Below are 72089 nucleotides of genomic sequence, written 5' to 3'. Positions count from 1 at the left end.
ATCTTTATAAAAATACGTGATCTATATAATTATAGATCACGTCAACATACTATAAATTATAAATACAAACAGAAATTATAAAATAAAAAACAAAACTTTTAAATTCCGTATTAGTTATTTAAATAAAAATATATGTTAAGGTACAAAATAATGTACTCGTACATTAAAATATAAAAAGTTACTACAAAATAATTTATAATTCAGAAGCACTATTGAATTTTTTTTTATTAAAGAGCGGGCATGAAACAGTTATGGTCATTAGCTGCAGTTTGTAGCGTATAAAAAATCCCATGCCTAAATTCGAACTCGGGACCTCCACACGAAATACCGAGACGCTACCTAGTCAGCCTTCGGAGGCGTCACGAAGGTAGACTTCGGTGGCTGCAAAACTTAATTTGATTAAATATTTATGTACATATTAAATTGAATTAGAAAAATCTTCTTTTTTTTGTATTGTTAAACAAATTTAAAATTGGAAAAAAGATTTTTCGACAAGAATTTTGACAATAATGAGAAAGATCCCATAATATAGCCATTTCTGCCAAATTCTGAATAAAAAAACTTATAGAGTAAGTAATAAACAAATAGAGAATAAATGATCAAATAATAGTTGCCATATGAATTACAGGGCGCAATCTCTAGATCATCTTTTATCAACATGGGGGTCACGGTGATATAAAGGGGCGTGAAATTAGCCTGCAACTTTACCTAAACAATAATGAAACCATTTTATGAGAAAAATATCATTTATTATAAACATTTTAATTACATTTATAGTACACATGTAAAGAAAATAAATTAGTGATATGGATTCGTTTGTTTTTCCAGTTCACAGAATTGGGAAATGTTTGCCACATCTGTTTATTTACTAAATTGAATATTAAAAAATTCACTTGAACTCACTTGCTGAATTATCTGATCGCGAACATCGGCGGCTATGTCATCGATTCGCCTTGGTAGTGTGTCGTCAGAAAGCGGAATTTTTTTCAATTTATTTGCTTCTTCCACCCGTATTCTGACCATATCAATTGGAGAAAGCAATATAAGGTTTTCTGCGATTTTACGGGGTTTGGACATCTTAATTACTCTTATTGTTACGAGAGAGATCCTTCAACTGTAATTTTATTAGTACGAGGTGCTACCCAAAAGTTCGGGGAATTTTACCATAAAAATAAAATAGCTTACCATAACATATAATTTCCACTGTCTCCTTCAAAGTAACTGTCCCTTTGGGCATTGATACAGCGATCCCAGCGTTTTTCCCATGATTCCATGCATCCCTGGTAGTCTTCAGGTGTAAGTGTTCGAAGCAAGTTCTGCGTTTCTTCCTGAATCTCCTCAATTGTCTTAAAACGACGGGCTTTCAATTGAAATTTGATTTTCGGAAAGAGAAAAAAGTCGCACGGGGCAAGATCAGGCGAATAGGGCGGGTGGGGAATTACTATCGTCTTTTTGGAAGCCAAGAAATTCCGAACGGTTAGCGATGTGTGCGCGACGCGTTGTCATGGTGCAGAACCCAGCTGTTGTTACCTCACAGATCTGAACGTTTGCACCTAATGCTTTCACGTAACCGCTTCAAAACTTCACAATAGAACATCCCATTGACAGTTTGACCAAGAGTAACAAATTGCTTATGGATAATGCCTTTGATGCCGAAAAAAACAATCATCATGAACTTCCGTTGCTGCGAACTTGGCGTGCTTTCTTTGGCCGCGGTGAACTTAGCGACTTCCACTACGACGACTGCTGCTTAGTTTCAAGGTCATACCCATACACCCAGTCTCATCACCGGTTATGATGTAGGAGATGAATTAGGGTCATCTCTTGCTGAATTTTTCAATTCACTACAGACAGCTACGCGATGCTGTTCTGGTCGCTGTTCAACAGTCTCGATACGAATTTTGCAGCAATTCATCTCATGTTCAAACTGTCCGACAAGATGTGTTGCACGGACCCATATGAGATTTGTACGATTGCACAAACATGGATTGTTTGTCTACGATCTGCAACTATAGCCTCTCGCACTTTCGCGATGTTTTCCGGTGTTGCGCTTGTTGATGGTCTTCCTGAACGCTCATCGTCATCGACTATCGTTCGTCCATCTTTGAATCGTTTCTACTACAAAAAGTTTTACTTTCACTCGTAGCATTGTCACCAAATGCTTCCAAAAGCATGCGATGGGTTTCTGCGCCAGTTTTTTTAAGCATGAAGCTAAATTTGATGCAAGTTCTTTGCTCTTTAAAATCTGTCATTTAGAACTTCGCCGAAGCAGTAAAACACAACGTTACACAACCGCACGAGAGTCAACAAAGCAGCCTCTCACCGTCTCAGCTGATGGAACACTGATTCACAAAGAGTACTGTTAGCCACTTCTAGCGGCACCAGGTCGTACCAGCAATGGTTCGCGTACGAAATTCAAATTCCCCGAACTTTTGGGTAGCACCTCGTATAGCTTGATTAACAAATTGAACCTTGTTGAATTCTCAAAACATGTAACTTTCTTTCGAAAAATTTCAAGTGTTTGCTTTTATGATGCGGATGTTTAGTTTCCAAGTGTTATATTAATTTTGATGGCTTCCCGCTTTCATCGGAGAGGACTTAAAAGCAAATTATACAATATGGCTTTCCATCCAATGAGGTAAAACAATAATTTAAATAACCGTCGTTGTACGATCTTGTCCTTTTACCAATTGATTCGCTGGATGTAAATGGCTCACTTCGTTTTTTCAAAAATTTATCCGTTTTGCTTAAGAATCTCACTGAAGAAAAAAAACAAAAAACAGTTACACTAAACGAACACTAAAAAACCGAAATCTCAATTATTATTATTTTCAATGAAACTACGCTTTTAAAATCTTAAATTAAGGCATCAAATGCACGCTTCCCATTCAAAATTAGAGTGATGTTCTGCAATACCTAAAGTCTCTTTTATATTGCGAGAGCACGACGTGTTCAAACGTATATGTATGTTCGAACATGACGCACTCACAGCGAATATTATGCAGACTAATTACAAGGGGCACGTACACATCGGGTTGGAACCCTAAATTGCTCATATCTGGCAACACTCCGTACACGCATGTTCATACCCCTCGCTATCAACACAACTAAATAGTTTTACTAGGTTTCATTGGGTTTTGATTGGGGGGGGGGGGTTCGCGAAATATTCATTATATACTTTTTTTTACTTTTGGGGAGTCACGGACTATAAAGATTGTAAATCACTGCTCTGGATGACTGAATCAGTAAATTGTGGCATGATATTCTAGCGTGTATGTTCTTCTCAACATTATTCTGGTTACTCTGCTTGCAACATTATTCTGGTTATCAGTGCAGCAGTAAAATTTCCAGGGACAAAATGAAATAACAAACCTTCACTTAAACAATAAATTGATATATTACTTTCCTTTTCATATGTTGGAAGATAACCACCCCCAAACCACTCTCGAGATTATAACAAATATACAGTTTTATATAAGTAATTAACAGTAAATAAGAATATTAAAAAAATTTTAATCTTTTCTACGATTTTAATACAAATTCTGATTTTAATTTAAGTTGAAAAGGAAACATATGTGACTGATTAATTACGTATATTTGATTAAATTTTATTCTTATATAATTCATGAAATTAAAATCATTTTTTTTAACAATAAAAAAAAATTATTTAAAAAAAGAAAACTTTGTTGCAATCGAAACATTATTAACACATTCTCATTTCTGTAACAGGATTTCAGATGTCACACATACAACTGTTCTTCTTTATAAAATTAATTTTAAATATACTTTTTAGAGGGTACCTCTACTTCGATCCTGTTATTGCGCCAGAAACACAAAGCCTAACAAACAAGTTAGGCTTGCGAAAACGGTTGAAGATTTAAACATATGTTCTTTTTACAAAGTGCACATATAAACTAGACTACTTATTGCAGGTACGGTACATTGATCCTTTTATACCGGGAAAGCTGAATCTTAGTTCAATATACGTCACAAAGACACTTCATACCTATTTATCCCAAGATAGGATCGTATCTTACTGTCTTATATAAATAGATTAACACATTTTATACCACAATGAAATTTTTTTGCCTTAAAAATACACATAGGTACCGTAGGCTCGCGTAGTCGGGTGAGTTTCGTACATAGTTTACACTTATATGGGGGTATAAAGTAATATAAACGTAGGCACTCACACGTAGGGGCTCACCTGTCAAATGAATGTAGATTTCAAGGGTACTTTAGCAGGAAGGAGTAGACCTATCCCCCACAGTAATATTAATTTTTATTTTCTTTAAGATCAAAAAAATGCAATAAATACAAAAATATTTAAATTTAAAAAAAAATACTTGCACCAATAAAATTACTTTTTTTAAAACGAATCCTTTAAATAATAACTGATGTTCAAAATATATAAATACATAGATAAATGAAACATACATACATAAAATTTCTTACAAATGATAGAATAACAAACAAAAAATTTATGTCGTCGTTTATTTATCTTCATTTATTATTAAAATTAATTATCCACACAAAACCTACGGTTACTGGAGTTCACTGTTATAGCAAAGGATAGGATAATGTTAATCAAAGCAAGTGCAAAGCTTATGTTTGTCCGGTGTACTGCACATAAATTTGCTCGTACAAAAACAAATATTTTGTAAGAAAGCACTGTTTATTTTTGTATTAACGATATAAATTTGAAGTATTTTAATTAAAAAAAACTTGTATATGAAATAACCAACAAAAATTATCTACATATATTATAGTTTGTATAGATGGGAGTTTGTTTATGAGTGTGATCACACTCACAAAGCAACATTCATCTATATAATAATATGTCCATCTGTGTGTATATATAATATGTATGTATGTGTGTGTGTGTGTGTGTGTGTGTGTGTGTGTGTGTGTGTGTGTGTATATGAATTTTTTTCAATTAAAATGACCTAACTTGAAGAGGAAAAATTTTTCTTATTTTTTAACCAGTACTATGGTCTGATGCGATAAAAAAGCTAAAAAAATCTTATTGTCTTTAGAAGTTGCTAAAAAAATTTTTTGACCGTAAATTTATTCTGTATTATTTTGAATGTAATAATAGTTTCATTTTCTAGTATTTTAGTTTGAAAATTTGAAACTCGTTTTAGTACTTTGAAACTATTGGATAAAATGAAAATTTATATAACTTACTTTTGTGCTGTTTAATAATTGACAAATATTTTCCTACTACAAATATATATCATACCTCTAATATAAATGTTTATTTTAATAGAAACCACAAAATATCTATATAATAAGTTATCTTCAAAACGACGTACATTTATTCTACCCAATTTTATACTCAGGAAGATGGATCCTCAACGTTCAGTTCGCGAAACATTTCGAAGCCTTTGTAGTATGGTTAAGAATGCTCAAGATTTCATACCCAGAGTTATTTTACTAATAAAACAACTTAGTCATAATACATTTATATACGAGTATATAAAATTTCATTACGGTTAGTTTCACAAACGAAATAGAGAGAAAATGAGAACTGTAATACAGAAAATACTTTTGGATAAAAAAGATAAATTATTAGACAGTTATGGATGGATATACACATACATACTTGTGGGAGTGGTTCAAGGTAGAGATCAATTCATTAGAATTATATTTAATCATACGTAATTCAGAGGCACTGCTTAGGAAGAGGTTCTCTGACAGAAACCATTTCTCTAGTATAATAAGTAAGAACCTCCATAATCATAATAATAATAATTCCATTACTGTAATGATTTTCATTTACTGTAATGATATTCTTCAAAATAAAAAAAATAAATGAATAAAAACCAAATTAAATTTATATATTGATCCAATAAAATCAGGTATATTTTTTTATCCAAATCATAAAATGATTTTTGGACTTAATATCAATACATAATACATAATATAATTACATTTAATATAATTAATTTGCATTAATACATAATTGACATTTACATTTAAAATTTAGTTTTACATTTAAAATTATCAACTTTTTGTTAATAGTTTCATTTAAAAAACTATTTCTATTTAATTAAAATAAATCAAATTTATTCATTAATTCATATATATATATATATATATAGATATAGTGGTTGCTTACAATATACTTGTTTCTGCTTGAGCATATATATGTACAGTATGCTGAACGAATACATAAGCTTGGCACTTGCTGTGATACGCATTATAGTAACCTTACACATAACTGAGTACCAATATTTACTTCAGATAATACATACTATCAAATTAAAAATTCGAACATGCACCGACATTTTGATAATCTTAGAAAAAAATTATGTACGAATAAAAATCTGAATTGTATTGAATTTAAAAAAAAAAACAATATAGACAAATACTTGTGAGATTGAAAGGTAAAAAAAATCTATTAAAACCTTTGTGAGTGAAGAATCTTTGTAACTGCATTCAAGTTTTCTCTTACTAGTGATCAATCAAACAAAATCTATATGTTAAAGATTTAAAATAACAAAGTTCAAGTACATTTACACAAATTTTATGAAAAGTATAATGTAAAGCCATGTTAATGTTTAATCAGATTATCAACCTTTTAAACAACTTTCATCGTAATCCCCCTTCCTACTTTACCTGTAACTTCATCTCTAAGGTTTAATCTTTCTCTACTTTTGACACCAAAAAGTACTGCCTGTTTCCGTTGAATTCCCTGAATCGATCATTTAAAACCTACAGTAAATTATCTTTAATTCTGCAATTTTTGTCTTTCTTTTGAGTTTTAATTGAACTTCATGATTTTCATTTTTGCGGAATAATTATTTGAAAATAATTACCAATCCAAAACGGTAATCAGCGGAATGGTAGCAATTTCAACTTTCTTTTATTGTTTACGAGTTCAAACATAGTACGGTTTGACATTTTGTAACATGTTTAAAATTTACATTCTTCATTTTTACTTCCTTGTACGAAGTAAAGGAAGTATTGTGATCGCGAAAAATTTCGGTTTTCAGATTTCAACGGAAATATCCATTTTGACCATCCCTGAATCGATTTTGACTAGTTTCGGCGTGACGTCTGTACGTACAAAAAGTGTCCAAAAAAGTATTTTCTTAACTGAAATAATAAGCCCACATTAAAAGCTTTTCAACGATATATAATAAGTGGTACTTATTTTCATTGGTTTCAGAGTTATAGCAAAATGAAATTTTAATTAATGAAATATTTTAATCTTACAAGGCATATCAGTTCAAATCAGACTTCATCTCCTTTTTTTTAAACTTTTTTTTTTAATTTAAATATACTGATTTATTAACAATTATTAACCTCTGATTGTAAAAAAAAAACTTTTATGGTAAATAATAGTCAATAATAACAATAAAAAGAAAACATAAAAAACATCAGAAGTTATTAATGAAATGAAATTTTATGTACTTTTGTTTAAAAAAAAAAAATGTATATATATAATTTAATAGTCGTACAAGGAAGTCATGTGATGTCAACATCAGATTTTTTCAATAGGCTGGCGTCAGGAAAGTCACCCGACCGTAAAACTCCCGCCAAATCTCCCTCGTGTAACTCCATAAACCGCTAAACTAGAGTAAAAAATTAATCAAAAATAAACAAAAATAGGAACTCAAATATTAAAACAGCGTAAAGAATGTTCATGTTATTTCCTTGTATGAATGAATTTTTCAAGTTATTCAATTTCTGCTGAAAAAGTATATATAAGTATATATGTTTTTATATGTTAATACAATAATACAGTATTAACATAACTGAATTCAAATACAGAGAGGATGTTATAAGAACAATTTAAAAAATTAATTATAAATTAATAAGCTTTTAAATTTTAAAAAAATTATTGACAACAAATATTTTTTCTATAAATTTTAATGCATTAGGGTTTATTTTAATGTTTAAATGTAACATTTTAATGAAACCACTACTAAAGATGGGCTTATGCCTGAAAGCGCTATTATGAGCCAAAAATTAGTAAAGGTAAGAATATTCTTAAATTCTGTACTTTGTGGAGTGGATGAAAAGAAAGATTATATGATAAGCTAAAATTTACGAACAGAGGAGATATGGACTACAAAAAGTTTAATTTAAATAAATTAATACATTATATATATATTATAAAATAAATTTGGGAAGCCACATCGGTTTGAATCAGACTTTATCTCCTTTTTTTAATTTAAATATATTGATTTATTAATAATTATTATTAACCTCTGATGGTAAAAAAAAAATTTGATAAATAATAATCCAGTAATAAGAATAAAAAATTAAAAAATATTAGAAGTTATTAATGAAATAAAATTTTATGTACGTTTCATTTTAAAAAAATATTATAAACACATAAATATTTTTAAACATTGAAATATTTAAAAACATTTAATTTAAAAATTTCAATATTTATAAACACATTATTTGTGTTTTTAAACACAAATTGAGTACAGAATTTTCTAACCTAAAATTCCTTGAAAAAAAATATATAGTAAAGGAATTCCAATTGTCTACAAAAGTGTTATCTACTAAACTGTTTTAAGTAAACAGGGAGTCATTCTATAGCAGACAACATGTCGCCTCCAGAATATAGCTGATAGTAAACATCTCCACCTGTCCGTTGACGCTACATTACACAGCGGTATGCGGGTGCTACACGTGCCATCACCGTTTATCATACATTTAAAAAGAACCAAACACCTGATTGTAAATTACTTTAACAATACACTAAAACATCTTTTGGTCTTTATTTTCCTGTGTGTGTTTATTTTTTATCAACGACATATTAAAAGACTAATTAAACAAAAATACAAAGTTAGGTTTATTGTACTTTATATCAAGCTCAAGATTAGATAAAGAAATCATTTTCCTTTATTGTTGTTCTGCAACACAAAAATTCTTATTTCATGAATCACCTAGGTTCTTTTTCGGAATCCGAAAGCCACTTTTTATTTTTTTATTATTTTAATAGATGAATTATTTATTATTACTTTTTAAGAAGCAATAAACTAAAATCACATTTTTTTTTAAATTAAAAAAATCTGATATGGACAACACAAGACTTATTTGTACCCCAATTAAATTACATATACACTTTTTTTTTTAAATGAATAGTACATAAAAATTTATTTCATTAATAACTTCAGATATTTTTTCATTTTTTTTTTATTCTTATTACTGGATTTTTTTTTATCGAAATTTTTTTTTTACCATCAGAGGTTTAATAAAATTAATAAGTTTTATAAATAAATCAATATATTTAAATTAAAAAAAGGAAATGAAGTCAGATTCAAACCGATATGCCTTCCCAAATATCCAAATTACTTCATTAATTAAAATTTTATTTGGTTATAACTCTGGAACCAATGAGAATAAGTACCACTTATGACATATCGTTGAAAAGATATCAATGAGGGCTTATTACTGCAGTTAAGAAAAAGTCTAAAATTCAGATTTTTTTTAATTTTGGACTTTTTTGGACATATTCGTACATACATCACGCCGAAACTAGTCAAAACGGATTTACGGATGTTCAAAATGGATATTTCCGTTGAAATATGAAAACAGAGATTTTTCGCAATCACAACACTACAGTACAAGGAAGTAAAAATTGGCTGTCGGATTCCAAAAACGTATCATCATTTACTTAGAAAATTTACTTTATTTTTAGCAATATCAATACGCCACATAAATAAAAAAAACTAATAACATTTCATATTTTGAAAAAATACCGTCTAGTATTTAATTCTTTTAAAAATCAAATATTTAAATTAATATTATTTTGTATTAATAGGAAAAAATATTTTTAAAAACCGTATTAAGAACCAACATATCTAATTTTCTAAAATGAAAATATCTCAAAAAATGTTTACATATACATATAAACATTTATTTATTTGTTATATTAATTTTTCATATAAATATTGAAGCCTACAACCTGAATAGTTTGAGCTAAACAGCAGTTCAACAAAATTTTAGAAGCTACAACACTTTACTGGCTTTAACAGTACTGTATATAACAGAACTTAATTTTTCTTACCGGTCAATAATTAATCCCAGGAATCTTTGTGTTTCACGAAGTTCTGAATACCTCCAATTAAAAATTATTAAAATTTAGGTACAAAATTTTAAATTTGTTTATATTCATATAAAATCAGGATGCACAAATTGACTTTTTTGAAGTAGAAAGAAACAAATCAAAGTATATTTGGTTAGAAACGAACATTGTTTTATAGTTGAATTACTTGGAAGAAATAATCTACAAAGAAATCTTTTGCTTAAACAAGTATTTTAATTTTTTGGAATTTATTTTTTTGACTATTTTATTATTTTTTTTTAATTTAAATATTTTGTGTAAACAGATTTTATCAAAACTGATCGATAAAAGATGCTCATTACTCTAAAATAATCATAAAATTAAAATACTGTTACAAAACCGTTATAGCGGACCTGAGTAACAGATCGTGCCAATTACGAAGAAAGTAATAGAAAATATAATGGGAGGGATCCAAAAAGAGGCTAAAAGGAACCTTTTTAGTAAATGTGACAGGCCCATTTAGCAATCGTCTTTTGTAATACTGCCCACTGACACACTAAATACAGTCGTTCCGTGAGAAGAGTTACCGGACCAAGGTTTGGAATTTCACGGGAAAATGTGAGGGCGGTCGATCATTCTCATGTTTTGAGTTGGGTGCGGTCCGGTAGGTAAAGAAGATAGGATTATAAATAATACGAGGAAGATCAGTCGAAATTAGTTTTGCTAATCAGTGTAAACGAGACGTTACGATATCAGTCAGCGCAAGTGTTTTGCGAGGAGGTCACTGAAGAATCGAATTTCTTGTTTAGATTCGACGAAATTATGGTGACGTTACAAGTAAGTACATAAAAATAAGAAATGGTTCGGAGTTACTGTTGGACTATAAGTGAAAGCGATAATGCACTAAATTTCATTCATAAATTGTTAGGGTAGTTTTGTTTGTGAACAGCAAAGGTATTTGCAGTGGAAGAACTTTATATGTGTCTTAGCTATTGTACTATTCTTGTTAATACAATACTAGAAGGTTAAAAGTGCTAAGACTAGCGATCATGCTAATTTTTTTGTCAAAGGGACTGAATTCTGGTTTTCATTATTTATTTACCTGTGAATAAATTTTGACGATTACTTTAAATTTTGTTTTGTATGTAATCACTGTTTATTATTATTGAAATTTATTATTATTATTGTTGTTGTGGTTGTGATTTTACGATCATTATTTACTTATTACTGTAATTTTCTAATTATTATTATGAGTTGTTTATTATTATTGGCGCTTATTATTATTGATTTGTCTTGTTTTACTTATGTTCTTTAACTAATAAATTGTAATTATATAAACATTTTCAATTATCAATCTCTCAATATTCTGATCAAGCCGCAAACACGTGACAATATTATTCGACTTCAATCTCTTTTCTGTACACTGTAATTACTTTTACAACTAAAAAGCAGTTATTATAATATCGGAATTTTAAGATACATCATATGTAACAGTAAAAAGTCAAGCGTTGAATCGAATAGAAGAGTTTGACTTTAGAAAGGAAAAAGGGACCGAAGATATCGGATATAATTAATGACGGAATATTCTAATGGAAGGAGTTATAAATGAACAAGTAGTAAGTATAAACTTTGTCTCTTTTACTAGCTGGAAGAAAACATCTTAGAGAATGGACTCTTTTATGATGCCGTAGGTTTTAAAATTTATTGATGTATAATGAAGTAATGAAAAAATAATAAAATAAGGAAATATACCCAAAAAAGAAAAATAATATTATGATAAATAATGATGAAGCAAGATATGCGTTAGAAAATAAGTGAGATAAGTATTTTCTCTATCATTATCATTTGTCAACATATATCCTGAAAAAACTAACGGAGAAAGCATTAAAATAAACAAGCGCCATTATTATATGAAAAAAAAATAAAGAGAATCAAGAAAATGACGTAGGTTATGTACTTGGAAAGTTTATTGACTTGGATTGGAGTAAGAAGTAGAGTACGTATGTGGAAAAGAACCGAGTGAAAAGATTTCTGACAACAAGAAACACTTCGGTTCACCTGAGAAAAGGTTTTACCAAGATTTTAGTATGGAGTTTGTTTCACGTAGATTTTAACCGTCGACAAAGATACGGAAATGTGTGCTTGGATAGTTGTACGGAGAAAGTGAAATGGATGTGTTAAATACCAATTGGGCAATTATTGAGAAGAAAAGGACAGAAAGTAGCAGAATTTGTTAAAGAGGATAAGAAAGAGAAAAGCATCTTAGTTCCTCGGGTGTATACTATGTAAAAATTAACCTAAACAAAGATTCTTAGAAGGAAAAGTAGATGGATGGAAAGAAAGAGAAAAAAGAATTTCTAACAGAAATTAGTAAGAAATACTTACAAAACTAAAAAGGAATAAAACCGTAATAAAATAAAAGAAGGCACTCAAGGCCGAGAAAAAGGAGTAAATCAAAAGAGAGATTTTCCAAAGAAAAAACCTAGGAAAAATCTGAAATACATTTGGGACAAATAAATTTTGTCTGGAGTCACTCCTGACTAATTTTAAAAATTAATTTAGTTTTAGTAATTGGAAACATTTTTCATAAATTAATACGCGGAAAAACAATCTTTTTTTTATATAAATACGGGTAGTGTTAAATAAAATTAATAAATAATAATGTTAAAAGATTTGTTGATCATTTATTTTATTTATTTTTTTTATTAAAAAAAGGGTAATCTAGCATGTAGCAGCTTGCGGTTAATGACATGATAGTGATATGATTATCATAAAGTGATGTATTTTTAGAAAGAGATAGACAAACTGATGTAACGGATAAGAAGGGGAAGGAAAGAATGAGACAGATATCGGTAGGGGCACGCGCAGGAATGTTATGCTGGGTGGTAGAACAGCTGCAACCCCGGGCATGAGCGACCAACTGTTAAACAGCCGTGACGTCATAACAGCTGCATGTTTGATCCATTCAAATCTTTATCCACTACAGTATTTTTCGTACGCTTGTAGATAAAAACCACCCTCTAAAATCATAATTCAGAACCACACCTTCTGCTACCGACCGTATTAAAATTATAACCTAGGTTACTGACACAAGAAATCATATTCTGAGCTATTCAAATATTGGATGGCTTACATTTCGGAACACAAATGTCATTATACAGTAGTTAATTTTTATCGTTTCCACAACAAATCAATATTAAATTAGTAAATAAATTTAATTTATTTGATAATCCAAAATTAAATAACGTAATCTAATTACAGAAATTGAATGATCTATATTTTAACACTAATATATAGCTAATTGAGTAAATACAAGTATAAAAAAAAAATTACTTTATCCGGAAAAATAAAATAATTTACCAATAGATTTCCTAACCCTTCTTCATAAAATTAAAAATATATTATCATCTTTTATTACTTTCTAATAAGCAACTAAGTTACTACTCATATGTTTGACTACAGAAAATATTCATGTTTCCAAATTAATATACGAAAAATATTTCATACTCTACTGGATAAAATAAAACAATTTTGTGTGTGTGAGCGCGCGCGCGCTGGCATATGTATGTATTACATAGTGAAATATATTGCTACTTTTGGTCAGTTGAAAATATCATTTATGGGATTGATTCTTTTTCTTGTAAGTCGATTGACGTAATTTTATGTAGCGCTTTCCATATGCGTGTGTGTTTGTGTGTGAAAAGCTAACGTTACGATTTTAAGTAAATGCCAAGAGTAGTGATCGAAATTTATTTACAAAAATTTCTGTTTTGCGTTAATATAAAATTTGCAAAATTAAAATTAGAAACAATTTTCTAGATATTGTATAATAAATTAGGTAAGTAATTACAATTAAATAAGCAATTGGATGGTTTACACATGATTTAAGTTTTAAACTTAAAGACAGTAATTAATATGGTATTACAACGAATGTCTTTAATTGGTACAATTGTTATTTTATATCTATGTTGATTATTGTGTTGCACAACCACTCTGGTAAGATGGTCTCTTCTCTTGTGGAGAAAGCTTATCGTGTGCTCGAATTAGCCGAAACAACTCCCTGCTATCGTGCAGTGATATTTATAGAACAAAGTGCGGTAAACGACCACTAATAAGGCAATTTATCTACATATTAAAACAAGCTATTAGAAAATACATGGTATTTGTATAGAAAGAAAGGTTCTGGTAGTTCTGTGGAACAGAAAAACAAACTGATCATGTTTACACCACGTACTGACGTAGTCCAGGGAAATAAAATAAAGCAGCAAATTAAGTATTACAAGTTCCATATATGACCGTGTGGAAAATTTGGCAGAAACGGTTAAAAGTTATGCCTTATTAATTACAGTTAGTACAAAATTTAAGTGACCACATTAAAGGCTTACGTAAAGATTTTTGTGAAGATATTGGAATTGTTGACAAAGAAGATGGTTTCTTTCGTCAATTAATATTTGGTAAAAAATGTACGTTTCACACTTGTGAAAGGCCAGTGAATAAAATTTAGGAATATGGATAACACAAAAACCTAGTGAATACAACATGTATTCACCTAAAGTTAACGTGATTTGTGTTAAGCTCGCGAAAAGGTGTTTTAACAAATATTTAGTTTTTTTTTCACAAACACACAGTAACTAGAGGAATTTATCTTAAGTTAAATGAATTGCTTAACTCAAGAAAGATGTACAGAACTTCATTCTTATACAAGCTGGAGTTCCACCTCTCTGGCACGTAGATGTTCAAAATTATCTGGATGATCATCTTCCAGAAAGTCGGATTGGTAGTGCAATTGATAAATACGAAGCATTGATATGTTGCCCACTAAGAAATCCACACTTTACGCCTTGTAAATATTTTTTGTGAGTTTTAATAAAGACAAAAGTTTTTATCTCTTTCCTTCTTGTTTATAAAGGTGACAAAACAATTTATCACAAACATTAATACGCTTTTAAACGGAATACTTTTTCACGTGTTTGGGATCAATTTAATTCTGTTTAAAATTTAAGGAGCAATTTATTAACTTTTTAGCCGGCTGATAAATAAATCTATAAACCGTCGGTTTTATGCTTGACTCCTGAAACGGAATTAAAGATTATCCTTTGCTTTGTAAGAAGAACTAGATCTATAATTTGGCATAACTAAACATTTTTTATTAAAAAGTAAATAAATAAAAACAAACCTTGACAAATAAACAAAATTTAATGGATTATTCATTAAAACTGCTGAAAAGTACATTACGCACTTTATAAATACAGGTTTAAAACTTACAATGTATTTTAATTTGTGATAACCCTAATAATAACGTCCTGTCACATTTAAACTTAAAAAATTATTACAGCGTGTGAAAATATACATAATAAACAAAAGTTGCTGTTTTTCTTTTTATTACAATAAAAAATCCATAGATAACTAAGGAATATTACTGTGTGTAAATTTCAGCGATATACAATTTTTGTATAAACAACAGAATGATGTTTTAGCGGTGAGAAATCAAACTACTCGTGTCAGTAGTTTAATTATAATTAATTAAAGGATCGGCACTACCTGATATCTGCATTTTATCTTATTTAAAGTTATTATTTAATTTTCCTTCTCCCTATCAGCATGACCTTTCATCGAGAAAGGGTATTGTAATTTTAGTTTTATGTTTAATTACGAGTACAGATAATTAATTATACTTTTAATTACATGTATAGATAAATCGCTACGCTCAATTTATCTGAAAAAAAAAATTGTCAAGATTAGATGTCGGAAAGATCACACGTTTGCGGTCACACCGCGCAATTTCAAATAAAAAAAGATTGTATTTTCCCTTTATGTAGGCCGTAAACTGTATATTTTTCTCCGTATTGACATAAAACTTTCTTTGGATAACCTATCCTCGTAGTTTTTATAACATCCATTTTCAAAAGTTAATTAAAAGTGTTTTCATTCAACTTATTACTATTAATAAAATATTTACTATCCTTAACTTATACTTCAACAAATATTTGACTTTTGTTATTGTAACAAGCGGAGTACAAATAATAAAATTTAATTTTTTTTTTTAGACTTTAAGAACAAATTTTTTTCAGAATTGTTAAATCCTAAGAGACAGACTTATAGGTCACATCCTGGAATAGTCGCTTTAATGTTGGCGGGACAGGCAGAAGGAAAAAATTGTGTAGACAGGCAACGTTTGGAATATGTAAAACAAATTGCTAAGGATGTAGGTGTTAGGAGGTATACCGAAATGAAATGACTAGCACTAGATAGGGAATCTTGGAGAGCTGCATCAAACCAGTCAAATGACTGAGGACAAAAAAAATTAAATCCTCTAAGGGTTGATAATAAAATTTACGCATTTATTGGACATTTAACAAAGCTATTGTACTAAAAACCTAAAAGAAAGCATGGTTTTTGTCATCGAATTATTCTGTTCTACGTTGAATATTGGATATCTTGAAAACTACTGGAGATACAGTCCCCAGACGTGCTTTATTAGATTTTTCAACTCAAAAGACATAAGAAACCATCAAGTATACCCTAATACAAAACTCAGTATTAAAAATTTCAGTATGACCTCATTTCACCGGGAGAACTGAAATACGGGCGGAACTTTTTCGCTAGCCATAAGTCGATAACAAAGCGTTTTCGAATATAGGTTTGAACTTTTTTCCTTATTTTAAGCTCTAATATCAGTTCCCAAATTATTTCCTTTTGCCACCTGAATCACTCTGTATATTTCTGTTATGTTTCGTTATTTTGTTATTGTTATTGTATGTTTCATCATCTTATTCATCAAACATCATCTTTATTGGTTAAGTATAATATGTTTCAAAAAAGTGCAGTGTTACTCTTCATGAGTTGGATAATTTTTTTATGGATGATCACCGATTTTTGATTCATTTTATACTAAAAAAATATAATTAATCTAAAATATAATCTTCATCAAAATTAAAAATAAATAAACAAAAACTTTCATGCTTTTTTACTTTTACGTTTTTTCCCTCTGTAAAAAGTAACATAAATGTAATAAAAATACACTACAATTCGATGGAGGAAAGAAATTATTACAACTCTATTTCATTTCCTCTCGTGAAGTAATTACCTAATTATAATGTAGCTTACACTCATATTGTACTACCTTTAAAACCTAAGCGTATACGAACGTACAGTATAAAACGCAGGAACATTATTATATAGAAATAAAGTATGAATGCAATTATGTGTATGGAAGGAGCAAAACTATACACCAGTTGTGTGCACCTGCAGATAATAATGGCATTAATTTGTACCATATGGCCCACGCAGTACCGCACCTACAATCCATCAAATAAATGATAAACATAGATAGAAAATATAAACATAGGTAGAAAATTATCACCCTCTCATTTTAGCACTCGCTCTCTCTATCTACTTTTCTCACTCCATTTCCCATTTTAGATGTAATCAACCGATATCTTCGTCAAAAACTACAAAAATAAATTTAATTTTTAATCTTTTTATCTGTCAACTGATTACCGACTTCAGTATATAGTACAACGTGTAACAGAATATTTACATTGTTCTGATGATTATTATGAAGCGGTATCACAAAATATAACATTAATAAATAAAAACGCCGATATGGTTAACAAATAATAGTGATGCAATTATTTTTAAGATGTTAAATCAATAAAACCATATCATAATGAGAAAATAATTTTAAAGGCGTGAAATCTTAAGAGTTAAAAAATGACAATGAAATTATAAACTGTGCGGTAAGATCCTCGCAGATATAATTTCTTCCGCTCAAAAAACAAAAATTTATCTGCGAGACTCTTAACGTACGGTTCACAATTTCATTGTAATTTTTTTGGATATCACTGCGTTTTGTTAGATTATTCTTTTATTTATTTATTTTTTTTTATGTATTACTGATTGTTATCTTATGGATTTATTATTAAAATTTATTGCCTTTCCAGAACAAACAAATTGAATTTCACGGTCAATTTTTTTTGTTGATGGTCATATCATTCACTTCATACCATACTTTTCCTTTTTTTAATAAAACTAGTATAATCTCTTGCAAACTAATACTTTTATTTTTTTTTAAGTAGCTATGGGACTTACATTTTTTTTTCATTTTCAGTACTTTCATTTACATAACAGCATTTACTATAAAACAAGCTGTAGTATATTTTCTTTTAAATTTTATTATTTCAAGTGCATTATCAAGTTTTTGTACGCTACCTAGTACTATCAAGTACTGTTATTTAGCGGCGCGATTCGTAAAGGTACATTAAAAAATTAATAAAATGACATATTCGAGTCCCGCGGTTCATTTAATAGAAAAAAAACGTTGTCTAACAAAATTCGAGGTATTTTTTGAAAGTATTCTTTATTACTAATCTAATTGAACTGAAATATAATATTTTCACGCTTATTTTCCCCAATTTTCATTTCACTGTTAGGTTAGGTTATGTTTAGAACTGTAAACGTAGTTCGTTGACTTCGTCGCCTTTTACCGACGAAATTATAACGATCTCCGTGATAAATTATCTGTATACCTTAAAGTTTTTAATTAAAATTAAGTTTATTGTTTAACTTAAAGTTAATAAAATTTAAATTTATGCAACTATGAACGTAAATTTTTGCTAAAAATAACGTCACTTATTCTTGAAAAATAATAATATCCACCATATCAGACAGCTGAACTGTTTACTTCAACATAATACTTCGGCTTACGCAAAAAGCGCTTTACGCTTCCTTGTCATTTTTAATAAATTGTTGAATCACTGAAAAAAATTTCCCTCCATTTTTTTTTTTAAATTAAAATATTTTCTTTTAGAGGGAAAATATTACTCTGTTGATGAATTTTTAAATAATACTAATTTATTTAAAAACAAAAAAACAAAAAAAAAACAAGTTTTACCTACATCCCGTTCAACGGTTACATAAATATGTGCTCAAAGTAATTTTTATCAATTATTTTATAGTAATATTTTTTATATTTAATATATCTACCTTCATAGATATATTTAATTTATCTATTGTTTTATGATTTTGTATTTCTTTTCTTTCCCATAAAAAAGTATGGTGCGTTGATTTGTTCGTTTGTTGAATGTGCTCATATTTTTATTTTAGCTGCTATTGGCTCAGAGCGAACCAGTGGTGGTGCGCTGAGCTGCTGCGCGTAGCGCACGAACGATTTATTCGTTTGAACGATTTATACTTCTTGATACGAACGATTTATCTAAAATGATATTTGTGTTTTAGAGATAAAAAAGGAAAACATTGGGGTTAGAGCTCTGTTAAAAAATCACAACTCAAGAAACAACTAAAAATGTTCAGGATTTTGAAGCTTTTCGTTGCAAACGTTTTTGTTGTTAGTTAGCTAAATTCATGAAAATTATTTAGTTACAACTGGTAAAAACATTTAACAAAATCACGTGTAATGAAACATAAACCATGTAGCATTTTCGCGGAAGCCGGTAGGCCCGTTTTTCCCTAGTAAATATTTAATATAAACTTTAAATTCATTTATTTTCCATCTGTATGATCTACTTTTATGTTTCAAATAGAATAAAGATTTATTTATTTAATATTGAAATACGTTTCTCTATTGGGTTAAAATATGTTATATATTGATTTCTTTTCATAAAAGAAAGAGTATATTTATGTTGCTGATTTACACTGTCTCAATATCTTTTACAACTGTGATGTACTAGAATGTAAAGCACTTAGATACATGAAGCGTCGGTCAGAGTTAATTTTTATGATCAATGATGTTTACGGTGAATCCAATTGTTAATATAAGCATAGCGATAGTGAGCCATTAATATTTAATATCACACGCATTTTGGAATAATTGATTAGCTGATATGGAGTAGAACATATCCGTAAAGGGCTTAGCAAAGAAAAGAATTGAGTACCCACTTTGATAAGCGGTTTGCTTGGTATCTATCTAATGATGAGAATTGTTTTCATAAAAAATCATCCAAATTATTTAGCTATAGCATAATTAGATAATTTATTTCAATTTTGTTGTTCGTTATAAATGAAACAATTGAGAGATCAGTTTTGTAGAATTTCATCATTAAAAATTTTAAGAGAATTTAAAGCTCACAGATGGAAATGAGATTTTTTTTGTAACTTTTTTTATAAGCAAGAAGTGTTATAAAAAGGTATAATATGGTCGTGTTAACCGAATGTTTTACTAACTTAACACTTGATTGCAAGTAATAGGATGAGTTTAGTTTATTACATTCAGTCATTTCTTTTTATTTACTTTTACTGCCTCAACTTTTATTCCATTTCCTCTCAGCTAATATTTGTAATGAAACTTTTAAACACTACTCCCTAATACCTTTAGATTACTATTGATATTCTGGTGGTAATATTGTTGAAATAACTTAATCGTTGAAATTTTTCAAATGGGTTTTATGATGACCTAATCTTTCTTTATTTTATTATTATAATTAATTTTTATCCTGTATTTAAACGTATCCTATAATTATCCGTTGAATTTGTTATATTCCGCGTTTATTTATCAACCGAGATTATAATTTACGATTTTTTCAGTTGAATTCCTTAATATCCATTTTATTTGTTATTCTAAACGTTTAATTTTGTTTTGAATTTTTTGCGCATTAAATCTTTGGTATCGATTTTTAGAAATAAAATAGTATAGTAATTTATAGTTACTAAAAGTAACTTACGGGTAAATTAAAATCTCACTGGAGTTGATCTTCCGAATTTCTATTTGTTGTAGTTATCAAACTATGATCTGCAAAAAATCATCCATATAATTATAACATGTTTAAATGGCAAGTACCATAAATACAATGATTAAGGAAAAACATCATTCACTTCTGAAAATGATATAGGATCAGGAACAACAAGCATTTCATGCTAGGTTTATAAGTCCGGAGTAAAGCAGTTTCCTGTTGTCTACTTTACTTAGCCAAAAACACTCATACGTATCAGCATGCTAAGCTCACTAAAATACAATACCTACAAGTGACACCTTAATTAAAGTATTTTTATTGAACAAACTAGCTGTATAGTGAACACCTTTATCGTCAAAAAGAAGGAAAATTTGACTACAGTTCCTTATACCTCAGACGCTGTACATCCACCTCAACCATGAGAAATTTCCTCTGATAGTCCTGATATATTAACGTTTGTAGATTACAAATATAATTTTTAAATGACAAATATTTACATGAATAAACAAACGACACTGTCTACGTGAACCTTTGAATGTTTTTCCTTTTGTTATTATCATCGTTGTTCAGTACTGAAGATCGCCTTTGGCTGTCATTTTATTAATTCAAACTTTTGCACATGAAAATTTAAGAGAATTGTGTAATATTTTTAAGTTAAAAAATATTCTTTTTTCTTTCTAATTCCAGAGAAGCCTTAACTTACGCTTCGCTTGCAGTCTCTATCGATTCATTGCATTCGTTTTCATATTTTTATCAGTACAAGATTTCTGGCCTTCACACGTTGCGTTTTAACTTTCTTTATATATCTATCAAAAAAAAAAAAAAAATATTAATTTTTTAATTGTTCTTGAAACGTTCAATGTCTGAAGTTGGTGCCAATCTAAGGGTTAGTAAATTGTTGGTAGTTGTGGCGCCAACTTAAAATTTAAAGAAAAATTGATTAAATTTTTTTATTTTTTTACGTTTATTTTATATTTTATTCTTTATCCGTTAGACCGATTTGTTTCTATCAAAACCATGGATAATTTCCCAAAATCGTAAAATTTACTATTATTTTAAAATAATAACGCAGTTAGTACTGTCTACAGTTAACCTAATTCTCCTGTTGAATTCGATTTATAAATTATACTTATATGAGCACTTAATTCCAATTAAAAAATAATACCTCTTTAGTTGATTTGAACATCGGTGCTGCAGCATTAAATAGGACTTTCATTTGATTAGTCATGGTAACTTTTCATTAATCTAGAACTGGATCTATTATTTATCGATTATAATTTATCAATTATTATTTTATTTGCTTTGGTCTTTAAGAAAAATTTAGAATCGTTCAATATTATATAATTATTTTTTTAATTAAATAAAATACTTTAAATAATTATTTAAATAAAAAAATTCACAAAAAAACACGTAAATATGCATCCAAGATAATTTTTATCACAAAATATGAAAATATTTGAACGTAAGGAATATTTCAAAGTTTGAAAAAAAAATTAATATCTTACAAAGACCCACTTAGAAAGGCTCTGTAATATTTACATTACAACAAAGATTAAAAAATAAACTTTCCTGGTTCACTTGTAGAACAATTAAAAACAAAAATAACCTAAGAAATATTATATGAATTCATCATTTCTGAAATAAGTTACAAGGTATTTATCGTGTAACTTGAATCTTTATCTACGAAACAATTCTTGAACAACGAGGTACAGAAAATAGACACAACTAATACATATGTAGAAAATATAAAAGGGTTTAATCGATTGAACGTACACGAACACACTTGATTTAAATATTAAAGCAACATAATATTAAAATACAGTTATAATTACATAATGTTTCGAAGACACGAAAGCGATCAACATTAAACTAGTAGCACTGACGTAATGACGTCATAACTATGATGTCATATTTATTTTAGTCATTTCATTGTCATCATAACGTTACAATAAAAAATGTTTCAGGGTTTTTTTTTATACATCATCTTTTCAAGTATGTACTGTTTTAGGAACAATTAAATCTTTTACATGACAATTGTTAGTTACCCAATTCCAACCGTTTAATTTAATTGAAATTATAGGTAAAATTACATTCTTGAAAAAAATTTCATCTACTTAAATTATATCTCTATTATATATACCAAGGTATATTAATATTAAAAATTAATAAAAATAAAATTTTCTGGTTAATTATGAAATTTTAGTTTATACTCAAACTCTTAAATAAAATAAATAAAAGAAACTATTTACAAAAAAAAAATTTTGTCTGTTCTGAAAATAATTTTCTTCCTAAGTGGAAACACAATAATACTAACATTACGATGAGGAAATAAACAATAAGTAAACGGAAATTAATAAAAATTACACGAAATTAAAATAATAATAATAGCGATGACTTATTTATTTATTAAAAACTCTTTACGTACATAAAGAGAATACCTTGTAAGTGGTGTTTTCGTTTAAATTACAGCTAAAGAGGATAAAATATTATATTTACAGGTATAATAACTCTAAAAGAGGGAACTAACATGAATTATGGAATAGTAAATTAAGAACGAAATATTAGTAAAATAATCATTCAAATATTAAGTGATTGAATGAGAGTCAAAAACTAGATTTTCTATCTAATTTTTTTAGAAATGAACTTTTCGTATTGAGAATTTTCAAGAGTCGGGTATTAAAAAACTTTCTCCTTTACGGATTGAATTTTTAATTCCTTGTACGAAGTAAAGGAAATATTGTGATCGCAAAAATTTCGGTTTTCAAATTTTAACGGAAATATCCATTTTGACCATCCTTGAACGCATTTTGACTAGTTTCGGCGTGACGTCTGTACGTACGTATGTATCTCGCATAGCTAAAAAACAATTAGCTACAGGATGTTGAAATTTTAGATTTAGGACCGTTGTAACATCTAGTTGTTTACCTCCCTATTTGATTGCAATCGACAGAACCAAAAGTGTCAAAAAAAATTTGAATTTTGTACTTTTTCTTAACTGCAGTAATAAACCCTTATTGAGAGATTTTCAACGATATATAATAAGTGGTACTTATTTGCATTGGTTCCAGAGTTATAGCCACATACAATTTTAATTAACGAAATATTTGGATATTTGGGAAGACATATCGGTTCGAATCAGACTTCATGTCCTTTTTTTTTAACTTTTTTTTTAATTTAAATAAATCGATTTATTAATAATTATTAACCTCTCATGTAAAAAAAAATTGAGACGTAATAACCAATGTCCTCATGCCTCCACCCCAGCCACGGTTCCAGACGAGGAATTAGTCGCCGAGTCCAAGCACCTCTATATGACGCATCCCAGCTCTCTTGCCACTCGTGGAGGAGAAGGAATGCAGAGTCGGCCTTCTGGATCCTCTTTACCGCAGGGCCCGGAGACGGATCGGGGAGACACCCGCCAACACCCGCGCCGCCACTACAGACACAGTCTTATAAGCAACCGCAATCTTCAGCGCTGCCCGTCGCAAAAGCGAGGCCACCCGCCTCACATTTCTTTTCCTGTTCAATGCCCCGAACCATGCTGGGACAGCATAAAAGAATCGATGTCGCAGCCGATAAAAGTAACCTCCTATAGGCGCAGAGCAAACCAACAGTGGTGCACTGGGTGGCTGCGCGTAGCGCACGAACGATTTATATTTCTTGATACAAACGATTTACCTAAAATTATATTTGTGTTTTAGAGATAAAAAAGGAAAACATTGAGGTTAGAGCTGTGTTAAAAAATCACAACTCAAGAAACAGCTAAAAATAAACATCATGATTTTGAAAACTTTTCGTTGTAAAAGTTTTTGTTGTTAGTACGCAAAATTATGAACGTTATTTAATTACAACTGGCAAAAACATTTAACAAAATCATGTGTAATGAAACATAAACCACGTAACATTTTCACGGCGCGCCGTAGGTCCGCTTTTTTCCTAGTCTGTACTAATATGTTGTACCACACGCCTGACAACTTCTATAATCTTTCTTTTAAAAAAATAAATAGATACTTTAATATGATTAATTGGATAATTAATCATTTTCATATGATTAATTTACTTTCATATGATTAATTGGTGTTAAAATTATTAAAAAAAACTATCTTCCAAGATCTTCAAAGAAAATTATTTGTTGTATAGATCATTTAATCTAAAATAATTAGACTAATATCTACTCAATATCTCTCGCTGAATTATATGACATCGTTTAAAACATATTAAATTTTAACCATTTATTCTTGTTTAACATTGAATAAATTTTCTCATTATATCTGTGCAGCCTAAAAGTATTTATATTAATGATGGGGAATTCATTTTTTACTTGAAATCAATTGTTATCTAAAAACATGTTTAACTGACATCATAGAACTCATCAGGTGTTACAAAAACATTTTCTTTACAGTTGCATAAAAAAAAAATTATAATTTTTTTTTCGTTAATTTCCATTTTCCGACAATTATCTTAATTATTTCACTCAAAATTTTCTTTCCAAATATCTTCCAGGAAAATTATGAAGTAATCCATGTTAAAATTAGTTATAACATAATTATATAATTATAATTATATAATTAGTTATAATTAGTAACAACTAATCTGATCAAATCTTGACATAGTCTATAATAATTTACAATTTGTATTAATATGAAAAATACCTTGAATGAAAGGTTTTTTACGAAATAAAAATAAATTATAATTTGTAATAACTTATTATTGCATCCTTCACAAAAAAAAATACAATTTATTTTCGCTTAATAAATGTTTTATTATTTAAAAAAAAAATAAAAAGAATCAATCGTTTATTGAGCATGATAAGTCAAAATTACAAGATTCTTTTCAGTTTAATAATCGTTTTGAAAAAACGTATCGTTTATTTTTACTTAAAAAATAATAAAACTTCTTTAAATAAAATTTACACGAAATAAAACTTTATTGTAAAATTGTTAAATTTTTATTTTATATTTTAAAGAAAAAAATAGAAACAATAACCAGTCTGTTGATATTCTGCCATTGTTTTAGAAAGATTAATAAAAATTGAACGTTTATAATGTAAAGATATAATTATCATAAAAGGTATTTATTACTTTTATGGATATTACAACAGCAAAGAAAAATACAGAACTTTAACCGTACAAGTGAGAACAAAACAAAGAAAAAATGAAATAAGCAAGAGGTAAACAGAAATCAGTTTGGGGGAGGACAGGACACTAGGGGAAGTCCACCCTCTCACCTGGCTAGGCGGTGGTGAATGACTCACCCTTGTCGACGCACCCGTCGGGTCGCGCCGACCAGGAGCCACTACCCCGCTGTTTGCTAATTTCGATAACATGCAGCATGCCCCCATCTGATAGGGGAGCGCATTTTATTACAGTGCGTGCACGCAGTCCACTAGTACAACCCCCTCGACACGACTCGACATAGAACAACCACCGACGTCTATACAACCGCTGAGCCGCCGACCGCCACCGCTGCATTTATGTAGCTCTATCTGTCGCGTGTAGAGAAGCAAAGGGTGAACCGAAGCCGAATAGCGGACCCGACCGGAATGCTAATGTCGATGAATAAGAAAGCATTACTCTGCTTGCTTACTTGGTACACTACCAAACGCTATAAATCAAACTGCATATAAGCCGGTACAGAACGCAATGCAGTTAATTAGTGAACCGCTACTGTTAAGTGGCTAAAATTTATTACTTTAGCGATTTTTTGAAACAATAATTTTTCAATTTTTTTAGATTACTTTTAAAAGTAGAGTACATGAAATCAACTTTTTTTAAAATAAGTTAACCATAATAATAAAATGTATAAACCGATAGCGATAATAAGTTTAAAATGGTTGGTCCAAAATAAAATTTTTACAAAATAATCGTGTTCTGAATGGAATATCTTCAGATTGATTGAAAAGGGTTTTAATTATTCCGGAAAAGTTGAAACCGAATGAGCATGGTTAACTATCTTCAATCTCAGCATATTTTAACTTCAGAAAACTTCTAGAAAAGAATATAAGATACGGTTAGCGCAATACTTAACAAAATTAGCATTTTGTCATCTAATCAGTAAAGGTTTTAGACGAGCATCTGAGTAATTATGTTCAATTGTGGATTTTATCAGAAACTATTAAGAAGTGGAATATCACATATAAATTGTTAGTAGTAAAATAGGGTTCTGCTGATATTTCTGGACCTTGAAAATGCTTTCAATACTGCTTTTCATCTAATACTTTTGCAAAGCACTGTAGAGGTAAATCCTTTTCTTTGGATTAATAAACATTTAACAATTATTGATTACACCAAGTAGAGTATAGATAATTGATTACACCAAGTAGAGTATAGATGATTACATTAATAGTTGCCAATTGATTACATATGGTATACCTCAGATAAAGTGTTTAGTTCCGAATTATTAAAAATTTTATTAACTTCTGTAATTTAGAATTTGGTGATAAAATGAGATCTTTTGCGGACAACTCAATATTATATTTTTCAAGTAAAACTTGATACACAGTCTTCAAAAGTGCTGAAGAATATTTATTTGTAGAAAAATTATAAGTGAGTTGTAACTAAATAACTTGTAATAATGAAAAACATATACGACTTATTAAATATTCAATCATAGAGTAGAAGTATTAAGATAAATACTAAAAATTTCCCTGGGTTGAGGGTGTTCGATCATATTCAGGGTGTTCAATAATTAGGAAGGTACAAAAGTGGGATTATTTAACAGTTTATACTGGCCAGAATCTGAAATGGGAATCCTTTATAAAATATTTCTGTAAGTAGATTTAAAACATGCTCTCCTATCTCTTATTCTGAATAGATATACCACGACATTCCAAGGAATTGTAGTTCGGATAGATTTTCATTGCCAAAAGAGGCATTTTAAATCCTCTTTGGAAAAAATTGTTTTTTACTTTCTTGTACGAAGTAAAGAAAGTATTGTGATCGCGAAAAATTTCGGTTTTTAGATTTCAACGGATATATTCATTCTGACCATCCGTGAGTCCATTCTAACTAGTTTCAGCGTGATGTCTGTACGTACGTATGAATCTCGCATAACTTAAAAACGATTAGCCGTAGGATTTTGAAATTTTGGATTTAGGACTGTTGTAACATCTAGTTGTTCACCTCCCCTTCCCTTGAATCGACTGAATCAAGAGTGTCCAAAAAAGCTCAAAATCCCCAAAATTTGGATTTTGGACTTTTTCTTAACTGCAGTAATAAGTTCTCATTGAGAACTTTTCAAGGGTATATGATAAGTGGTACTTATTTTTATTGGTTCCAGAGTTATAGCTAAATGAAATTTTAATTAATGAAATATTTGGATCTTACAAGGGGAAGGAACATCGGTTCGAATCTGACTTCATCTCCTTTTTTAACATTTTTTTTTTTAAATTTAAATATATTGATTTATTAATAATTATTAACCACCGTAATTATTTTTTTACGATAAATAATAATTCAACAATAACAATAAAAAAATAATATGAAAAATATCAGAAGTTATTAATGAAATAAAATTTTATGTACTTTAAAAAAATTATTTTTAATTGTAAAAATTTTTAAAAAAATTTGTGTATATTTAATTTAATAGGCGTACAAGGAAGTCATATGGTGTCCCCAACAACCTTTTTATTTTTGTGATTCCTATTTGGTTAGATCTCTACCTTCTTTCCCCTTTCCCTTATTTTTAATGCCTTTCTCCCGGTAGTGTAACATAAGATTTGAATAAACACTCATTAGATCCTTTCATGAGAACCTCAGGAAATACTATGTGTTTGGCATTTATGTAGTTTTGTGGATGCAGCTGTTACTAGAGATTCACTTTCCTTTTTAGTGGCAGGGCAAAAAGTCCAAATTGAGGGGTTATGATGCTTCTTTTTTAAATCGATTTAACACTATTTTTATCATAATAGCTCAGTTTTAAATAACAATTTTCTAACGTGAAATAAACTTGAATCGTTCTCAGAACTGTTTTAAAATTACGCCTAAAATATCGCAGTGTGTATACATTTTACAAATATTCAAAAGCAGTTTGATCATGAAACGAAACCATAGCTGTTGTGCTATTGATAACTGTAACTTTGTTTGACTAGTATTAACCTAGCTCAAATCCATTTGCAGTAATACAAGAATAATCGTACACAAAATATCACTCGATAATACTGGGGTCTCTTAGACTTTTAGAAGAATTTATGTGGTATTTTCTTAAAGAAATTACCACGTGCATAGCATTTTTAATGTAAGTAACGTTTTTGTTTTTCTGTTACAGAAATAAAATTTAAAAATTAGAACGTTATAAAAACAAATTCCTTTCTTTTCTATCTAATCTCAAGATTTAATGAAGTTTAAAAAAAATTCTTGCGCAGTTCTGAGGAAGAAGACCGAATTTTGGTTTTTTTATATTGTTTTCTTTTGAAAAAGTATCAAATCACTCTAATCTAAAATTTTACAAAAAAAAAAATCTTTGATCATTAAAACGTTGTACGTCAAAAAAGCGTACAACAAAAAATTTAAAAACATTTAAAGAAAACAAGTTTCAAGTCACCCACTAACGTTTGTTTTTTTGTTTTCTTTAATCCTTTTTTGTTTTTTAAATAATTGATTTTTTTTATCTGGTTGGTTTTTTCCATTTTTGATTGTTTTGTATTTATTCATTATTTTTTAATAATAAAAAATACAAAAAAAATGCACTGAGACTCACTGCATGAGCGGGAATGAAAAATATACCACTACGCAGTCAACATAACCTCAAATTCGGCCTTTAAATGAACATAACTTAAGAACGACTCAAACAATTTTCACCAAATTTTCAAATGCATAACTTCAGATACACTACTACACCACATCTAAATTTCAATGAAATTGATCTAATAGTTTTACTATCTACTAGTTTTTAGAGCCACAAAACTGTATACTTGGCTTATTTATATATATATATATATATATATATATATATAAGGAAACCCAATTTTAAGTAAATGGTATTTTTGTAGTTCTCATATCTCAAAACGTAAAAAAAAAATTATTTTCACCCCCAGCCACACTTCCACCACTCAACAGAAAGTAATACGTATCTGTCTTCGAAGTCTGTAAAAAAAAATAATTTAAGAAATATTAATAAAAAATTTGTTAGATATATTCTAAACTTATTTTGGAATTTAAAAATCATTCAACTCTATACATCTTTAGTAAAACCGATACAACCTTCACAGTACGGATACAAAATAAATTTAGAATCATTCGTTTTATCAGTTATAATGTATTCAGAAATTACAGGTTATTTTTATTAACTTTTATGTACCTTATAAAACCCCTTTTACGCACCCAAAAAAAGCTAGGAACAGATTAATGCTTGCCATTGCAACATTTAATAAATGTAATTTAATCGTATAATTAAACTTCATACCAGAACGTTTTTAATTTTTTATATTTTTAAGGTAAGAATTAAAGGGGAAGCCAAACATAGCAAAGATATCGTTACTTTTGTGCATACTTGAACCAACAAACTACTACTTATGTAAACGGAAAGACTACCTCTAAGTGCTATCTAAGCCATCTGCAAAGGAAGTGGCATAGACCCTTTCCTTATAAAATAGTAGCAATATCCAGTGTTTCCTGATAGAACTCTTATTAATTCATTACTTAATACCACGTCTTACTTAAACAATCCGCTTCGTATAAAAAAAATTGAACAGTTAAAGAAGGTAATGAAGGAGAATGGTGTTGAAAAACTTGTATATTTTACAAAACAGATGAATCAAACTCTGTAAGCAATAATTTTCGACTTCTCCATATTATTACCTTAGACCAAAATTTGTGCCTTAATTTTTTTAGAATTATTTTATACATGGCCTGCTCGCTGCTGTACAAGTGTGATATTTGTTTAACTTCTCCCTGCCTGCTTAAATGTTTGTTAAATTATAATTGACAATCCATCCCTCACTCTCACTCTCTCTCTCTCTCTCTCTCTCTCTTTATATATATATATATATATATATATATATATATATGATGAGATATATATATATATATATATGTATCGTTATTGTAATTCATATATATATATCGTTATTATATTATTATATCAATTAATTATACATTCGTAAACACAAACACAAGTTGAGACTTTGGAGGATGGAATTAGCTTGACTAATTCAATGGCATTACACTAATTCAATTAATAAGAGTAACAAAAAAGTAAGAATTTATAAAGAGTAAGAAAAAAATGAAAAATTTTATTTTAAAATTTAAAAGTCCTCCATTAATAACATTTAAAGTTTCTCCTTTTAATACAAGAGGAGCAAATGAAATCAGAGTATTCAACAACTACTCCTATTGGTCACTACCTGAAGGATGCGATTCAAGTATTTCCAATTATGGACGAACTCAGTAATCCCAAACTGTGCTTAGTTTGCGTTCTAAATATGGCCAAAGAAAGTTTTTTTTTTAAACCTGCAAGTTTCTATGTCAACCAAAACCAACTAAATTCGATAAATTGAAGAAAAAATTAATCTGATGTTAAACTTTCTGAACGTCATCAATTTTTTTTTTAATAAATGCCATAAACGAAGTTTTATAAGTAATTCTATCGATTCTAAATTTTTATTTTGGAGTCACGCTCAGTTTATCACAAGAATTAAGCAAACTTCTGGCTTAGTGTACAGTTAGTGAAATTTTTTCCGATGCAACTAAACAACAGGATTACATTTAGAATGCCTGCTAGAAAACTCACATAACGATTTTATAAATAAAATAAGCAACATATGATGTCTGGGCGTGACAAACATAGTACTAATTAAATAATTTGAAATTATAATTACAGCAGGTCTTAATATTGATGAATTGTTTCTATAAGTTGAGGACTTGATCAATTTCTTTAGATAAAGGAACACTGTCCTTAGTAATTTACTAGACATTCTTTTACATTAGTATTAGAATGGTCTCGGGAGCTCAATTTTGATTTGTAATAAAATTAAATATGAAATTGTTCGAGCTAACTCAGAAATTAGTTTCACTTACTTACGAACATATAATTTAAACGCTGCAGCAATCCTATCGTAAGATAAATATATTAATTAATTCTAGACTACTTATCACCCGTAAATGAATTAGAGAGAGCTTATAAAGTATTTTAATATTTGTATTTATAGCTTAATTATGTAAAAAAGATATGAAAAGGGTACCTTTAACAAAATTCATCCTTAATACTACAATTAATGTTAATTACTAGGAATAATGCCGAAATACATCTCAGATGATCTAAATAACTTAATTTTAATATTCATTTTAAATTTACAATAACCCAAACTCGTTACAAACCCAGCCTAAATTTTTTTCTGCAATTAGCATATTAAAAATAAAATTTTAACTACCATCATACATTTACTTAAATATCAGCAAAAATAACTCGGCTACGAAACTAACATGCAATTGAATTCAAAAAGCTATTTAATAAAATTACTTTCCGCAGCAGTATATTTTCATGAAATGTGCGAAAATTATTTAAATTTATTAATACCTATTTACTTTATCTTATTAAAATGACTGCATGAATGAGAAGCCTGTACAATATAATGTCCTTAAGGTAAAATTCCATAAGCCCGATAAGAGCTAGTGCATGCCTGTAAGTAATGAAGAACCACGACCTGCTGCAACTGCTACTGTTTTACATTTCTCTTACGTAAAATGTAAACGGCAGTCCATTAAATGGCGGAAATAAATTCAAAGAATGAAGAGTTCTACCTCGCTTTACTCGGCGCCGACTTATGGAATGCGGTCGCGTGGTTTTGCTAAGTCATACTCACGCACGTCATTTATATTTACAATGTCGTGATTGATGGATACAAAACACTTCTATAATAAAAACATGTATTTAAAGTTTTATGCAACGTATTATTTTATTTGTTTATTTTTTTTAATCCACTCGCAAATTAGGTGGCTCTTTTCTCCTAAAATACAATTTTAAAAAACCTTCTTTTTCTTTTATCCTTATAAGAATTATTAGGTTAATCTCTTAAAAACAGTCACACTTAGAGAAATTAATGGATTTTTTAATTTATATGTAATAAAGAATTAGAATAGAAAGAGTAAAATGTAATTTATATGTAATATGCAATTATACAAAAATATAAAATTATATAGTAAATGAAATTAATAAATTAAACGTTTACGATATTCTTATTACTAGTATCTTACAACATAATATTTAAATAATATAATAGATAACAGAGTTTGATAAAAAAAATTCACAGTTTTAATCCACGACAAACATGATAAAAATTACACAGAACAATTTTTATTAGTTTAAAATAACCAAAGTATATCGCACTAACTTGGTTTTAGAAAATACTCAGGCAGAAATGTTCATAAGTTCAAACAAATTTGAATAACCATCGGAAATAACAGAATAATCATTAAAAAAATACCGAAATTCACGGAAAAGCCAAGTTAAAGATTTACACTGATGAAGATGACGCAGCTTCAAACAAGCACATAAAGAACACAAAAAATCACTTTCTTTAAAACACATTCAATATTTGCCTTTGCTGATAATTTTGTTTTGTCAACTTTGCTAATAGAAGTATATCACAAATTTACACCGTATGCAACGGAAAAAAAGCTTTCTTCCACGAGACAGACGTCTATATACAGGGCGTTATATTATTCTTTTCTCGTAACAAAGGCTTTTTTTCATTAGGCTCATTCAGAAACGCAGTATTCTGCAGTACAATCTATTTAACTATTGGCATAAATATTAAAACTTCTTTCTACAATTTTTTTTTTTTGTTTGTTCTTTACATAATTAAAATTTATTATCATTTTCTTTAATTTCATACAATAATTTCTTTAAAAATATTTAATCCACTTATACATATTTATTACTTTATACTGTACAAAAATGAATAGTTTATACTTGTATTAATAGATTATTATTACATTCCCTCCATCAAGTAAGTCAAAATGAATGACCATTTTATACGAATAAAGGTTATCAAAATATTTCATTTGAGTTACATTTATATGGATGGTGGGTAGTTAGTGGGAAGAGGTTGGATAGGTAGTGAGTGTTTGGTGGTTGGATGATGGGTGGTTAGTGGTCGGAGGAAAGGTGGATGGATGGTGAGCCGATTTTGGGTGAACAAACGCTCCGTAGTCAAGCTCGTGAAATAGTTAATAATGTTTACGATTTTTATGAAGAAAGAAGCTAAAGTTAGGAAAATTAGAAGATGACAAGCATTTAACATGCATTTAAAAATGTTAATAGAGAACCGCTGCAGCTGCAGCTTTTGGTTTTGTTTGCTTGGCATTTCTCCCGCCACCACCCCATCGGTCGCCCTAAAGCATAAGACCGAATGTCTGCGCCACAAACGGCTACTGAGCCACGAAACAGTTTAGCGACCAGTGTCCTAATTAGCTCCTACAGCTAACCTAAAAGCGTGAGCCGAATAAGCGTGGTACCATACACCAGTCGTTTGCGTGTCCCACCACCCACTTGTTATATATCACTAAAATGGGTAGGTGCACCTCGTCAACTACTAAAACATATATGACTATCAATAATTAATTTGTCTCGTCAAAGATAGCAATTCGCTACCACGCCTAGGCCGCTGAATACCAGCAAATACCTGTCCACCATTAAAGCACTTGGAGTCTTAATCTGGCTGTTATCCAGCCATATCATTCAAGCTGCTGTAACTTCCTACAGCAGCGCGGTAGGAGTCTTCTCCCTAAGGTAAACTACTGATGTCGGTTGAAAAAAGCAACCAAATCAAGGAACTCCCACATGGTCCGACAATGCGGCTCTCGCCACATTGACTCGCCGATTGTGAGTGGCCAATTTTCCCCTTGACCTCTAAGTACCAGGGTGGCCTGAGTTCGGCCCCCCCCCCCCCCATAAGAGCTGGGTAGACGAACATCATGTGTTCGTTCGACTGGACCTCCCCACAGACGCACAGCTCATTAGCTGTCCGACAATATAGAATATTGTCCGACAATATCAGAGGACTAATGAACTAAAAGATAAGAATTTTTTGCAAATTATTAAAAGGATCGGACGTGTATGCCTCAGTGTATATATTGTTCTTGCGAGGTGTGTTTTTCAGTCACTCTGTAGTTAACTTTAATGTAGATAGAATTAAACAAAAATTCCCCAATAATTAAATAAAATTAAACAGAAATTAAATAGAAATCCAAAAATAATACGATTCTAAATTATAATTTTCAGTTAAAATGAAATCACATGTTTCACTAAATTTATTACATACACACTCATGTGCCCGGCCCGTGCCGCAAGTGGTAGCGTCTTGGCCTTTCATCCTGAGGTGCCGGGTTCGAGTCCCGGTTAGCCCCAGGATTTTCACACGCTACATTTGTCATTTCATCTCATCCTCTGAAGGAGGATGTTTTAGAACTAAAAACTTTATTTTCACTATTAACTTCCTAATTTATTTTATTTTTTTATTATCATTATTGAATAATTATTATTTATTTTTTTTTACAAGCACAGGTTAATAATTATTAATAAAGCAATATATTTAAATTAAAAAAGAAAAAGTTAAAAAAAGGAGATGAAGTCAGATTCGAACCGATGTGCCTTCCCCTTTAAGACCCAAATATTTCATTAATTAAAATTTCATTTAGCTATAACTCCGCAACCAATGAAAATAAGTTCCACTTATATCGTTGAAAATCTTTCAATAAGGGCTTATTTGCAGTTAAGAAAAAGTCCAAAATCCAAATATTTGGAGATTTGGGCTTTTTTGGGCACTTTTGGTTAAAATTCACAATGTTCTGCACCACCCCTTTTGATTGCAATCAAAAGGGGAGGTGGTTAACTAGATATTACAACAGTCCTAAATCCAAAATTTCAACATGCTACGGCTAATCGTTTTTGAATTATGCGAGACGTCACGACGAAACTAGTCAAATTGGATTCAGGGATGGTCAAAATTGATATTTCCGTTGAAATCTGAAAACTGAAATCTTTCGCTATCGCAATACTTCCTTTAGTTCGTACAAGGAAGTAAAAATTGGCTGAAGGAAAAATGAATGAAAAGAATATTATCTTCTGCGCGCGCGCGCGCACACACTCACAAACACACACACGCACACGCACACCCACAATACAAATGATTGTATAATTAGGACATCTTAATATTATGGAAGATAAACACGGTTAATCGTTATTTAGTTTTAAATGAATAAAATAATTCAAGTGTAATAAACCATTCTGCAAATACTTAATATTTAACTTCCTGACCGAAATATCGCCTCCAACAAAATCAGTTAACATCAGACTATAAAATAGCAGAATCAGTCACTGAAGACGGCATTAAAATTGGACTGAAAGATGTATGATATAAATCTGTAAAATCTATTTGTTTCGATTTAACGTTAATATTAAAGATATTAAAATGGATAAATGAAATACAGTATCAGTTCAATTAAAAGTATTTTATTAATGATTTTCTTTTTCTAAATATTTTATTTGTAAGATATTGTATTAATTTACCTTAGATATATTTTGGATCTTCTAAAATAACTTAGAAATTATATTATTTTATATGAATATTGCCCGTATTATCATAAAATATAAAAAAATACGCTTAATAAAATTTAGGCATTTCTTTACGTTTGATTTCATTTACCTATTTTCATAATTACCATTCGTTTTCTGTTTTAAGAAAGTTTTCTTTCTTGTCATTTGATCACATCGAGAAACGTTAACAAAACGGTAGGAGTAACGTTTGTTCGTTCATGTATGTATGTATGTGTCTGTTTTAAGTCTATTTTAATTAATTCAGGAATGGTTTAATTAAAAAATTTAGGGATTTTTTTATATTACCGTTTGGAGTCTGAATTTCAAAGGAGGGAAATAGCGAAGACCAGGATCAGTTTACCGTGAAATTTTAGGTATGTAGTTGTCGAATTTTATCCACAGTCTTTGGAAATTCTAGAATCTGCTTTCTTCGAATAGAAAAATGTATTAAGATGTTCAAATATTTAATGGAATGTTATGCGGAAATTTTCTTAAATGTTTTTAAAATTTATATACTAAATTACTAAGAATTCTCGAGTTAGAGAACTAACCATCTTCTATCTAATTATATAATAAGTTTTCTTCTTTTTATAAAATGAGTCTTTTTAATTGTTGTTTGAATAAACTATTAAGTAACTCGTATAAAAAGAAAAACGTTGCAACATATTTCTGCTAAACCGATCTTGAAATCTATTATCTTTTTGAATTCAATGACTATGAAAACTTCATTCACTCTTATGGACCAAAGAATAAAGAACTACTACTCTTTAAAGCAGTTGGGTAGTAGAAATGTATGAATAAAAAGAATTATAAACTATATATTATCAACAAAAAAATGTGTATAAAATAAAGAAGGGATGACTCCCGCATCATTATACAACCAATAAATGACAAGGGACTAAAGTAAAGGAAAAAGGGTACCACCTGCCATTGTGTTATGGTGGTACTTGGCACCCCTAGATAAAAATGCAGGCTTCTCTAATAGGCTTCTGATGGCTAATAGTACACTAGCCCTAAAATACGTCATTGTCTATTAAACAAAAACCTATTTCAAGTGAATTTTTAAAACGGTCTAGATGACATAAGCTATATTCTCTTAAGTGTATTATCTAACAAGTTTTGTAACGGTAATTTACATATTAGTGGGATAAAAAGAAAACGTTAATCTTTTTCCCATTAGTTGCTACCTATAAAGTATAAAAAAATTATGGAAATAGTATATAGCAAAAAATAATTTTTAATATAAAGCATTATTAAATAATAAAGTTAAAAATTCATTATAGTAATAATTTTGTAAAAAGCCAATTTTTTTTTAAGATATTCAGTTAGACCCATCTGTTTATAATTTATCCGCAGCAATATTTATTGACACTTGACAAACCTTTTTTATTCATTAATATGAAATTCAGAGGTTTTTCAATATAATTTCACATTTTTTTAATGACTTCATTTTATACATGTTGCATGTATCCATTATTTTAATTCTTTTATTCATTTATTCATGATTTTGAACAGTAATTTATTTCATGAGAAGAGAACTCTCTCCTATTGTAAACAACATACAAAGTTTTCAAGACACACACGGGCGCTCCGCATCGGTCTTGATTACCGATCCTATTTTTTTATTTTTATAATAATCTTCCTTCTGCCGCGGAGAATTCTCTGCGACATTCCTCTGAGAAATTTCTTTCCTATGTTAAATTTTTTTGTAGATAATATATCCTTCTTATTTTAACTTTTTTTTTACTTTTCTTAATTTCTTCAGAAATTTTAAAAATGTCTTAAATCTGTTTAAGAAAGTTTAATAATATAATGTTATGTAAATAAATGGCTGTAAGAAAATGTGGTTAAATTCACTGCTAATATTAAAAATTTTAATTAATTTGATTCAACAATATAATTGTTTATTGATGAAAATCATATAAAAGAGTTACTACAAAAGATATTTTCCGCTCCTTTTTCTCTATATACGAGATAAAATATAGCGCATGGTTGTTAGAACTGGAACACTTTCTGAAGGGTATTATATATTATATTATTCGTACCTGAATTACAGTGTAATATTTTGAGATAACTCAATAAAAATTTTGTTTAAAATTACATTTTAAACTTCATAAAGCATAAACATAAATCCATATAGCATCGTATATTTTAGATTTGACATCCCAGCAGAGAAATATACAAAAGCAGCATGTAATATACTTATTACATGTATGTAATAAAGCTAATAATTTACCTCAAATAAAATTACCGGTTGTTTATTTACTGTACACCATCACCGTTTATATAGCATTGTTCATAATTAGTTACTTCAACAACCGCTCTATCTCCTATTTTTATTTGACTATTCCGGAATAAAAGTGTAAAATAAATTGTCAAAGTAATTTAACAGTGTAGTGAGATAAAATACTTCATAAAATAATTTAAATCGTTTCTCGATTTATCGTGCCTCTTAATAGTATTAATGAACATGTAACGACGTAAGTTGTTTATCTGCAGAAATTTGACTAGTCTTTTAACACACATAGACCTTACGTTTTGTTAACATTCATGGTAAGCTGCTACTTGTTTTCCTACTGCTAATTCAAATAACTTTATTTTACATGTAATGTTGTAACATTCCACACAATTGTAATGAAAACTTAACTGGAAAAATAAATGAACTAAAATGTGTAACTTATATTTTACATAGATATATATGAGTTATTTCTTAACGATGAATATTAAAAAAAAATAACTTTTACTTTTTTGCAAATAAAATTTATACATATAGACATTATTTCTACAATTATCAGTAATCAAGGGAAATTTCATTTGAATTCCGCATAGTACATTATTCATAATTCGTTGGAAGGTTGGTGGGCTACTTCTTAATCCAGATGACATCATTAAAAATTAATAGTGTCTGCTTTGGTGGAGAACGCTGCTCGAGTCCATCTCTACTTTATGAAATCCGAAGGCGAGATCCAATGTACTAAACTATTCGCCTCTTCCTAGTCCAAAATATCTGTTATAATCATACATTTTCTCAAATTTGTTACAAAATTAATTATTTAAAAATGAAATTCAAATTTTCATCTGACCGTTTTCAAAATCTTAAATAATTAATCTATTTAGATCTCTAAAGACAACGCTAATTTTTAAGTCCTAAAAGCAAACGAAAAAGAATAACTAATTCATAATCAATATCTGAAACAATCGATTTCTACAGCAATACTTTTATTTTGATGTCAAAATTGTGTACTGTCGCTTGGTTTTGACAACGGCCAACCACTGGCACTGTATTTTGCTTTCAATAGACTTCTCATGAACAGAGGTAAACAGAAATAATTAAAAAAGAGTACAAATATTATCCTATATTGCCTGTTTGGAAATCTATAAAACATTAATGTCTTCATTGTGAGTGTAAATAACTGAGATAAACACTGATATGACCAAACTCGTCTGATGAGTACGATTTAGTTTGAAGAGTACACAAGAATACGTCGGTGTTCATCCGTATTTTCAAGTAAGATGATTATGACAAAGTTTATCAGGAATGTTGAATTTGAAGAAGCAGAACGTTCATGGGTACTTTTATCGTTTACGAATGCACTTCAAACCGAGAATGATTCGATAAGTTAATGATTACTTCGAGATTTGGATTCATCTTGCTAAAGAGATTGGATGGAATATCAGATGTATAGTAATTTATTTTCTTAAAATATTTTATTCTAGGTGAAAATTCACAGTGGTGAATTCAATTCAATTTCTCTCAGCTCTGTTATTAAAATAAAAAATACAAGAGAAAACAGATAACAGTATTACTATAATTATCCTTTTTCATTCATAAGGTGTAAATTTATTAAATTGTATAAAAAATATACACAAAATATGTTTCAGTAGTTTACCAACACATAAACGATCATACAGCTTTCATCAGCCACAGAATTTGGTAAATGTGTTGTACATGAAAGAGGTTGAAATTATAAACGAAACGTTGTGCATTGTATTAGGTAAGCTACTTAAGTACATGCAAAGGTCGGTTACCTTTAAAATAAAGATAATTTTAAATTATAGCATTATCTGTAGTTTTTTAACTTCTTAAATAATCCGTATAAGCAACTTTTTGACACTTCATTTGATATCAACACAGATTTGACGGGGTGCTTCTGCAATAAACAAATCGTCTCTTAACCATCAAAAATTTTACTTCTAAATCCAAAACTTATTACTTTTTATCACGGATGTAATCTCTATGTTTCACGTACATAATTTATTAAAAATTTTGCTTTTTTAATAATCACAAAGACAGGAAAAATTGCAAATAATTAGAGCTCTAACTCGCTAAACTAAAGAAACAAAAAAAAAAATACTCATAAAAACAAATCATTGAATTCCGAAATACCTGAAAAGCAAATCACAATAACAGTTATGATGAGCCTCCAGCAACTACCGTATTTATTCAAATACCCCCCGCCACCAAATAAGCCCCGCACCATGATTTTCCGGACCGAAAATCTAAAAAAAAAATAGAGTATATACCGGTATTTTAAAGTGCAACAGAAATGATAAAAAAATACGTAAATATGAAAATATTCAAAAAGTAAAGCATTTAATACCTTCATTTAAATTACAATACTAATATTACATTACTAATTAATTACCGTAACTACTAGTTTAGTTCAGAATCAGTAGGCCAGTAAAACGAAAAGAAAGTGTTGAAAGGATCATTTCAATTCACTTTTTAATATGGGATTTTATTTTTAATTAATCACTGTCACTGTCAATGTGTGTAGAAGAGTTACCGGTAGTCTCACGTCGCTCTGCCAAAGGTGATCGTCTTTACTACCATCAAGTTCATTAGATATTCCGCATTTTTTTAAACTTTTTCTTACTAATTCCGTGGAAATACCTTCCCAAGCATCTTTTATCAAAACACAAATCTGGTTAACATCTGGGTGTTTGATTCTTCCTCTAGATGTGAGAAAGAAATTTTCATCACCATCCATTTATTGTACAGTTGTTTTAATGCATATTTGAACGGTTTATTAATGAAGACATCTAGTGGTTGCAATAGAGATGTCAATCCGCCTGGAATTATTACTTGGTCTGTCATACCCTTTTTTAAAATGACTTTCACTTTATTAGTCGTATGCCCCCGATAACTATCCATTACTAGCATATTTTTTTATTAAGTAAATCTCCTGATCGCTTTTGCCATACACACCTGATCGAATCTAAAATTAAGGTTTCGTCCACCCAACCTGATTCCTGTGCTCTGATAATAACTCCATTTACCTGTACAGTAGGAAGAGTTTTTCTTTTAAAAACAATGTACGGATGTAATTTTGATCCATCAGAAGTAATGCAAAGCATAACACTACACCTTTGTTTTTCATTACCATCAGTGCGAATCGTAACACTTTTTTCACCTTTTTTGTTTACGGTTTTGTCAAATAGCATTTCAAAATATACGGGGGTTTGATCAGCGTTTCCTATTTGAGAAGGCAGATAGCCTTTATCTTTTCTAAGATTTATTATGTATTTGTGAAAATGTAATATGTTTTGTTCATAAGCATCTGGAACTCGTTGAGAAGAAACGATCGCCTTTCGTCTTGTTGACAAATCATTTCGTGCAAAAAATCGAGTTATCCATCCACGGCTTGCTTTAAAATCAACTTTATTCAATGATTTAGCAATTTCACGAGCACATGATTGACACATTTCTGTCGTGACAGCATAACCGCATTTCCTTTTTTCCATAACAAAGTCATACAATTTTTTTTCTATGTTACAGAGACATTTTGGTTTTAAGCCACGAAAAGCCCTTTTATTACCGCTGCCTTTCACCAGAAGTTGTTTCTTCTTACGCCAGTTTCGAATGCAGGTTTCATCTATGTCAAATTTTCTTCCTGCCGCCCGATTTCCAGTTTTTTCAGCCTCTTCTATAACGCGCAGTTTTTCATTTACTGTAAAAGATCGTAGACGCTGTCCTTTTGTACTCATTTTAATGTCGTAATTAAAATAAATGACCTATTAAATTTACAAGATAAACTAAACAGATAAAATGCACACAACCGTCCACATATACCAACAGTACAATGACTATGGCGAATAGACAAGACGACGATGGGTAACTGATACTGTAACTGTAGTGTCATTAGAACCGGATGCAGCCTATACAGAATGAATTTAGTTTTATAAAAATACCGTAACTTCGTTCCTATCGATAATATGAACAGAATGTTAATAATTACGGATGTAATAAGCGGCATTCTGCTTAAGCGGCATATAAGCGGCATTCGGTATTGATAAACGAAAGCCTAATGTAACTATATTTGTGTGATTGAATTTAGGTACTTCTAAGTAAACGTTTACTTTACATAAATTATTCTGGCTAAAGGCTATGTTTCAAGTAAGTCCCGCACCCTTATTTTTCCTCTCCAATTCCAAGAAAAAAAGTGCGGGGGTACTCGAATAAATACGGTATTTATAATAATTCTTAAACATACAGAGTAGAGTGACGTAATTGTCCCACACTAAGAATACGCAAACCCCTACCCATTGAAACTTTGAAAAGGTTATAAGCACCTTACAACTGCATGATAACAATCATGCGGGGTATTTTGTAAACTCAAAGAAATAACAATAGAGGTATATGTGCAAGTGTATTTACTATTTTCCTACTTGGTTTTATACGCATCTATAAATACATTCTTATAGACGATATGTATCAGTGTTTATATCTGATCAAATCTTAATATTTATATACAATCAAGACATATGAATGATACAAGTATAAATAATGTAGTAAAATTATTTATTATAGTAAATTACATTTTTTATCTATTTAAAGCACATGACGTGAAAAACTAAACAAAGCTGTACATGCGTATTACGCATATATAAGAATACGCAAATTTACTGTCCAAGTATAATTTAACTTGGCGCATGACATTTTTGTGTTAACGTCAAAAACAAATTATAGAAAAATTCAATTAAACCATTATAATACAAACATGATTTTCGTTTTTTTTTTCAAGAAAATCTTTTTTTGAGAAGTTTTTCGGAAAATAAAAATTTAACAGTTATAAAACAAAACTGACGGTTACAAAATTTGATATTCTTATTTATTTTTTATTTTTAACCTCTGGGACCACCGTTAGGTATAACTTCAGAAGATGAGATGAAGGACAATTTTTGTAGCGTGTGAAAATGCCATGCTTGACCGAGATTCGAACCCGGGACCGCCGGATGAATGGCCGAGACGCTACCACTCGCGCCATTTTTTTTTATCCCTTCAATTTTTAAACCACCCATTTTTAAACCCGGAACCGCCGCGGAAGCACATTCAGGTCTAGGGGTGTCATTGCTTCTAACCTTCCGGGCGACCATGCCGGTGCCAGCTATGCCGTCCCCGGCATAGGGTACCAATCAGTCAGCTGAGACTAGGTCCTCTCACTTGCCTGCCTCAAATCAGAGGTCCCCCAAGGAGGTTCCCTAACCGGGTTTCGGTCTTTATTTGCTGCCTTAAATCAGAGTTACCCCAAACAGGGGACCTCCGATCAGGACTCGGTCTTTACACTTTCCCTTCCTACTCACCCCAGGAGTACCCGTTCACTCATCGAAAGTGCGACACCCCAACATCGCACTCCTCATGAACGGGGCTATCCAACCACACCCTACACTGCCCCACTAGGTACCACCCACTTCCTCTTCAACTTCCTCCATCGCCTTCCTTTTCAAAATGTTGCCCACCATCCTACCAATTAGATTTCAGTTTCTAGGGCTATGCAACATTGCCTCTATCACATTATCCGGTATTATGGCACCAAAAATAGCCAGCACTTCCCTCCTAGCCTCCTCCCATCTAAAACAGTTGAACACCGCATTTTCAACCGTATCACATTGCCCACAATACCTACACTCCGGCGACCTCTTCCTCTTCCTATCACAACTTATTAAACTAGCCAACTTATTAAAATAGCCATGGCCAGTCAAGAATTGCGTCAATTCATAGTTACGTCACCATGCTTCCTGACCAGCCATGGCTTAATCTGCGGAATTAGCCTCCTCGTCCAGTTACCCATCTGACTCCTTGACCACCTCTGCTGCCACTTATCCAACATTTCCCCTTTTACCTGACTCTTCGGTTGTCCTTCTGCTCTCTTCACCATTTCGTCCGCTACAAGATCCCTCGGCGGCTTCCCAGCTATCACCAACGCCTCCTCGACCGAGACTGTACTATACGCCCTAACTACCTCAATAGCCAAGGGACTCTAAAGGCACATGTTGTTTATCTAACCTTTATATACTAGCCAGGTACCAGTTTGGTTAAATAATTTTAAACGCCTATAATATTTTTTGTAAAGAAATCACATTTCGAAGTCTGACTAATACCTGCGATAAATCTGGAATCGTTGGAATCGTCAGTATAACACGAATTCGACTGCAATTATTTAAAATCGGAAAAAATTATGGAGACGATTGATGTGTCATACATTTGAAAATATAAATTAAAAAGGTACGCATAGGACGACAATTCTCTCATTCTAGTTTTCACAGTTTCAACTGATCACACATTCTCTTGCAAGAAGTAAAATACGAATTTTTCTTTCTTACTGTTTAGGTTTATCAAATATTTAATAATTTACTAAAACACTTTTATTTAATTAGTAAATTTAAATTCAAAAAATATAATTATGAAAATAAACACATAAATTATTGTCATTTATTCATAAATACGGGTAAATGATTTATTGTAGTTTATATTGGTTACTGTAACCAATATAAAACTTAAAATAAGTCATGCTAATAAAAGAGCTGTAAATATTATGAAAATAGAAACTATAAAAAATAGAAATAGAACCATCTAAACAGTTATTAGCTTTTATACATAAACTGTTGTTTCGTGTATTAAACTCGGTTACAACATCGTGAAAAAGTTTTAAATAATTTTGTAATAATAGGTTACAGTTACATAATGTACTGCAACTAGACTGTATTTGATGATTCTACTGAAATCAAATTTTTTTTGACGACAGAGTATCACAGGAAATTCACCACCAGTATATTAAATGTTTAGTACGGTTGACTGAATAGTCAAAGATAAATAATTAAAACATTTTATAAAAAAATAAAAATAAAATAAAAACCATAAATAACATCCTTTATTTTAAGGTGTAATAATTATTGTGTTTTGAATTATTTGCAAACTATTCGTGTGATCTCACCAGATTTCTTTCCCCTTAAATAATAGAGATTATGGTTTCCATATCTTATATGTAAAGGGTCTTGAAGAAAGCATTACAATTTAAAAATATATCTTAAAAGTTTAAAAGGAAAAGACTAATTAAAGGCGCAGTAAATTGTAAAAGCAATTATCATGCATGCACGCAGTCGACGTCATACTACTACTTTACCTTCCTTTATTTTGAACAAACACATAAAATATTACACCCAACGCGTGAGTATATTGCACTCTTATCACAAGCATTACCGCAATGCCGGCATGATTGTACTAGCACATACGCATTGAACATACAAAATATTTGTAAATTTTGAGCAATTTTAAAAGTGTAATAGAACAGAAGAAATATTTATTATAATTCTCAGTGCGGTAAAACTAACATAAAACAACTCTGTTGAAATACGAAAAGCCACCAAAAAGATGTTTCATCAGGCAAAGAGACTTCGGTCAGTTACATACGCCTGAAAAATAACCCGGCCAATTGCGTTCTTCATAGTAATTTTACCCGGTCTACTCGGTCCGTCGTAGGAAATTGCACCTTGCTAGACCTGTCATTCGTCCTGATCGTGACAGGGCAGTTTTTGGTGGGGGCGTAACGGTTCGTAGCCAAGCGCGGGAAATAATCTGTAGTGTTAGAGAATTTTCTAAAAGTGAATCAAAAAGTATTTTAGAAAAGAATAAACCTTTAGTTCCTTTTCAAAAGGTTAGAGAACATACTACTGCTGCTCTTAAAATTAGAAAGAATACAGTTTCCGTTATTATTAAAAAGAAGTCTTTAATTAAGTGTGCAGAAAGGTTCATCCAAATTATCAACACTGGGCAAACAACGACCAAGAGATTCTCCAGTAACTGATTTAGATAAGTTTGCGGCTGATGCCATTCGCCGACATATTTACTACTATTACACGAGAAAGAATATTCAACAACTAAGAAGTTATTAGTTTCTCTTCGGGAGGCTGAATTATTTTACGGAAAATACTAGTCTTTACTAAAAGTATTGTATATTATCGGCTTCGAGAAAAATATCACAATAAAAAGCAGAAAAATTATTTCACACTTATTAGAGATATTCAGCTTTAGATATTTGTTGAAAGGAATTACGGAATATGTTTTGTCTAGTCACTTATAATAGTTTTGTCAGTTCTTTATATTACTTTTTTTGCTGCCGTTTATCTAGCCACTTACAACAGTTTTGTCAATTTTTGTCTAACTTTAATTTTTATTTATTTTTTACTTTATTCAATTTTTTTTTTAATTTTATACATTTTATTTTTTCTACTTAAAATAATTTTGTCAATTTTCAATATTACTTTATTTTATTGGTAAAAATATCATGCAGACAGCATCTACATACTGTATTCTAGTTTTTCTGGTGAATTTATTCATTTGTTCCCGAAGATATATTTCCTTTTATTCCATCCGTTCATTTTCTTTGCTTCTTAATTTGATGTAGCAGCCTGGAAATATTTCAAAACATCAACATTGTATATGTTGGAATGAGAAGTGTAGAATGCATTTCATGCATTCAATCGAGCGTGAAACGATTCCCAGTTGTTCATGGTACGATTCGTTGAAACGCTAAAATTCCCATAATTGTGAAGGAAACGTAGCATCAGGAGAAATGTAATTGTCAAATACGTAATCTCTGAATATTCTTATGTTTTCTTTCCCGTCTGGTTGTAATGCCATTGTCGTCTGCAAAACATTCGTCTACGTCGTCGGGACTTAGAAAGAGTAAGCCAGAAAGTAATTTCAAAAATTACGAAAAAGGTATAAATACAATAAGCAAGTAGGGGAAATGTAGAACTATTCTTCTTTTTAGCAGTAAAGGGGAAACAATTGACCGTTTTGATAAAAAGATTCAGGTAGGTGGCTCCCTATTTGCGTATACCCAAAATGCGTACACCTTCAAAATACACCCACTTTTGTTTTTTTAATTATCTGAGCTCATGTGGGCCGACAACTTTACCTGAGTGAACCAAATTCCGATTCCCGTTTGCGTACAAAAAAATGTTGTCCAATATGCGTACACTATTATAATAATAGTATACATTCCACAACAGAACATAATAACTTATATTGACCATAATGTATAATCGATACGATCGATAAACGGGTAAATTTTTTTCTTGAAATTTTAAAAAGAATGATTATGATTTACTTGTGACAGATATTTATATTCAGTTTTTACCACTTATTACCTCTGTGTAATGTGTGTTCAGGGGTAAAAACCAAAATAGAGAATTTGAGAATTTTATTGCATCGAAAAACTGTCGAAACTATTATTTTTGTATGCAGGAAATGCGCCTGTCTGGAAACTTGTTTTTTTTTTTATTCGTGGCTGACGAGCGTAACAGTAAAACGTATATGCGTATACTTTTCACTATTATATAGCATGCGTTCTGATATTGTTATATTTTTTTTGTAAATACATTCATGCACATTTTAAAAAAAAACTATTACAAAAACTTGCAAAATAAAAAGACAGAATCAAAACGTAGGCTATTTCCCATTTTAGGCTATTTTTTAACATTTTTTACTAAGCATATACATTTTGCTGTTATATGGCATGTTTGCTGATTTTGTTGTTTTTTCTCTTCTAAATAATACTTTTAAAAAAATAGAACTTCCCCTGACGCTTTTCATTGCACACTTGGTACTTTAATGTTCACATTATATAAATGTGAACGTTAGTGGTTTAAAAAATGCAGTTTTTTTTGTTTTTTAAGATTTTTTGTTTTTTCTTTTCTTTTTTAATCTAATTTAACAAGTAAATGACATCTTTTCAGAATTTTTTTAATATTTCCGTCATTTTCATACACTTCGGTATTCTTCTCTATTCGTTCATCTAAAATAATTCTTTTTCCTTTTCACCCCTTCTAAGTGCAATTCTAAATGCATTATTTTTGCATCGGCCTTTAATGGTTGTTGCTTCAAACATTTGACGAAATTCTTGAATTTTGGATTGGTGAGACCATAAAATTTGTTTATTATATGGTTGCGACCTTCTGCTCCATTATTCGTCGTCCTATGTTTTGTTCTATAAAAATTCCACATTTCAATCGGAACGTTGCTATTCTCTAAACATTGTCTTACAAAATAATTTAAGAACCTTGTCAGCGATTTGTTATTCTCTGGAAACAACGGACGTTAATTCACTTCATTTTATCATCTGCTAGTTCTAGAGTATCATCCACGATGTTTAAAAACCATCTTCTACATCCTCAGGTTTTAGGAATGTCAAAACAGTACACATCCTAATAATTTGACGAATCTCAGCATCCTGTTGATAGTGCGTAACAAGATTGTATTCTTGGACTTTTTGCCAAATGGCTTCGGCGAAATGAAAATAACACCCATGAATGTGAGCAGCAAAGCAGATTTTTTTCAAAGCTGATATAGCAGCCGTTTCAAAGTCAATTAACTTTTTCAAGCCTCCAATTAGAAATCTCAGATTTAATCAAACGAAAAATTCTCTCGTAAATTGTAAGTAGCTTGTTTGGCAAGAGTACGAATAGTACCGGAACAATATTGGTCTCCTGGTGTGCGCTACCCAAATCTGCATAAATAATTTTTATCTGAGTAAATTGAATTGTAGAACTCTTAAAAGTTCCTTCCATAAAAAATTGTTTTGATTGTGTCTAAGCTTCTCTTCCTTTAGCACTTGCAAAGATAAGGATCCTATCACCGACGCTGTCATCAGCGAGGAAAACGCTTTATCCATCAATCATTTTCAACATTTCTTTAGTTAGTTCGATGTCTTCTGGATTATGTGATTCCTTTTGTAGATCCTGAACTTCGATTCTATTTTCGTACAGCATACTGTCAATATTTGTTTGCTGAGGTCTTTTAGTAACGAATTCATAACCTTGATTTTGAATTCGCAAGACATTCAAGTAAAATAAATTTGCGAGACATTCTTGAAGAACTTGACAAGTTCTCCGCGAACTGGTTTTTTGCATGACACCGCTTTTTGTACGTCGAATTGGGCCATGTCAGCGACGCAATTTTCATGAGGAACGAGACTTATGATATCTTCGAGTCCAATCGTTTTCAACTGCCCTTTACAATTATGTGAATTTTGTTTTTTGCAGAGTCAAACAATAGTTCCATTTTTATTTTTGCGAAATTCACGATAAGAGTGACCACTATGTAGAGCACAAAGTCGACCCTTGGTTGTTTCGATGATTTCTAATTTCATAATTACGAAGTCTGCAAAGATTAATACAGATGAAATGATTTGAGAATTAAATTACTGAATGATCCATTTTTAGCAAAATTAAAGATAATTGCACAGAAACAACCCACCCTCTCGAAAGAAATTTCTTTACACTGATCGTTACTGGTAATAATAGAAAATACAAGTGTCTAGACAGGAACATTTCCAGACAAAAATAAAAATCTCGACTTCCGGGCGACAAGTTTTAGACGCAACAAAATTCTCAACAATAATACTGTCGCGTGGTGCGCGGTGTTGGTTTCGCGCTGCTCGATCAGGATATTGAGAGGTTGTTGACAATTTAAAATGTTTATATAATTACAGTTATTGATTTAAAATGTTAAAAGTATAACCAAGCAAATTAATAATAATAACAATGTAGATAAATACAATAATGATAATAGTAATAATAAGTGTCAATAATAAAACAGTTAAAGAACACAAATATTAATACAATAATTACAACCAAATAATAATCAGGATAATAGTGGTAAACGATAATTACATGACATCAAATAAAACAAAATCAAAACAATAAATATGACATAAAAACCAGACAAAAATACATAACGTAATCATCAAAGATAACAATCAAAATGATTACATGTAAATAACAACACGTCAAATAGTAACAGTAATGTCAATAGTAAGTAATAAATACAGATTACACATACCAGAGTTTAAAATATATAATCTTTCGGAGTTTACTCCAGGTAAATAAATTAATTCAATTATTGTCCAACTACTTACATTTCTAATCATAAAAATGTTTAATTGTTTGAGTATTTAAAAAAAAAAAACGTATTTTCTTCTATTTTTCCTAATGTGTTCGTTGCAATCAATTCAATTAATGAAAATAGCAACCACCACGTCCCAATGAGATGAGAAGGATGTATGACAAGTAAATAAGGTGAAGTCTTGTACAGACTCAGACCGACCATTCCTAAGACGTGTGGTTAATTGAACCCCAACACCAACGTACTAGACCGGTGGGCTAAAAAAATTATATTAACTCAATTTTTTAATGAAAAAATGATGTAAATTTTTTGGAAGTTTTTTTTTGTAATTATCAAGTATTTCGATAAAAATTAAAATTTTTTTATTAATTAAGAAATTAAATTTTTGATTTCATGGTTTGTCTTCTTTCTTTTACCTGTAAATTCACTGTACAAATCTTGGATAAGTATAGAATTTTTCACACTGTAAATTCGATACAAAAATTTCCTCAAACAGAAGTTTAAGAAGATGAAGAGGAAATTTTCAAACTTCTGCTTCTGCTTTAGAATCAGAAGTTTCCCATCGTAAATAAAACAAAAAAAATTATTAGGCAAAATTTACAAGCATATTTAGTTAGTTTTTCTGCCAAACAGATCTAAATATAGATTTCTCAGGTATTTTAAGAGGTATGAAAAAAATTACTTAACAAAAATTAACACGATTTTGTATCTTTCTAACTTACGAGAAATTTAAGACTGGCATACATCGAGTCCTAACTCTACTTTAGGATGTTATTTTATGGAAAATATTGGAAAAGTTTTTGAAGTAAAGGACACACTTATATGATTTATTTTTCCTCTTTCGTGAAAATTCGTCAAAATTGGACATATCCGGTTTTTACCGAATTTTGAAAAATTGACTCGTAAGGACCCCAGAAAACCGAAAAATGGCATCGAAATTTCCGCGACAAAATGTGCATACGTATGTATGTATGCTGGCGTGCAAATCTCCTTATATCTCCAGAACTACTTGACCAATTTTCACCAATCTTGGCTATAATATTTCTATAGTATTATAGTATTATATTATCTATAATATTTCTATTGATGGAGGTTACAGGGGGAAAAAAACGAAATCGTCTCCAGATTTTGTATAATTAAGATTATTATTATTTTTTGTTGAAAACAACTTTCATAAAAAAATTTTTTTTAGCTAAATTTCACCCCCATCCCTAAAAATGGTTTTCGGTATTGACCTATAAATCACCTTATATCTCCAGAACTACTCGACCGATTTTGACCAAACTTGGTCAGATTACTTCTATATATGGGACATTGATACGACTAAATTTTCAATTCAATAGGTCAGGGGATGGGGGGATACAGGGAGAAAAACGAAATCTTCTCCAAATTTTGTATAATTAAGGTTATATATATTTTTTTATAATTTTATGAACAACTTTTGTAAAAAACATTTTTTGCTACATTTCACCTCCCTTAAAATGGTTTTAATTTTACAAAGGGTGATTTTCGTTGCATTTTTTAAAAATATTTTTGAGAACAATTATAAAAAAAACATCTATTGTGTAAAAAATTTTTTTGCTAAATTGCACCACCATTCCAAAAAACAGTAATAATTTTAAACGTTGTAGAAGGCAGTACAGTGGGTCTTTTTCGTTGATGTCTATTAGATTAGCATCTCGTTGGATCCACAAATTTGTTCCCCATCAAAGTGGGGTCTTAACTCAGCCACCCCTTCCTTACACACCCCACATCCCACTTAGCGCGACTATTGTGTAGTTGTAACGTCACAGGTAAGCGGTAGAATTAAATAAATGAATAGTATTTAAAGTGTAAAAATTTATTTAAAGTGGCCGCCAGTACCGCCAGATAGCATCGCGAATGAAATACGGTATTCGCGCACGCTTTAGTTAGAATCATTGAATTAAATAAACAAGAAATATTGTATTCAAATAAAATTATAAATATTTTAAATTAAGTTGTGTGTGTATTTATGTGTAGGTCGTACATCAGAAAAAAGCCGGGTGATGGAAAAGTCCTACAACAGTATTGTCAGCTTTTTTTACTAGTTTTCGAAGACAATTATTTTAATCGTATAAGTAAACAGCTAAGATAAAAATATTTTTTTCTTAACGTGGAAATCTTGTTCAAACTTATTTCAAATTTATTAAACCATCAGCTAAAGAACATAAAATAAATTTATCGTTTAAGGTGATCAAAATAATTCCAAATAGGTTAAACTTGATTACATAGTGAACAGAGGAAGAATTATAGAAGTGTTTCAACATTTTCAAGAACACTTCTGATACGCATTTAATTGTTTATTGGCTATTATTTTCTTGTGGAAAAGAAGACAATTTGCAGAATGACAGTGATTACCTTATGTCGTTGATTTACCCAAGTGCAACACGCGCGCACACATAGCGCACGCTCATACACACTCACAGAGAAAGAGAGCGAGTACAAATCGTATCTACCTCAATAGTAACGTTAAATGCATTGCATCGTTCACATTCGATCGTTCGTTATTTTTCCACCCCTCGAAACAACTACCCCCGCATTCCCATTATATAAACGATCCTTCAAGTCAACAGCAACTACATAGAAAGAAGACAATATATATAACCGACCGGTAGGTCATATATTCAATAACCGTCAAGAGGGTGGCATTCATCCACCCCTCCTTCTTGTCCTCTAAATCATTAAAAGAACTCATAGAACAATAACTAGTAAATATGTTTTATATATATATATATACACACACACACACACACACACACACATAAAACTTGATAGATAGTACGAGAAAATTTACTTTTATAACAAAAAGTTTCATAAATAAAGTAATTTCATGAATTAGAGAACTACTTTAATTTATTTAATTAAAAGACTTCATATAGGTTTTTTTTTTAATAAAAAAAGTAATGAAAAATGGATTTTTATTTTAACATTGGCTTTTGTATTGTCGAATTCACAGTGATGATTAGTAAGGACTATAAAGCTATAGTTACGCCAATGTATAAAGTAGAAATATAGCTAAAAGTGCACAGATGTAATTTCTTGGTTTTTCTCGCATGTATTGCATAAAACTTTGCATACTTAATTACGTACGCCAAACAAATGAAAAAAATATCAAATGACTCACGAATTTACAGATCGACAGTTCTACCAACACCACTTAGCTCCTCAGACTATTCTGTATGTTATAACTTATTGTAAATTATAACATATAAATAATATAACTTTATCTTTGTGTAAACAGATTGCTCCAATGTGTTTATATTGCATGTGTTTGCATCGATGTTCGATTAAAACATAAGAATTGGCTGAGCCAATTTGAATAATTCTTTACCAATTTAGTTTATAAACTGAAATTTGAGAATGATTTTATGGGTAAATTTATCAAGTTATTAGGCCAGCACTGAATCTTTAACAGTATGACTGACGAATTTTTCAGTGTCATTGTTCATATAGTATTATCTTGAGTAGCTAACTAAGTAACGGTCTGTCAAAAATAACTTATAATTCGCAAATTTAAAATTTAGAAAACAGATTGAATATTATTTAGACATTAATATATTACTATTTTATTAAAAAATACTGAATTATTGCACAATTCTCGTAGGTAGAAAATTGGTGTATTTGACGTAAGCGCCGTTTGTTAATAAAATAAGTAATTAAAAGTAATATCTGCTTGAATAGATCTTCTTTTTCTGTAAAAAAACATTAAATTAAGAATGGTTTTGTTTCGATGAATCTTAAGTTAACTAATTTTAAATAGGAACGGTCTTATTTCAATTAGATTTAGCAATTTACACAATTGAAATCATAGTATCGTCTGACACTTCTTAATTGGAAATATTTATCAGTATATAAAAATAACAATAGTAATGCCCTTTTTATCTTTTTCTTTTAACCTCCAGGACTACCGTTAGATATTGTTTCAGAGGATGAGATGAATGATTTGTAGCGTGTGAAAATGCCATGCCTGACCGGAATTCGAACCCGGGACCTCCGGATTAAAAGCTGAGACGCTACCACTCGTGTCACAGGTCCGGCAATAAACCATAGTTGCCTTATAAATAATAATGCCCCGGACAAAACCAACCCCACGTCCTTGCAATAAGATCTACGCACACGTCCGAGACGGACAACGATGCAGTATTTCGGTACCTTCACTTGTGTCGGTCAACGGGTCAATGGTCTTGCTCAGGAACTTCAAATTGGCAACCTCGAGCTGTTCAATCTGGTTGCGGTTGTGCTTCTCAGTTTCGCTTTTTGCAACGGTAGCGGGAGGCATGAAGTAATCTGTTTTTGCCGACGCTGGGCGGAGACGGACAGGGAGTGCTCTCACCTCTCTTCTCGGTTGTGAATCCTGGTTTAAGTTGGGCTGCTGTGAGCTTGCTCTGCCGAAGTCTTGCATGAGTCAGTCATTTCGGACCTCAGCAGGACTTGTCCGGGTAAGGGTATCGAAGCCCTTACTGCTACGTGCGAGTCCTTGGATTTCGGTATCGTGGGTCAGGCAGTACCTGTTTTCCCGGTCCAGGTTAAAGTTTTGCCAAACTTGGCGCAGCTGCCAAACTTGGATGGACTGTTGATATGTCGGGAGATGTTGCCATTATGGACGTAAGTCATAGTATACAATGGAATTTCAAGTTTAGAGGTAGTGGCGTGGTGTCTGTTGAGACCGAAACAACTTTATTCGTGGGTAAGATAAGACCAGTGTTGCAAGGGAGGTAGCCAGGTTGTTCCCGCATACAGTGCCTGATATCGTGAGATCCACACCTTGCGACAATAGAAGATTCACCATGGAAGAGCTACAACTTGCGGCGAGGAGTTTGGCAACCAAAAAGAGCCCTGGCCCGGACAAGATTCCCGCGGCAGTGATCAAGGGGCTGGTTCAGAGGGTTCCCTGGGAGATGCTCGAGATTGCCAGCCACGGCATGGAGAACGGAGACTTCCCCGACTGCTGGAAGGAGGCCAGAGTGGTATTTCTACCTAAAGGCACCTCTTCGGAGGAAGATATAACCTATAGACCCCTGAGCCTCCTTAACATGATGGGGAAGCTAGTAGAAAAGATGCTGGCTGGCCGCATCATCAAAGAACTAGAAGAGGGAGCCGGAATCAGTCCTAACCAGTACGGGTTTATGCGGGGGCGATCCACCGTGCAGGCTATCTGCCGAATTTCGGGATGGGCCGACGAGGTGAAGAGAGGCACTTGGCGAACCAGGAGAATTCCACTGATGCTGTCACTAGACATAAAAAACGCGTTCGGGGCTATTGGTTGGGGTTACATTAATGACGCAATTGCGGCTAGGGGACTCAGCCCGTACCTGCGTAGGCAAATTGAATGTTACTTGTCGAACAGAGGATGTCTGGTAGAAGCACAGGAAGAAACAGTACATTTTCAAATGCACGGTGGAGTTCCGCAGGGCTCTGTTCTGGGGCCGTTGTTGTGGCTGGTGATTATAGATGAACTCCTTCAGAAGGAGTTTCCTGTCGGCGTCCAGGTCCTGGCTTATGCAGATGACCTTGCAGTCCTCGTAGAGGGAAGGACGGTCTTGGAGGTGCGGGAGAGGGTGTATGCGGCCATCGACACTATATAGGAGTGGTTGAGGTCCAGGGGTCTGCAACTGTCTACGGAAAAATGCCGGTGTATTGCCTTTACGGGTAGAAGAGTGCTAGAACCGTTCAATATTTCCATCAACGGTCATGCTATAGAAGAAGCGAATAACATCAAGTACTTAGGAGTTATCCTCCAGAAAAACGGTAGATACACCGTGCACATAGTCAATGTATGCAACAAGGCAGAAAGGATGATAAAAAGTCCAAACATCATTATGTCATCGCAGAATGCCCCTCGGGCCTCAAAGCACCGTTTACTGGCGACCACCGTCGTGTCTTCGCTTATGTATGCCGTTCCGGCCTGGTGGCGCTCTATCGCCATCAGGCGCAACAAAGAGAGACTGGCAAGGACACACAGGTGTGTGCTCCTAGGTGTTGTGTCCGCATACAGGACAGTGTCCTATGCCGCCCTGTGCGTGTTATCGGGTACACCTCCTATTGACCTAATCGCAAAAAAGAGGGTGGAGAGGGCACAAGGCAAGCCAGAACAAGAGGTCAGGGATGCTGTTTATAATATCTAGCAGGAAAGATGGTCGCAGGAAGCTGTGGGTCGATGGACGAGAACCCTCATCCCCAACATCAAGCCATGGTTGTCGAGAAGATTTGGTGAGGTTGATCATCACCTATCGCAGTTTTTTTACAGGACATGGTTCCTTCAATAACTACCTGCACAAAATAGGCAAGAGAGAAGAGCCAATTTGCAACTACTGCAACGAGATAGATGATGCTGAGCACACCTTTTTTGAGTGCAATAGGTGGGACACACTTAGACATAGTAAGGCACTCACAGGTATAACTCCAGAGACAACAATAGACTACATGCTAAGAAGCGAGTCAAACTGGAATAATTTTGCTAGTTTTGTTAGACAAGTTGTTCTACAGAAATACTCCGATGAGAGAAGACAAGGTGTTGGCTAGAATTGAACTGGGTGGACAGCCTTGCTGGTGAGGTCCAGCATGCTGCGGTGTGTTGGCACTGATGAGCCACCAAGGACTCCACGGGTAACAGTCAGGCAACAGCACACTGAATACTGAAGGGACCCGGCGCCGCATCGCGGCGAACTGGGTCTGGCGTGGTGTCCAAAAGGGCAATATTAATAAAGAACTCTCAAAAAGAGCTAACCGGTAGGCCGACCTGCCTTGCCGGTATATAGCCGGTAGGTGGGGAGGCCTATTTGAGTTTAAAGACACTCCCCTGGGCGGCGTAATACCAACAAGTTGGACCGGCCCAGGGGAGCTGAGAGAGAAAAAAAAAAGGTTAAATTTGTGGTGGTGGGAGCGGCCGACTGGGGGAACGCAGACAGGATCAATGATCCGGGGCATGCCCAACCGTCTCTCCACCCACACCTTATAATGACTGAATATTTTGTATTTTATGGATATTTCTACTTCCACAACATCCGTGGCAGATGGTCCACGTAAAACCCTTCTAGAGTCTATGTCTTCGGAAGCGAGGCGAAGGAAGAGCGTAGAATTCAGTGATAAGGAAGGCAACTGCAACTTTCGTGGTTACACGAAAGTTGCAGGAGAGCCTGTAAAAGAGACAAGGACAACTAGTGTGGGGCTATTTGCATTGTGGACTATTTATTGAAACAGTCGATGATGGGACGAAGATGGGAGTCATAGATATCGATATCTCACCACATGGAACATTAAACAGTTCAAAAGGAGTAGTTGTGTGCAGAGATTTACTAAACTGCACGGAGGAGGAAATCATCGAAGAACTTCACAGTTGAGGAGTAGTAGCCGTCGGTGACTTAACACACGTCTTAACGAAGAAGTTACACCCTCTCCACATCTCATGTGCTAACGTTCAACAGACCGAAGTGTCCAGAGAAAATAAAGGCTGGATTCCAAAGACTGGACGTTAGTCAGTTCATCCCGACTCCACTGCTTTGCTTTGGATGTCAGAGATTCGGACATACAACGGCAAGATATACTAAGAAGCAGATCTGTGTGTGTGGCAAGCCGTTACATCCTGATGATCCGTGAAGGGATCGACCGGTCTGCGTCAATTGTCGTGGGCACCAGTCGGCGAGATTACGGTATTGCCCAAGCAATAAGTAAGCAATATTTAGCTATTCCAAGAGGTCTAGACAGTACAAAAAGTCAGCTACTATGAAGCTAGTAAATACTCAGCAGAACACTAAGAACTGCGTCCTTTGCACAGGTTGCTGCATCTCCTTTTAAACCAGAAGAAGTCCTGGACTTCTTTTCCTGGACGCGACTAGCACCAACTCTGGAGAGTATGGTCGAACATACCATTATTGAAAAAGTAAATAGTGGACCCTCTAGAGAGAGCAGTCCTAAACCATCGCAGAAGAAACAAGATATTTCCAAACCAAAGATTGTAACACAACCAAGGAATAAGCCTTCGACAAATCAAAAGATCAAGGATACAGAAGCTAAATCGCCGAAGAAACCTCAAAAAATGTACAAACAGAAAAAGTTAAATACACAAAATCCCCACAAAGGGAATTGAGACGCCTGAAATAATGTTACTAGACAAAGAAGACTTTGAACAACCGACAATGGAACCTCGGGAAGGTCGGAGGCATATAGAAGAGAGGGTGAGAACTTCAGCTGCTCCGCAAGCTTTAGTGGGGAATGTGCATCAAGTCTTGATTCTGATGCACTGCTGACTGCACTATCGAGCTAGTATCATCTGATGCCGGCAGCAGGAGATCCCCCATGATTTACTGCGGAGGATCAGAAGAATCCATCTCCGAAACCTCAGACAACCTGGAATTCGACATTGAGGCCTGAGGAAGATGGAAAAAAGAAGAAATATAGGATGGCCTAAGGGCAAACCTAGGTGATAAAATTTAAGGAAAAGCTGTTTTATTTGTGTTTAAAAATTAATTTTGTACAGATGTAAATTATATGAATTATTTTTTTGGCAGTTATTTTTGACAACATTTTGATAGAAATGGCGAAGTATTTGTAACTTGTTCTGAAGTGTTTTTAATATGTTAGTTTTAAGTAGCAAGAGCCCTTTACACCCTTATTATCTTGTGTTTCTTTTGGGGTTTTAATATCCCATGACAAGTCTTTATTAGATGATTTGTACTGACAAGACTGACTATGTGGCAAGTGTTTTATTGGATGGGAAAGAATTTTTTTTTCTTTTGATGTGGGAAGGAGCTAATAACAAAAGTTGTCGATGCCCCTTGAAACCTCAGAAAAAAAAATTATTAGGACAAAAAAATTAATAGCGCTCCACTTTGGTAAAATTTGTTTAATTTACACGCTCAGTACGCATTTTTAATAAAAAATTTCATCCAATAATAATAGTAAATCAAATAGAATTGTATAGGACTTTGACAGTTAACATTTAAACTCATTACTTTAGTCACCTTTTTTTATATACTTGTATGTATACATATTTTATCTGTGAATGAATTTTAATAAAAGATTTCAGAGATAAGAATTAAAACAAACTAAATTTGAAAAAAGTTTCTCACAGTAATTTTTTTTAATTTTCTCCCAGGTAAGATAGTCAGAGCTAACATCGGGTACTTAAGTACTCTTGAGACTATAGCGTGTAAAGATAGGAATTACATATTGAATCATCGAATTCTAACTTCTCTTTCTGTTTTATCGTTCATGTAATGAACATAATCTTGTTTGTACATATTAAGAATTATTAAAGGTAAACATCTATTTAAAAATCAATCTTAATTTATTTTGAGAAACAATTCTGTATTTTTACAAAAGATTTTCAATATATTTAACAATGAATGCAATTTAAATAGACATCTAAAATGTTTTTCTAACATCGTGAAACATGATTTTTGAAATTAAATGGTTGAATTACTCAAAGGATTTGCAATTTGGGAAAAGAAAACATAAAAAATAATTTTAAAAATACTTATTATTTTTTATAATAACTTTATTTAAAGACTTTTATTTTATTTTTAAATAACTTTAAAAATAATTTTCTTCAATCTGATCTCAGGATTTCAGAAAAAATTGGATTGAAAGGAGTACACACAGTTTTATCGTTACTGTATCGTTGGTCTAAAATAACTGCATCCACCCAAGCCAACTAACAACTGTTCTGTCAAAAGAACGTTGGCTAGAATATTGAAGCATGTGAAGTAAACCAAATGAAACAAGACTAAAAAAAGAGAAGAGCACAATGAACAAAAAAAAAGAATGGAGTAAAAATAGAATGGTAATAAAATGAAGAATTATTACAGAACATTTTTACACTCCACAGGATTATATTAACTTTGGAGTTCATTTCAAAATCTATTCGCTCCCCAGCCAGTGAAGATTAGTAGCTCTCATAATGAATCGGTTGGGGAGTGGCCAATCAATTATATAATGATGTTTCTGGAACTCGAACTCACTTAACTCGAATTTGAATAAAAGGGTCAATTAATGTAATATGTCTAATTAACTTTGTTAGAACTGTAATAAAGATCCGAAATCTCACCAGATTTTTGAAATATTATAAATATTTAATGTAAAAACAGTGTAAAAAATAATGTTCTTTTTTTTATAAAGATATTCATTTTCTCTAAATATAAAAGGAGATGGAAAAAAATGTTTAAAGGTCACTTTTTGTCCAGATATTATAATGATAATAATAATAGTAATGAAAGAACAAGAAGGCAAAATAATGTATCTCTTTGATACGAAACAGAGCTTTTCCGGATATGACCACAAGAGCCGTGCTTTGTGATAGAAGATTAGTCTTCCTACAGCTTCAAAGGAAAAAAATCGTTACCAGATTACTTTTAGTCTATCAAAAGACGTCTTAACAAGTGGGATTTATATTTGTCGACCTATTGCAGATGATGGAATATGAATACTAGGACAAAAAAAAATAATGTCAAGATCCGTCATCGGTTACGTCCAATCTTCCTATCTTTTTCTTTTACATCATTTCCCTCCCTTTTACATCACATAAAAGTACGTACATCCTACAGTTCAATTAAATAGGAAGTAGATTTAACAGGAAAGAAATATATATTACCCTTGTTAAGCCTCTTATTAAAACAAATCATATAACCTTCTTACAGCTATTTTCTTTCAATTTAATCCAAGTATTATGTATGTATGGATTATTTTTTTTACGCACCGTATCAAAAAAGTCATAGCACCTTTAAGGTGCCAGAAAACTTACAAATTTTCTTAAAAGTAGATCTAAATAATAATTGGAAATTACTCTACAAGGGTATTCTGCTCAGATGAAATAAGCATTAAGGTTTCATTAAGAAATAATAAATCATTTATTTAAGATAGCTTCTGTTACAGTTTTTTTTAAATTTCCAAATGAACTAATAATTCAAAACTCGAACGAAAGTATACTAGGTATACCAGTTTAAAATTTTTACCATACCTTCCGTAAAATGTTAATTTTTTTTATTTTTTTTTTTTTTATTTTATTGCTATTTACTAAGCGTGTTAAATTTATGTTTTCAACATCAAAAATTAAATATAACCTAATAGAAAATTAGGATTGAAAAACTTTATGAGAAAAAATTAATTTTTTATAAAGCTAAATATCATACAAAAAGAAATAACAATAAACAGCGCTTTTTTCGAGTTTGGCTGATTGAGGACCACGTGAATCAACATTTTTCATTCATTTCTCTTCCTTTTGAAAGTTTCATTTATAGTCTTCCAATAGTTCATTCTTTCCCTTTCTTTTGCCCTTCTTCCTTGTGACCAGACATTGTTTTTTCTTTTTTCTTCCTCTCTTAGAAACCCTTGAAATTTCATATCAGTTTTTTTAACGTTGTTTTATTTTTTAGTATTTCTTCAAATATTTTCATTTTTTTAAGTCTTTTGAACAACTGAGATCCATTGATTTTGATAGTGTATTTATTAAATTATTAGTATAAAAAATATTAAATTTTGCAAAAATATAATTAGCAAACTAATTTATTTTTAAATAAAATAAATTATTTTTAAATAAAATAAAATAAATTCAACATATAATTATTATTATTAACATTATTCATCTATAATGGCATGACCAACCATCTGGCTGTCTGTTAAGGTCATTAATTGTACCAAAACATTAACTCAAAACAGATAAAAATAACCGAATTAGAGCACACAACAGAAAATTTACTTTTAAACGTACTTTACTAAATAAATAACATATCTCAATTGAAAGTCTACAAGTGGGAAAAGGGAACTGATTTTTTTTTTTTTATTTGTATATATATTGTAGATAAGTTTGCTTTAATAAAGTTTTCTAGTAAGTTTTTTAGTAAATTTATCTACCTATATATATATATATATATAAATAATACAGGAAAATCAATCCCCATCTCCCACTTGTGAGCTTTTCTTGAGATCTGTTATCTATTTAGTAAAGTACGTTTAAAAGTAAATTTTCTGTTGTGTACTTTAATTCGGTTATTTTTATCTGTACATTGTTCAATTCATTTCCTTCTGCAATATAATGTCTCCTTCAAAATAACCTATTTGCTTTTCTTAAGTTTTTCATTTACCCGTTCTAAAGTTTCTTCACCACTCGAAGATTCAAACGCTGCCAAAATTTCCGATAACTCTACAAAATGAAGCGGTTCGGTAAAAATGAGAAGTATCATTTTCAATATTTATAAACAACCTAAAAGATTTTTACGTCCTTGTACAAAGTAAAGGACATAGTGTGATCGCGAAAAATTACGGTTTTCAGATTTCAACGGAAGTATCCATTTTGACCATCCCTGAATCTCTTTTGACTAGTTTCGGCGTGACGTCTCTACGTGTACCTTGCATAACTCAAACGTGTATCTTGCATAACTCAAAAACGATTATCCTTAGGATGTTGAAATTTTGGATTTAGGATTGTTGTAACATCTAGTTGTGCACCTTTCCTTTTGATTGCAATCGACTGGATCAAAAGTGTCCCAAAAAGCCCAAAACCCAAAAAATTTGATTTTTAGACTTTTACTTAACTGCAGTAATAAGCCGTCATTGAGAGCTTTTCAACGATATATCATAAGTTATATATTTTGATTGGTTCCAGAGTTATAGCCGAATAAAATTTTAATTAATGAAATATTTGGGTCTTACAAGAGAAAGGCACATCAACTCAAATCCGACTTCTCCTTTTCTTTTTTTTATTTAAATATACTGATTTATTAATAATTATTAACCTCTGATTGTAAAAAAAACTTTTACAATAAATAATAATTCAATAATAACAATAAAAAAATAAAAAATATGAAAAACGATCAAATGTTATTAATGAAATAAAATTATATGTACTTTTCATTTAAAAAAATGTGTATATGTAATTTAATAGGCGTACAAGGAAGTCACGTGGTGTCAACACCAGATTTTTTCCTTCCCGAGTGTAAATCGAAATAAATAACTTTTCACATGCACATAAAATTATGTTATTTTTATACCTACTTAATATTGTTTAAATCATTTTTTTCTCCTAAGCCCAACTCGGATAAAAAATACATAAAATTGCGCCTCCGCTACCTGTTTCCCTAATCTTTTCTTAAATCTATTTCTCATACAAACAACCAATCAACCAAACTCATTCTTACACTCATTTTTAGCTTCATGCCCCCTTTGTATTTCTCTTTATATTCTTTTCCGTTCCTTATACCTAGTTAATAGAGAAAATAATAAAAAAAAAGTTTAAGAACGGGAGCATAAAAAAATTCATATTACATAAGAAACCGTTCATAAATGCTTTAAAATATTTATGGTATTTCTCATTTTGAACATACACCGCTTGGTTAATTTCTATTAATTATTTATTAATTGTCTGAATCGTAATTTTAAAAACAAATTACTTTACTTCTCGGTACAGAACACTGGTACGTTATAACACATCCATGCCCAGACCGATTATTCTGAATAATGACCAAAGAGATATACGCCAGTGAAGCCTAAAATGTTTACTATAGCTTTCTCCAAAATTCAAAACATATTTAATCAAAAACTATAATTTCTACGTTAAGTGTATATAATCAAATTTTACAAAGCACGATATTATTAATAATAGCATGTGCAAAAAAAATCTTATAAAAAATGTAATTAGAGTACTGAATAAGCTAATATTTATTTCCAAGGCGATGTAGGGTCAATCACGTTAATTTTTATTGGAATCAGATAAAAATATAAGCGCGGAACGCCGAAGTGGTAAATTTGTCACCAAGATGGTTATTAGTCACCTTATTAATTTGGGGGAAGAATAATTTTACACAAATAAATTGTATATTTTAAGATATTTATAATTATTTTACAGTAATGTAATTTACAACATGATTTTAACACGAACGTAAAGTTATTTTTAAATTTTTCGGTAGCCGGTCTTTCTTATTTTAAGCGATACTATCTTACCGTAGACTGCTTTTATAACGGGTGCCGGTACACAACCGGCATACTACTAAGTAACAAAGAGTATTATTATTGTTTTGTTTTACCTATTACTTATTATGTTATCATTTTTTTGTAATAATATTTTTCTAACACCAACATTACATTTATTAAATCGATTGTACGTACCTGGTTTTAATAAACCTTCGTATTATTACTTATATTTTTTAAAGGTGTATGACTATATATTTATGTGAGTGCACGCGTGTAACCGGTAAGTATATGTGAATGTGTGTGTTTTTGCACACGCGTATGTATTAGTATATAAACCAATGATTAAAACTGATAAAAAAATACATGTTTTTAAAGTCATTTTATATTACAAACGATCTTTTTAAACTACACCTGATCACGCTCTTCACATTACAATGTTATAGTACAACATTGTTTTATATAAACTAAAATTCTGATTTCCATGAATTACAGTACGACTAGTTCATTTATTTCATATTGTTCTACGATATATAATATGTAACATACATTTGCATACGATTGCGGAATGTAAACTGAAAATTATGAGTGTGAATAAACTTGGTTTGTTATTTACGTAAACATAATAATGGAGTCAGAAGCTAGCATGACGGGCAACTAATTGTACATATTACAACTGCCGTTAGCTTCTCATTATTCCATTTGCTTTTATTTGATGTTAATAACACTATAGAAAAAATATAAAGCATTTTCAATAATTTTCATAAAAAATTTCAAATACCTTTCATTTTGCTGGTAACTCAATTTGATACAATATATATATATATATATATATATATATATATATATATATATTGAAACGTTAAAATTTAAGTAATCTCGGTTAATAGCGTGAGGAACGTATTCAATTGCGTTTCTCACGTCGCCATAATGAGGTCTCTAGAAGAGCACCGGGTTCCTTCGTATCTATGGAAGATGTTACAATTGTATCTAATAAGACGCAGGCTGTTGTACCAACTCCAAGACAGACAAGTTGAGATAGGTCTACATAGAAGAGTAGGAGGACGGCCTCCGTGAAGCGAGTGGTAGCGTCTCGGCCTTTCATCCCGAGGTCTCGGATTCGAATCCCGGTCAGGCATGGCATTTTCACATGCTACAATTCATCAATCACATTCTCTGAAACAACACCTAACAGTTGTCCCGGAGGTAAAAAAAAGTACATAGAGGAGTGCCGCAGGATCGGTTCTTGGACCGATCCTTTGGAATTTCACGTAGAATAAGATTTTTCGAGTTACCCTCCCGCTGTATGTTATGTTGGTGGGCTATGCTGATGATATCGTTTTAGTGGTGGAGGCGGTCACTAGACGGGAAGCCGTTGACAAGTTACGAGACTCCTACCAAGTGATTAAAGATTGGATGTCTAGGACTGGGCTTACGCTGGCCCCACAGAAGACAGAGACGGTGGCGATAGCCTCTGTGAAAAAGAAACCGGTGTTGAAGTTCACACTTGAAAACAGAAGGATCATCTCAAGACCGGCGATAAAATACCTTGGTCTTTGGGTGGATGCAAGGTTGAGGTTTGGAGTCCAGGCAATAGAGGCTGCAAGTAAGACGGAGAGGACTATGAAGCTGATAAGCTGGTCTCATTCCTAATTGCGGAGGGCCCTCACAATTTCGGAGGAGGTTGCTGACCGGGACGACATACTCTCCGATGCTATATGTAGTCGAGATACGGGCCAGTGTGATTAGAAATGCCAAATACTTAGGCAAATTAGAGGCATTGCGTATAAGAAGCTGTTTAAGAATAATATCCACATATCGCACAGTCTCCAAGAAAGCTGCCGAAGACCTAGCTGGGCTTATGCCTACAGATTTGATAATCATACAAAAGAAAAGACTACGAGAATAGTCTTGAACTACGAGAACTTTGCTCCCTGCGGATAAAAGGCGATTAACGGCTGAGGTCACAGAAGAGTTCATGGAAATCTGGCAAGAGCGTTAGGACAGAGGAATGAAGGAGCGATAGACGTACCGCTTAAACAGAGACATTAGGAGCTGGTGTAGAGAACCCATGGCTTGTTGGGATACAGTTTAACGCAGTTCCTGACGGGCTATGGAGGCTACAGAATGTATTTGTTCAAATTCTTTATTGCATGAGAGAGGAGGAAACCCTCTCTCATTTGTACTTTTACTATCCACGCTTTGGGAGAGAACGAAATGCTGACCGTCCTTGGTGTCGAGGCCATGTTTCGGCCAGAAGAAACACAGAGTGTTTCTCTGATTGATGAGAGGACCCAATGAGTGGAAGACAGTGGAGTTGCATGTAAAAAAGGTAAACGAGAAGTTACACGCTTGGGAGGAGTCCCGACGGGGAACGAGGCGCTGGAGGGTGCCGGACAGGATAGGCTCGTGGCTGAACGCCTAGGGGATATTCTGAGCATCTGAAGGTCGCTTTGGTGCGATGAGGCCGCGGGCACTCACCCGAAGCTCGATGGTGTGCTCGCTGCATCTTCGGAGCAACGGTAGTGGCTGTAAATGGTAAGTGTTATTTTATGTACATTGCTGGGTGTGAGTTTGTGTGAGTGTGATTCTTTTGTGTTGTTGGGGGTGTTTCCTTCGATTTTGTGATAGATCTATATAACGTTTAAGGAATTTAAACTTTTGACTCATTTAGACTTTTAAATAACAAATAAATATCTTATTAATAAGAATAATTTTTTTAAAAGGCGATCTAATTTTTTCCCTTTTATTTTTTAAAAACCAGAAATTTAATTTTTGTTAATAAAGGGCTGGGACAGGTAAAAATATTTTAAGTTATTTAATAATAGAAAATGGAATATTTCATTTGTGTAATTTACTGTCTGATTAAAAATGTTATTCAGAAAGTTTAGTTAAAATAGGTTATACTGTTGATATAATATAATTAGTTAAATCGTATAATAAAATTAATACAAAAAACTTCTTCTTAACAAAAAAGGAGGTCATTTTAAACATTATCTTTAAATACACTATCTTTAAATTAAATCTATAATTTTATACGATTAGATGTAATTATTCGTAATATTGATTTTTGATTTAGTTTAAAATTATAGCTCCATTGTTTTGTCCTGTTTTATTCTAAATTGGATTGACTTTCTTCCACTTATTGTTTTAATTAAAATAATCGTGATGCTTTTATCAATAAATTTAAACGGGAGGATATCAAATTTAAAACAAATTTCCTAAAAAGATTTTTTCGTTTGCACGGTAAGATGCACTTCTTCGAAAAATGTTACGGATGAAAAAGAACAAAAATGAAATCGTAAAAACCTTGAAAGAAATTTTTTGTATTTTAACTAGGATTTTATTTGCAAGTCGAGAGTTCCAGCGTTCAAGTCTTAGTAAAGCCAGTTATTTTTACTGGATTTGAATACTAGATCGTGGATACCGGTGTTCTTTGCTGGTTGGGTTTCAATTAACCACACATCTCAGGAATGGTCGAACTGAGACTGCACAAGACTACTCTTCATTTACACTGATATATATCATCCTCATTCATCCTCTGAAGTATTATCTGAATGGTAATTAACGGAGGCTAATCATGAAAAAAAAAGAAAAGGCTTTTATTCGCAACCTTTTCGAAATTGTGTGTGCACTTCAATTTAAAAAATTTCTGAGGAAAAGAATTAAAGCAAATAAAATTTGAAATACTTTTCGTAAGAAGAATTATTCAGAATTTTTATTGAGGGTTCTTTTCGGGTAATAAATAAGACTTAATAATCGAAGGAATATCTTGTATTTTAAGTTGTATATAACAATGGGAAACCACCACTGATTCACTGATAATTTTCCCTTGATAACCCCATGGCTTTGCTTAGTTTAATGGCGACGCATGGTCAATCAGGTCGACGCTCAGCAACGAGTATAAGACTGATAAGAAGATAACATATTAAAAGAGCCTTTCCATCTAAAAATTGGAAAAATGGTAAATGTTTTTAAAACCAGACGAATGAATTACGAATGAGGGAATTTAATGTAACTGTAGGTGCTCAATTGTGTATACATTGACTGTTTGTATCCATGTACGTATGTGATCTTTGTATGTATTTTCCTGATAAGAAAAAGTGGCGCAATATGTGTGTGTATTCAGGAAAGTGATATTTTCAATGTTTGAGAAGATGTGTACGCTTGTCAACAGGGGACCATTATAAAAGACATCTGCCCAGTTTACTCGTCCACCAACACTAAGTGCACTGTAAATACATCCGTTATGTTCTGTTTTATCCCTTATATGAACCTCAAGAAAAAGATACTATTTATTTCTACTTTATATATATCTAGAAAATATTGTAACTTTTTTTTTTTTTTTTTTTAGATAATTTGAGTTCTTGTAGAAAAGAATTTAATTTTTATTATTTTTTTATTCGTGTTAAGAAGTATAAATAAATGTTCTAAATTCCTTTTTATAATTCCATTACTAAAAAACTTAAATCTATTACTACAATTCTAGAAGATTTCTCTGAGAAAAATATTTTTAAATCTTAAGATAGAAATTAAGTATCCATTTTATACACAATTTTATTATCATTTTTATTTTTTATATTTGAAGTTATAAGTGATCATAATATATGAAACTCCTCTTAGTCGATTACAATTACTACTCAACAGTGAATTTTATCCGGTATAAAATGAAGTAATCCCGAATATTACTTGTAATGTTCACAAGTAATATCAATTAAATTTATCCAGATTACCTATATTTTTTCACTGAATTTGAAACAGATACCTGAAGCATCACAAAACTGTTATCTGTTAATGATTCTAACCATTTAACTAATCAACAGGAATTATATACGCAAATAATTTTTTTCCAAGATATCAAGATATAATTAAAGATTTTTTCATGAATTTAAGTTTATAGTAAAATTAAGATTTCGAATAATATTAAAGAAAATTCAATGAAAGGAAGTAATAAATTAATTATTACTTGTCATTTCCTAATTAATTACTTCTTGAATAAAACTCAGTTGAAGACACATTTATTATTTTACTTACTGCGGCCAGTAAACTTACTTATAAATAACTTTTATCTAAAGTCTTCCATTATTTACAAGTTTACTTATTTACTTATTTTTTCATGTTACATATAAGAAAAATGATTTTGTATTAAATAACCTAAAAATACGTTAGGGGTGATCTGAGATAAAATTCAAAAGGATTGTATGAATTAAGTAACTGTTTTATGTTAATTCCAATGAAATGGATAGAACTACATAAATCAGCAATTAAATATATTAATCGCTTGCAAAGAGAAAATACGATTTCTTACAGTCTATCTGCAGTCAATAAAATTTGTTTTCTGTGAAGTACTTTTCTGAAAATGTACACCGAATCTAACAAATCGATTAAAAGAATCAATCAGATTCTCATGCAATAATTTAATAGAATATTAGTGACAATAGCTAATATATTCTATTAAATGTAAGTATGCGTTGTCAATGAAGACTTTTAGACAGTTTGTCAGAATCAGCGTATCTTTGCAGATAAATTCCTTAAATCCAGGGAAGAAATTTTGATCTTAAGATGGAAAAAGATTTTCACCGTTATCATTTTACTAATGAGTTCTAGCCCCAAAATCTTTCATTAAAACTGAGTTAAAAATATTTTCTAAGAAAAAGTTTGAACTGTTTCTTTCTTCCTCGACAGCTTAGGACTAACAAAAGTTAGAGATTATAGCCTAGGAATACAAATGGGACTGGATTTCTAAGAGCTAAAATAATGACGTAATTTTTAATAAAATATTTTAGATAAAGGATTGTAATTACTAACCGTCTAAGTATATTGCATTCCTGCTCAAATAATATTATTACCCAGAATGAGAAAGATCACATTACTGATTAATAATTTTTCCTCGTCCAGTTTATATATATGTAGCCTTTTCTTTAGATATCACGGAGCCACCTTAGTCACGCTAAGACTTCCTAAAGGAAAAAACTCTCCCTCTTTCTTACAAATGACTGGTATGTGAAAGAATCATTTGGAATTATAAAACATTCAGTCAGACCACTAATGAAGAATAATTTTATATTCATGGTAATTGAACTGAACCGTTTTAAAAAATTATTACGCCTGCCTTTCGATTTTGGCTTCCTTCTTTAACATATCTGGATAACAGTTCTAGACTCTCTTTCAAATATTTTTTTATTACGAGTAATTTCAAAAAATATTTTTAGGCGAGTTTGATAATTTCTTATCGTCAAAATATTTGCAAAAAAAAACTTATTTATCTTTTCACCATTTACCATTTTTAATAAAGGTAATTTCTTTTTCCCCATTCTCGGCTCACTCAGTCTAGGTCTGACTCTCTTTAATAAGCATTGCTAAGGATCCTATCATCTGTACAGTTACTGGTTCAACAGTGTAACCTGGTGTATGATCTAGGGAAAGCTAATTGTGGGCCGAATTGGGGAATCCGTTTCCTGTTCAGTGACTGCTTCATGTTCCTAATGACTAAAGTACTTATCGAATAAATCCAAGCCTCCAAATACCTCAAAAAAATAATTGTCTTAGTAATAGTTTATACTGGAAGAAACAACCGAAAGATAGGGTAAAACTCTGATTTTCAATTTTCCTAAGGAAATAATGTGGAAGTATTTTTACTTTTAATGCCATGAGTTCGTAAGTAGTGACAGTATTTTTTTTGAGCAGAAATAAAACTTGGAAAAAATAAATATTTTTCACAAATAGAAAATATTCTTATGTGGACACTACATGACTTCCTTATACATCTATTAAATTACATATACACATTTTTGCTGCACTTCATTTAAACTTATTTCATTTGAAAGTGAGATACGATACTCCAATTCTTTAATAAAAGTGGACAGTTACACAACTTTTAAAATAGTAGGTTTTATTAACATCAAATATACAATATTAATTCAACAATCTTACCTGAAATAATAGGTTAGAGTAGAGTAGAGTAGTCAAGTCCCTTGATTAGTCCAATAATAAAAATCGATAATTTTACACCGTAAGGTCAAAATTAATATTTGTAAACAGTATATAGGAGTTTACTAAACGGAATAGTTTAATTATTATTAACTTTTATTTATATGACACCCCCAGAAATCTTGGGCATTTACACAAAAGTGAAAAAAAAATTTTCAACAACCACTTTAAATTGAATGCAATTCAAAAATGTATTTTACTTTTCTGTCAAATAATTAAATAAAATGATTTTTTTAAAAATAAATATACAATTTTTACAAGAGTTTGCTAAGAATATCCAAAAATAATACGATTCTAAATTACAATGTTCAATTAATATTAAATAATCAGATGTTTCACCAACTCTATTACATACACACATATGTAAAATGCCTATAAAATTACATAAACAAAATTTTAAAAGTACATAAAATTTTATTTCACTAATAACTTCTGATTTTTTCAATTTTTTTTTTTGTTTTATTGTTATTATTGAATAATTATTATTTTTTTTTTTTTATATAATCACGGGTTAATAATTATTAATAAATCAATATATTTAATTTTTTTTTAAATAATATTTAAATAATTAAATTAAAAGCAAAGTTAAAAAAATAAAAAAAGGAGATGAAGTCTGATTCGAAACGATGTACCTTCTCCTTATAGATCCAAATATTTCATTAATTAAAATTTCATTTGGCTATAACTGTAGACCCAATGAAAATAAGTACCACTTGTGAAACATCTTGAAAACCCGTCA

The sequence above is a fragment of the Lycorma delicatula genome, chromosome 5 (assembly GCF_047948215.1).
Source record: "Lycorma delicatula isolate Av1 chromosome 5, ASM4794821v1, whole genome shotgun sequence".
Classification (NCBI taxonomy): domain Eukaryota; kingdom Metazoa; phylum Arthropoda; class Insecta; order Hemiptera; family Fulgoridae; genus Lycorma; species Lycorma delicatula.
This window is presented reverse-complemented; position numbering follows the sequence as displayed.